Source organism: Beta vulgaris, chromosome 2 (genome assembly GCF_026745355.1).
Source record: "Beta vulgaris subsp. vulgaris cultivar EL10 chromosome 2, EL10.2, whole genome shotgun sequence".
NCBI lineage: Eukaryota > Viridiplantae > Streptophyta > Magnoliopsida > Caryophyllales > Amaranthaceae > Beta > Beta vulgaris.
The window spans coordinates 55,722,427-55,791,587 of NC_079203.1; the positions used below are offsets into that span (position 1 = coordinate 55,722,427).

At 34.4% G+C, this 69,161-nt stretch overlaps 10 protein-coding genes and 1 non-coding gene across 13 annotated transcripts; 5 read left to right on the plus strand and 6 right to left on the minus strand.

Moving 5' to 3' along the window:
- The first annotated feature begins 3,487 nt into the window (after positions 1-3,487).
- On the plus strand, positions 3,488-6,354 carry LOC104903418 (probable indole-3-pyruvate monooxygenase YUCCA10). Its single transcript, XM_010691447.2, has 4 exons — positions 3,488-4,099; positions 4,704-4,937; positions 5,465-5,587; positions 6,105-6,354. Exons 1-4 carry the CDS (start codon positions 3,488-3,490, stop codon positions 6,294-6,296), a joined length of 1,161 nt encoding a protein of 386 aa, XP_010689749.1. The 3' UTR covers positions 6,297-6,354.
- Positions 6,355-9,487: 3,133 nt separating this feature from the next.
- On the minus strand, positions 9,488-10,425 carry LOC104883373 (uncharacterized). Its single transcript, XM_010667886.1, has 2 exons — positions 9,764-10,425; positions 9,488-9,617 (listed from the first exon to the last, which is right to left on the minus strand). Exons 1-2 carry the CDS (start codon positions 10,423-10,425, stop codon positions 9,488-9,490), a joined length of 792 nt encoding a protein of 263 aa, XP_010666188.1.
- A 272-nt stretch (positions 10,426-10,697) lies between these two features.
- On the minus strand, positions 10,698-11,159 carry LOC109134384 (uncharacterized mitochondrial protein AtMg00310-like). The gene has a single exon (XM_019248098.1). It carries the CDS (start codon positions 11,157-11,159, stop codon positions 10,698-10,700), a length of 462 nt encoding a protein of 153 aa, XP_019103643.1.
- A 3,078-nt stretch (positions 11,160-14,237) lies between these two features.
- LOC104903428 (probable indole-3-pyruvate monooxygenase YUCCA10) lies at positions 14,238-17,447 on the plus strand. Its single transcript, XM_057392831.1, has 4 exons — positions 14,238-14,864; positions 15,493-15,728; positions 16,391-16,511; positions 17,046-17,447. The coding sequence occupies exons 1-4, from the start codon at positions 14,253-14,255 to the stop codon at positions 17,235-17,237; spliced, it is 1,161 nt and encodes a 386-aa protein (XP_057248814.1). The 5' UTR covers positions 14,238-14,252; the 3' UTR covers positions 17,238-17,447.
- Positions 17,448-18,620: 1,173 nt separating this feature from the next.
- Positions 18,621-28,766, plus strand: LOC104903406 (putative ABC1 protein At2g40090). Of its 2 annotated transcripts, none has more exons than XM_010691434.4 (12): positions 18,621-18,869; positions 19,971-20,125; positions 20,292-20,417; positions 21,054-21,149; positions 21,258-21,358; positions 22,370-22,406; positions 23,859-24,077; positions 24,388-24,499; positions 26,125-26,216; positions 26,528-26,707; positions 26,900-27,013; positions 27,977-28,766. In XM_010691434.4, exons 1-12 carry the CDS (start codon positions 18,686-18,688, stop codon positions 28,193-28,195), a joined length of 1,635 nt encoding a protein of 544 aa, XP_010689736.1. In that variant the 5' UTR covers positions 18,621-18,685; the 3' UTR covers positions 28,196-28,766. The 2 variants fall into 2 exon arrangements, with proteins under 2 accessions (XP_010689736.1, XP_010689744.1); XM_010691442.4 differs by having other exon boundaries at positions 18,729-18,869; positions 19,971-20,054.
- Positions 28,767-33,014: 4,248 nt separating this feature from the next.
- Positions 33,015-39,912, plus strand: LOC104903389 (GDSL esterase/lipase WDL1). Its single transcript, XM_010691416.4, has 6 exons — positions 33,015-33,293; positions 35,746-35,823; positions 37,981-38,121; positions 38,538-38,614; positions 38,699-38,848; positions 39,348-39,912. Exons 1-6 carry the CDS (start codon positions 33,183-33,185, stop codon positions 39,559-39,561), a joined length of 771 nt encoding a protein of 256 aa, XP_010689718.1. The 5' UTR covers positions 33,015-33,182; the 3' UTR covers positions 39,562-39,912.
- A 34-nt stretch (positions 39,913-39,946) lies between these two features.
- On the minus strand, positions 39,947-40,442 carry LOC104903376 (putative cytochrome c oxidase subunit 5C-4). The gene has a single exon (XM_048639642.1). It carries the CDS (start codon positions 40,440-40,442, stop codon positions 40,248-40,250), a length of 195 nt encoding a protein of 64 aa, XP_048495599.1. The 3' UTR covers positions 39,947-40,247.
- On the minus strand, positions 39,947-51,720 carry LOC104903384 (DExH-box ATP-dependent RNA helicase DExH17). Of its 2 annotated transcripts, XM_057392832.1 has the most exons (30): positions 51,565-51,720; positions 51,147-51,246; positions 50,406-50,589; positions 49,904-50,065; positions 49,483-49,720; positions 49,371-49,407; positions 49,232-49,278; positions 48,896-48,933; positions 48,697-48,718; positions 48,394-48,606; positions 48,122-48,278; positions 47,985-48,036; positions 47,097-47,168; positions 46,912-46,961; positions 46,688-46,805; positions 46,551-46,614; positions 46,353-46,436; positions 46,108-46,233; positions 45,833-46,029; positions 45,554-45,742; positions 45,226-45,474; positions 45,080-45,129; positions 44,740-44,757; positions 44,124-44,206; positions 43,527-43,722; positions 43,354-43,391; positions 42,940-43,262; positions 42,252-42,874; positions 41,317-41,394; positions 39,947-40,451 (listed from the first exon to the last, which is right to left on the minus strand). In XM_057392832.1, the coding sequence occupies exons 2-28, from the start codon at positions 51,212-51,214 to the stop codon at positions 42,320-42,322; spliced, it is 3,630 nt and encodes a 1,209-aa protein (XP_057248815.1). In that variant the 5' UTR covers positions 51,215-51,246; positions 51,565-51,720; the 3' UTR covers positions 39,947-40,451; positions 41,317-41,394; positions 42,252-42,319. The 2 variants fall into 2 exon arrangements, with proteins under 2 accessions (XP_057248815.1, XP_048495595.1); XM_048639638.2 differs by lacking the exons at positions 39,947-40,451; positions 41,317-41,394 and having other exon boundaries at positions 42,691-42,845; positions 42,942-43,262.
- A 2,590-nt stretch (positions 51,721-54,310) lies between these two features.
- Positions 54,311-54,384, minus strand: TRNAN-GUU (transfer RNA asparagine (anticodon GUU)). The gene has a single exon. It is a non-coding gene; the product is annotated as a tRNA-Asn (tRNA).
- A 4,721-nt stretch (positions 54,385-59,105) lies between these two features.
- LOC104903368 (protein EARLY FLOWERING 4) lies at positions 59,106-59,844 on the plus strand. The gene has a single exon (XM_010691398.4). It carries the CDS (start codon positions 59,243-59,245, stop codon positions 59,663-59,665), a length of 423 nt encoding a protein of 140 aa, XP_010689700.1. The 5' UTR covers positions 59,106-59,242; the 3' UTR covers positions 59,666-59,844.
- Positions 59,845-61,803: 1,959 nt separating this feature from the next.
- LOC104903360 (nascent polypeptide-associated complex subunit alpha-like protein 4) lies at positions 61,804-64,130 on the minus strand. Its single transcript, XM_010691386.4, has 4 exons — positions 63,933-64,130; positions 63,742-63,826; positions 62,449-62,567; positions 61,804-62,342 (listed from the first exon to the last, which is right to left on the minus strand). The coding sequence occupies exons 1-4, from the start codon at positions 63,999-64,001 to the stop codon at positions 61,992-61,994; spliced, it is 624 nt and encodes a 207-aa protein (XP_010689688.1). The 5' UTR covers positions 64,002-64,130; the 3' UTR covers positions 61,804-61,991.
- Between the last annotated feature and the right edge of the window lie 5,031 nt (positions 64,131-69,161).

The window sequence follows — 69,161 nt, forward strand, 5'->3', positions numbered from 1 at the left end:
TAGGATAGGATCGTAGAGTCGTAAAATAGAGATAATTATGCTAAAATATGGTAAGAAACTCATGTTAAAAGTTTACACAAATTAATATTGATTGACATTAACAAATGGTGATAGTTTTTCAATACTAAGATTGAAATAACATGCAACCAAAATCTAATAGGAAAAATTCAATATGTGAAATTACTTTATGATTTTTTTACGATAGGATCGGATCGTAGAATCGTATTATTAAGATCCTAACATGTGATTTTATGGTTGGATAGGATCGAGAGATCCTACAAAATTAAGATCATATGTAAGATCGGAATCAATGAGGTCCTTCCGGATCGTAAAATCATAGGATCGTAAGATTCCGATCCGAATTTTAACAACGATGTCTTCATCTTACTTCTAAAAAAATGCAGATCCTATATCAAACCATCCATATTTGACTTATTTTTTTTCTTCGATTTCATGAATAAAAAAGCAGATCCTCAATATACAAGTAAACATAGATGAAAAGACTACATGAACTCTTCCAAGCTACTCAAGAAAAAAATAATTATTAGGCTTGTTTGTATTTATATTTTTTCTAAAAGTATTTAGGTAGACACTTTATATACTACTAATTAAGTCTCGGATCTAATAAGTTAATATAAGCTCATATTAGTTCCAACACCTTGTAAAGAATTTAAAGAGTTTAAATAAATTCGGATGTTCAATGAAAATAAGTTGAAGCAAACGCATTTGGTACTTGCCTAAAAAGAAAGACAACAAGTCTTAGGCGAGATTAACTAACAATTAAATCTCAAAACTAATTTAGAATTCATGTAAGACATCCTTGGTACCTATCTCTAGATCATGTATACACTATACAAGCACATAAAAATATGTTCAAGAGAAGATGTCTAAATCCCCTAAGACAAAATAACCTTTTGAAGAGACGAAACAATCACAATCAACCAAAATGTAACAACCAAAACTTAAAAATTCTTCAAAGAAAGGTAGAATTACAAAATGCCAATTAAACACTAAAAGATATAATGGTTATATCTACTCTTCAAATTTAAACTCACGACAACAAATCAAAAGGAAACAAATCTAAATCAGAAAAAAAGCTAGATGAAAGTACAAAGATCATATTTGTATTAATGATATTTCGTATTGATGATATACTCACCAGAGATCTTCCATTCGAACATTAATAAAACGCAAGAAGAGGATGATCAATTCTGCGGCTGTGGATGTTGGTTAAATAGAAAAAAGTTCGGGTTTCTTGCTTATGGGAAGAGAAAGATAGAAAAGCTAAGAGAAGAGAAATACTCTATAGTTTGATGGGTCGTATTGTAAACGACAAATTCATGATCAGCGTTATTTTTAATAATAATGGTTGTGCGGCGTGATTGAATTTTGATGGTAATGATGCAATCAATTCCCTTCCAATATCAGGCTTCCAATTGGTAATAAAATTGAGGTATTAATTGTCACTTTCATTGGCATCACCCCTCAAAGCTACCAAAAAATTATATGGTAGTGATGAAAATTTAATGTCAACCTTTTTAGCTAATTCATGCTATAATGGGTTGTTAATGTCATTTTAAAAAGTAATACCTAAATAATAAGTTTTTTCAATTTACCAGATAAAATATGAAAATGTCTGATTTATATAAGTCAAGATAAAGCCTTAAGGTAGATGTTGTATTAAGGACAAAATTCTTAGTACCTCATGTGGAATTGCAAATTACAAGATGGTGAAATTGATGAAAACTTTAAATGGACATTTTGAGGAGTTTGTAATATAATTAATGTTTCATGAACCACTTAACCTCCAGGGAAAAAGTAATTAATGTAGCTAGGGTTTGATCAACTGTTCTCTAGCTGCAATGCAAATATGCCGTATTATTGAAAAAAACATTTCGGAAGCTTATAAGGTGTACAAGAATATATTTTTTTTCCAAGTAAATGATCATATCATTATAACTCATCTATTTTAAGGGTGTTACATATTTCTCAAGACTTTGACTCTATCTTAGATCATGCTTTATTCTTTTGTAAGGATTTTATGTCTTTCAGTTGGTCTCATGTGTTTAGGAATGACAACAATGTCGCCCATCACCAAGCTAGATTCATTCTTTTTGATGTTGAGCAGAGATGAAAGAATCATTATTTTTCATAAGTGACTCCTTATGTGTTCATGGATCGTTTATACATCTCATAATGAATGCACCAATATTCCCCTAAAAAAATATATTCTATCACGTTGACTTTGCGTTGAAAGAGCATGATACCATTGACTTCACTTAGTGCACGAGTTACATCTTATATCGTGGGGTTTTTTAAAATTAAATTTCCCCCTAATATCTTAGATTTATTCATTAAGAAAACCTAATGTTATGTAATTATTATTATTAAATCATATGGATTATCCTACATATGACCAAGGCATAATTCAATCATATTAGTTGTTTATAGTGGCATGTTAATTAGATCATCAATACATCTGTTTGAAATTTATATATTAATTGGAAAAAATTATTTTGGCATGTGAGAGTGTATTTTTGTTATTTATTATTTGTTCATTTGGAATTATTCCTATTACACCAATTTTGTATATTTGGAGCCTTGGAGGTATCAATAAGCAATGTGTTAAACATGCGATATACTCGGGTATATGGTAGTAAAAGTTGTACAAGTGTGAAATGTGTGCACTGCTGCAATCATTTTAATTATAAGCATCCAATTGATAAATTACATAGTAGATAGTATGAAGTTAAATCCAGTTATCTTTGATTTATATTATTGAATTTAATTAATATTATCAAAAAAAACCTAGAAAAATTAGAATTAGAAGTGCAAAATGATACTATTAGTCAAAACAAACAACAATTAACAGGTGTCAATTATGAACCATTCCCCTTAAAAAAAATCTGAACCGATTCATAGGAAAATATAACATTTGTGAATATTTGTCCTGATATATTTCCTTTTAAACTCATTTTAAAAATTAAAAGTTCACAATATTAAGGCATTGATTGATTTATGTCTACATTTGTTCAATTCATTGTGGGCATTATGAAATAGTAATTAAGGAAATAGATCAAATCAGATACATTAAAAATTCTGTACCAAAATAAATAAAAATCCTAATTCATACTGTATATGTTGATATCATTGCATGTAATTAAGGAAAGATGTTAGAGCTTTTACATTTACATTTTTTGCACCTTTTAAAATATGGAAATCCCTCCAAATGACACCAAAATCATCAAATTAATTCACAATTACAGATTTAAGTACCACTTCACTTCCTTTTTTCTTTTTCATTAGATAAAATGTCTCTAGGTTTCAGAAAATCTAACATTTATATATATATATATAACATACATTAGTCTCAAAATTGAAATACAAACACACAAAATTGTCCTAGATCCCTCCTCAAACAAGAAAAACCTCTTTATTTCAGTCTTATCCTTCTCTTTTTTCCCTAATCTACCCTAATCAAAAACAAATGGAAGAAACATTAGTCCTAATTGTAGGAGCAGGTCCTGCAGGAATTGCAATTGCTGCATGCCTAGCAAAAAAATCTATTTCCTACATTCTTCTCGAACGAGAAAATTGTTGCGCTTCACTTTGGAAGAAACGAGCTTACGATCGATGCCATCTTCATCTAGCCAAAGAATTTTGTTCATTACCTTATAAGTCACATGCCCCCGAAACCAACAAATATATGGCTAAGGATGATTTTATAAAGTACGTAGACGATTATGTCACGTTCTTTGATATTAGGCCACGGTACTTTCACTCAGTAGAATCTGCATCTTTTGATGAAGTTAAAGGAAAGTGGTTAGTTGAAGCAAAAGACATTTTATTAAATGTGACTAAAGTTTTTGTTGCAAGTTTTTTGGTTGTTGCAACTGGTGAAAATAGCAAAGGTTACATCCCTAATATTCCTGGGTTGAATAGTTTTAAGGGAGATGTTATGCATTCTAGTGAGTACAAGTCTGGTTACAAGTTTCAAGATAAAGATGTTTTGGTCGTTGGATGTGGAAATTCTGGAATGGAGATTAGTTATGATCTCTTTAATTTTGGAGCCAACACTTCGATTGTTATTAGAAATCCGGTTAGACTTCTAATTAATTCTTTCCTTTTTTTACATCGTGGAAATTTGCATTAATATACTATATAATATACTAAAGCGAAAGTAACCATAGCTGATTTTTATCTTAAGGTTCCCTTCTAAACCCGTCAAGTTTTAATAGATGACTGCATTAAAAATATGATTAAAGTCTTAGTGAGCGTTAGCTTATAGATTATTGAATTGCGAATGAGATTTGGCTTATTAGTGCTTTGTATCGGAAATAAAATATATTAAATAACTAAATGCTCGTCTCTTATATTTATTTATTTTAAAACCAGAAAAAAAAATTATTTACTTTCCGAAGAAGGCCAAATTGGTTCAGAAGATTCGTAATTTTCTTCCAAATTATTAATTGATACAATTCTAATGAATTCCTATTCATTAAAACATTTCCAACAGACTCACTTGAGTATTGCTAGGCTTACCTAGTATGTACCTCTTACTATATGTTTAATTTATGCATGCATCTATCTGTATCATATCTACATAATAATTGTTATATAATCTACAAGCTCATATTTTAATAATTTTTGTATTTTGTATATTTATATGAATCTTGGAAATTGATTATTGCAACTCTATTCAGGTTCATGTGCTTACAAGAGAAATGATTTGCGTGGGAATGCATTTACTGAAATACTTTGGTTTATCACTAGTGGACACTTTGATTACTCTTGCTGGGAAATTTAAGTATGGAGATTTGTCAAAATATGGCATTCATCGCCCAAACAAAGGCCCCTTTTTACTTAAAGCAACGACGGGAAGAAGCTCTGTTATTGATGTGGGAACTGTTGCCAAAATTCAATCAGGAGAAATTAAGGTAAGCTTTCTAAGTTTTAACGTTCACAACATCTTAAGAAAAAAACTTTTCAAGTTTTATCGTTCATAACATCTCAAATAAGATTTTCGCAATCTCAAAAAAAAAAAAAAAAAAAGCTTATGTTGTGATATGTTTGAGCCTTGAATTGAGATAATTGTGTTTCTTTGCTTCACAAGTAAAAACTACTTTAATTTCACATAAGGATTAATGATAGCTCAAAAGAGTATCTACATTTACATTAACATAAATCAGTCATTTAATTAACTTTCATACTCTAATAAGAGAAAAAGGTGACTGCTCGAGTAAAAAAAAATGACTGTGTTTCTTATCGGATTTCTAAGCAAAAGAGTAAAATGAGTCACGGAAAGACTTAGCTTTAAATGTATCATGACATATAGATGTGCGATAAATATGATATTATTATTTTACTTGTTAATTATTTAGTTTTTTTTGTCATTTGATATTGATCATGTTATATTTTATGTGGTGCTCTTATCAAAATTTTCTTTATATTTGGAAAAATGCAGGTTTTACCCGGAGTAGTAAGCATTGATGAGAACAAAATCGTGTTTGAAAATAATCTTGAATCACATTTTGATGCAATAATATTCGCAACCGGATTTAAAAGCACAACGTGTGAGTGGCTTAAGGTGAGTACATAATTTTTTCCAGATTTAATTATTATTAATATTAATGTTATTATTATATCATACAATCTTTCCATACTAAACAGATTACAAATGTACCATATTTTTTTTCAATCTTTGGTTTTATCACTTCAATTAATAAAGATTATATATGTGATGATGTTGACCCTAATTTTCCCAACTCCACCTCAGTTTTTTTTTTTTTTTTTTGCTATATGTAACTATTTTGGGTGAGAAATTATCGTATGTATGTTACATGTGATCTGTTCATTTTTTTCATCTCAATCAAGTAATTGATAATGTTAAATCTGATCTCAAATGTCATTAATCATTGAGAAAAAAAAAGGTATTGATGCTCTTTTAATTTGCAAAATGGTGTATAAGAATACCATAAATAGTTATTCGCATTTTACTCTATTTAGTTGTATCTTGAGATCCTGTAAATAATAATTTCATTTTGCCAAAACTCAAGTATGAGATTGCTTATTTACTTATTAATTGATTTATTATTGTTATGTAGGATTATGACTTTATCCTAAAAAACGATGGATTTCCTAAAGAACGATTTCCAAATCATTGGAAAGGGAAGAATAAAGTGTATTGTGCTGGATTGTCAAGGATGGGACTCCAAGGTGTATCAAGAGATGCCATAGCCATTGCTAATGATATTGAGGTTGTTTTACGATCTATAATAGCGCATGAAGATTTTTAAGTTACTTAATTTAGATGTATCAGAAGAAAAAGATGTTGTAAACTCTTAAAAATCTCCCTTTTTTGCTTTGTAATTATAGTACTATCTTTTTAGGCCTAGCCTAGATTTGGGGTCGTTCAACTATAAAATAAAATGACATGAACATTTTGGTGGAATCTCAAAGATATGAATATTTTTTCTTGATATTAACGTATTTGTCTTAATAGTTTGTTAGTTACGGCTATCAGTTGAGCCAACTCTCATATCAATAATTATTTCATGCTCCTAATACATCATCGTGGATAAGGTAATCTATATATACTTGCAAGCACAAAAAATTATTAATTTCATTAAATTATCTTGAGAATTTCACTCAAGAAAGATAGGAGAAAAAAAATTGGATTTTTCTATCTAATGCCCCTGTATTTTACAAAATTCTATGTTGATCCGACCTTTTTGAAATTTCCAAATCGTACCCCTTATAATTTCTAAATGTTACACAAAATACTCTTGATATCAAACAGTAGATTTTGACACTTTTTTTTTACCCTTTGGGAATAAAGTAAGACTAGTTTTTATATGCACGCGATGCGTGCGAAAATACATAGAATTTTTTTTTAGGAATGTAAAAAAATTAAATTAATTGTTAATTATATTTAATAGATTAGGGATATTTGAATTGTTGATGGTTTTCTTTTTGTAATGTCTTTTTTTATTTTTTAAATTAATTAGGTAGTTTTCTTTTTATTTTTAAATTAAAGTAAGCAATTAGAATAGAGATGTAATGAGGGTAAAATGGGGTTTCTAATATTTTGGTGTCCTACCCCTCTTCCCATATAGAATAGAGATTTTTGAGCCTTGTTAGTTGATTGAGGTTTGAGATATGATATGATAAATCGAAAGCTAAGACCAAATACAACTTAGAATTTCGTAAAACACTATTATACTATTACGAGGAGAAAAAAAAAGCTAAACTAGCGGAACATAAATTTTACAAGCTCCATACGTCACTTTTGAGGCCATACTATTTATACATATATATATTTTCATCTATTTCACCATCAAAAAGGCAAACATACCTAATAAGTCTAAAGGTTTGAGAAAAACACATTGTTTAAACCCAAAACCATATTTTTTATAAAGTCCGATCCGGCCCAGTCTATGATCACCTTAACTGTGCTAGCCAGCCAGGTTGGCAGCCATACAATAAATACCAACCCATTTTAAACATTTTGTACTCCAAAAAACGCTTTGTTCTAACAACACTAAAAAACGCGGTCTAAAAATGGCCACGCGATATCTGTGGGGAAGTAGCAGCGAAGCTAATGGCGGTTACCACCGCCGTTGCCGGAGGTTCCGCCGGGGCCGCAATTTTAACTTCCGACGATCCGCCGGCGACGTATAAGTTGTGGACGAGCGTTCATGTACGCCTCTTTCGCGACTCCGTCACCGCCGCTAGTATCGCCTTTGGTACTACTCTTAACTTTTATTGTTGATCTTTTTCGCTTCCAATTAGGGTTTAGGAAGTGGATTATTCGATTTCTGTTTGATTTATTCTAGTAAATTGTGAACTCAATGATTGTTGTTGATGTTTGTTTTGCTTGGATTGAAATTGCAGTTCTGATTTATATTTTCCGTGTAGAAATTGAATGTTTCTGTTGAATTTATGGTTTCAGCTTTTAGATTTTGTTTATAATGTAGTATTCATCATTAATGTTTGAAGAATGAGGTGTAAGAATCTAGAGGAAGGAGATTGTGCGGCGGAATTAGTTTTTGCCTCGTAACCTAGAGATTTGGTTACGCCTGCGTTCATGTTGGAAATGCATGGTTGTAATTCGGATACTATGTGGTCGCGTTTATTGTTGTGAAGTATCCGGAATTCCTAGGATATAATTTTGTACTTTTATGATTCAGTATCCTCTGAATTTCCGCAATTAAATTAAGGTGGGAGAGATTTTCAAGCAATGGATTCAAGTAAAGGACTATTTAGGTGATACTTCTAGCATAAAGTCTATTATTCGCTCCATAGCTCGGATTTAGACTGTAGTTCCATTGTAAGGTGCTTAGGTTTTGTGAAGTTGGTATAGTCTAGGATCTTACTATGGAAGATGTTAATATTGTTCCTTCTCAACGTAGGTTCAGGTACTTATCTTGTTCTTGTCGTAAATCCCTTTTGTACTTCTGACTTTAGGATCAGGCTCTTAGCTTGTTCTTGTCTTAAATCCCTTTTGTACTTTTGACTTTAGGACTCTTTTTCAATTTTTCTCCCATAGTGACTTCATTTAGTGGAGCTTAGTCCAATGTCTAATCTGTAGTTATTGCACTGGTATTCATCATCTACTGTACCACTACCATAACATCCTGTTTAATATGCCACACAAATGGAAACGGAGACGGGACAATATTTTTGGGAAAGTCGGAAATCTGTATTATATATGGCAACACATGGAGGACAACAAAAGATAGAAAAAGCAAAAAAAGAAAAAATCGGGGGATAACTAACTGCTTTATTTAAACGAAAAAAGGAAAAAAAAGAATAAAAAAGTACTACATTTAAACTAAAGAGCAGTTTTTTAGAAAAACAAAATGCAAAGACAATATCCCTATATACCTTCGCACGCATGGCGTGCATATAAGGCTAGTTTAAAAAATGGCGTTTGTAATACTTATAAAAGATCTTCAGAAGTTTACATTATTTCTTTTGGCATGACTCTCATGAAAAGTAAAATCTTATTTTGAAATCCAAGCAAACATAATCCATTATTTCTTGCCTTTCCTTGATCGTAGGATCAAAAAAGTATGTACAGCTTATATGGATGTAACAGTCGACGAGTTGACACCAACTGCAAGAGGCCATCAATATCCATGCAGACTGTCCCCTGTCCGTTCCAAAAGAAAAGGGTCTCTGCCATCTTCGTAGATTAAGGGTCCTCGGCCATGGCCTAAGATTAGATTAAGAACCATGACAGTGGCTAGATCCGTGTCTATTGGGGATATTAAGAGGGTAAGGCCACTGCGAAATAATTTTCTTGTGCAATATGTTGAGGAATGGGAATACCTTTTTGGCTTTTTCCACGCAGAATCTCCTGGAAAAAACATGTTGCTAGAAAAGAGGGATATGAAACACAATGAGAGTTTGGGATGGGGGTGGTTGTGTTATGTGGTTTTTAATTAGGAAGTTTCAGATAAGAGGTTAGATACTTTTTTCCTTTTTATTTCAAATGCTGCAAATCTTCGAGTACAACACTACCAATTTCCGGAGGATATTCCTCCAACCATACTAACTCTTCAAATACATTTTCACTCACCTTTGCTAAATTATGTGCTACTCTATTTCCATCCCTTTTCACAAAGGAGAATACAACGTTTTCTCAAGAACTAGCTAGCACAAGAATATCATTGACAATTCTACCAAAGGAAGAAGATGGGGCCTTCCTTTTATAAAGCTGGTGATACAACTGTAAGTTATCGGTCTCAAGAATGAAAACCTTGAACCCGCTTCCATTGCAATCTTTAGAGCGTGGCGCATTCCCATTGCTTCGGCCACCTCAACAGCAAAACTCCCCCTTATCTTGCAGCACGTTGCCATCACCACATCACCTACATTATCTCGAGCGACACCACCAACCCCTATACAATTGTCTTTGAAAGTGGCAGCATCGGAGTTCATCTTGACAGTTCCCTCAGGTGGCAGCTTCCACGTGCTACAATGCAGCTGCTCCTCAATGCTTCTCCTCTTTCTCTCATTAGCTTGCACATAGTCTCCTGCCCTCCCCATCGAGCTATGAATCACCTTCGACACTTCTATTTTCTTCGCCTCAAACACCCACTTGTTACTTCTATACCATATACTCCACAACACATTCCAAAAAATCTCCCACCACTCCTTCTCGTTATGAATTTCTTGGAGCTTACCACACCATTCACCAATGTACACTCCCTTTATTTCCTCCACATTCAGCCTAAGTGGAGAGTAATACCATATTCTATTCACCTCCGCACAACCCATAAACAAAGGAGTAATATTTTCCTCTCCCTCCCCACAGAGTGGGCACATAACATCAACATCCAAACCTCGATGTGCTAATTGTATCTTCACTGCTAAACCCCCATGAATGGCACGCCAAGCCAGGTGCTTGACCTTTGGCATTACCGATGAGCTCCACAACTTTTTCCACTCAAAAGGAGCATGTGAGTGGGAAGTAGAAGCTTTGCGAGCTCGATCATCCCGAAGAGACCAATACTAAGCGCTTCGGACACTATATTCCCCATCTTTACTTCCTTCCCAAGTCCAGCTATCTTGCATACTATACAACGGGATCGGAATTTTTAGAATTGCTTCGACCTCCCATTGAGGAAAAATCAAGCTCAGTACATCTTCCTTCCAGTTTTATATTCTATTGGTTCACTAACCAACTTGGGCTACTCTTCATTACGTGCTTCACCTGTTGTAACTCGAAAGTTGGGCAAATTTGGCACCCCAGGGTCCTCCCAAATTCGTATTGCAGAGCCATCACTAACCACTATTCTTGCTCCTTTACTCAATACATCTCTTGCGGACAAAATTGATCGCCAAGGATAGATGGAATTTGGCGAGACCGTAGCTTCCATGAAAGACTTGGCGGGGAAGTATTTCCCCTTTAGGACTTTTGCCATCAAAGACTCCTCATTTGTTATCACTCTCCATGCTTGCTTAGCTAAGAGGGCTCTGTTAAAAACATGCATATTCCGGAACCCCATTCCACCCTCTCTTTTTGATTTATGCATCTTCTCCAATGCCACCCATGCTACTTTCTTCTCATCACCTTTTTGACCCCAAAAGAAGCTCCTATACACCTTCTCAATCTCCTTAAGAATATTGATAGGTATTGTGAAGCATTGCATCGCATAAGTGGGGATAGCTTGGGCTATGGATTTTATCATAATCTCTCTACCTCCAAAAGATAAAAATTTCTCTTTCCACCCCTTCAACTTCTTCCAGACACGATCTTGAATGACTTAAAAAATCCGTTTCTTAGAACCATGTATGTAAGTAGGTAGCCCAAGATATCTATCATAGTCTTCAAATGCCTTAAAAGCTAACTTCATTTGAAGCATATTCCTCTTTGCAAGCTCTAGATTTCGGCTAAACGAGACCTCGGATTTATCCATGTTCAATTTCTGTCCGAAGCAGCTTCATAGGTATAGAGAATATCGAGCACAATATCTACTTCTTCATCATTGGCTCGAATAAATAGCAAACTATTTTCTGCAAAAAAACAGATGAATTATCGGTCCATATGACGATCCACTTTTACTCCATGAATTGCTTTCCGCTTCTCCGCATCACTAAGTAACGCAGATATACCTTCTCCACATATTATGAACAAGAAAGGAGATAAGGGATCTCCTTGTCGAAGACCCCTAGATGGATGGAAACTCCGCGACGGTTGACCATTGACTAATACCGCAAACGAAGCTGTCGACATGCATCTCATAATATTTGTCACAAACATCACCGGAAAGCCCATCTTCACCCGCATATCCTCCAAAAATTTCCATTCTACTCTGTCATATGCTTTACTCATGTCCAGTTTGAACCCTAAAAACCCTTTTTTCCATTCTTCTTCTAGAGATAGTGAAAACATTCATAGGCCACCAAGATATTGTCTGTAATTAGCCTTCCCGGAAAAAATCCACTCTGTGACTCATGGATAATATATTCTTTAATCTATTTGCCAACACTTTCGACACCACTTTGTATAACACATTACATAGACTTATGGGTCTGAAATCCATCGGGGACTCACATTTTTTCTTTTTTGGGATCAACACCACAAGAGTATTGTTTATCGACTCAATCTCCTCAACATTGTTCAAAATGCGCAGGACTCTATCAATTACAACACCACCAACAGTTACCCAAAAGGTTTGATAAAAATTCGCCGACATCCCATCTCGTCCCGGTGCCTTCGTAGTGTGCATCTGATCCAGTGCATCTGATCCAGTGCATCTTTGACCTCCATCCTCGTGAAGGGTGCAGCTAGCATGTGAACATCTTCTATCTTCAATTTCGCTTGAATGTTGTCCACCACTTCACCCGTTTCCACCTGATTTCCAACTGAAAAAAGTTTCTCAAAATACGCTACAAACACTTCTTGGATATGCTCCTCTTCTTCGAATTTTTGACCTGCTTCATCATGGATTATTGAAATTTTGTTGCGCTGCACTCGTTGTTTTGCTTTGTTATGGAAGAAAGCTGTATTTTTGTCTCCACATAGCAACCAATCTTGTGTGCTTCTTTGTCTTCAATAAAGCTCCTCCCGTTCTCTAACTCATCCATTCTGTCATCTATTTCTCTCATTTTTGCAATTGTATCATCAGTTTGTGTTTCCATCATCAACTTCGCCATCTGAGCAGTACATTCCCTCATGTCCCAGCAAAGTCTCCAAATTTTGTTTTTCCCCACTTCGTCAAATCACTCGCTGTTCGACTCAATTTCTGTCTCACATCTCCTTCTCCCTGCCATGCTTTTTTTATCACTTCAGCACAAGCATCATCTCTCAACCACATTTTTCCAAATCGATAAATTCTTTTTTTCCTTCTTCAAGTACCACCATTCACACTCATTTTTATGTTCACTAGAATAGGCAAATGATCAGACCTGCGCTTTGTAAGATGTGAAACATACGAGCCTGGGAACATTTCTTTCCATTCATCATTGGCGAGAAAACGGTCAAGCCTCTCCTGCATGTTTTGGTCACCACCTCTATTGTTGGTCCATGTGAATTCATGTCCTACGTAGCCCAAGTCTCAAAAACGGCACTTCTCAACTGCTCGCCGGAAGATGTTGGCATAATTAACATCGAACTCCCCACCTCCACTCTTCTCACATGAAAGCAGCATCAAATTAAAATCTCCCCCACACACTCAAGATCCAACGTTCTCCTCAGCAAGCCGTTCTAGTAACTCTCCAGTTTTGTGTTTCATATCGTCCTTTGGATGACCGTAAAACGCTACTTATCATGCTCATCATTATCCACTAAGACATCTATGTGATGTATGGAAAACGATTGAACATGAATTTGCATTGGATCCTGCCACAGTAGCGCAAGCCCCCCCACTTCTTTTCCTGCCATCTCCTACGCAATTCACAGCAAACATATTAGTAAATTTCAGCTTCTGCTGCACAGCCTCCATCTCATAAATCTTCAGTCGAGTTTCACATAGAAAAAGTAAATGGGGATGTTGAATAATTGTCAAGCGTCGCAACGCATTGGCCGCAAAGGCTGTCCCCAAGCCTTTGCGATTCCTAGAGAGGGCTTGACTCATTGATCACCGAGAGCCCATTGAGTGGGGCCCGCCACCTTCAATTTATTCACCTCCATTGCTCTTTGCTTCTTCTTTCCATGTTGGTCCTCCTCCATGAACTCACTATGGTCCTCTGCATACTCACTTTTGTGAATATTTGTCCTGATATATTTCCTTTTAAAGTCATTTAAAATTAAGAACTTCACAATATTAAGGCATTGATTGATTTATGTCTACATATGTTCAATTCATTGTGGGCATTATGAAATAGTAATTAAGGAAAGAGATCAAATCAGATACATTAAAAATTCTGTACCAAAATAAATAAAAATCCTAATTCATACTGTATATGTTGATATTGTTGCATGTAATTAAGGAAAGATGTTAGAGCTTTTACATTTACATTATTTGCACCTTTTAAAATTTGGAAATCCCTCCATCAGACACCAAAATCATCAAATTAATTCATAATTACAGATTTAAGTACCACTTCACTTCCTTTTTTCTTTTTCATTAGAAAAAATTGTCTCTAGGTTTGAGAAAATCTAACATATATATATATATAACATTGTCTCAAAGTTGAAATACAAACACACAAAATTGTCTTAGATCCCTCCTCAAACAAGAATAACCTCTTTATTTCAGTCTTATCCTCTCTTTCTTGTCTAATCTACACTAAAAAAACAAATGGAAGAAACATTAGTACTAATTGTAGGAGCAGGTCCTGCAGGAATTGCCATTGCTGCATGCCTAGCAAAAAAATCTATTTCCTACATTCTTCTCGAACGAGAAGATTGTTGCGCTTCACTTTGGAAGAAACGAGCTTACGATCGATGCCATCTTCATCTAGCCAAAGAATTTTGCTCCTTACCCTATAAGTCGCATACCCTCGAAGCCAACAAATATATGGCTAAGGATGATTTTATAAAGTACGTAGATGATTATGTATCGGTCTTTGATATTAGGCCACGGTACTTTCACTCTGTAGAATCTGCATCTTTTGATGAAGCCAAAGGAAAGTGGTTAGTTGAAGCAAAAGACATTTTATTAAATGTGACTAAAGTTTTCGTTGCAAGTTTTTTGGTTGTTGCAACGGGTGAAAATAGCAAAGGTTACATTCCTAATATTCCTGGGTTGAATAATTTTAAGGGAAATGTTATGCATTCTAGTGAGTACAAGTCTGGTAACAAGTTTCAAGATAAAGATGTTTTGGTCGTTGGATGTGGAAATTCTGGAATGGAGATTAGTTATGATCTCTTTAATTTTGGAGCCAACACTTCGATTGTTATTAGAAATCCGGTGAGACTTCTAATTAATTCTTACTTTTGTTTTTACGCCAAGAAAATTTGCATTAATATACTATATAATATACTAAAGCGAAAATAACAGTAGCTAATTTTCCTCTTAAGGTTTCCTTCTAAACCCGTCAAAAGTCTTAACGAGCGTTAGCTTATACATTATTGAATTGAGCATGAGATTTGGCTCATTAGTGCTAGAATTTAAATAATTGCATCGGGAAATAAAATATATTAAACTAAATGCTCGTCTCTTATATTTATTTATTTTAAAATAAAAAAGAACTAATTACTTTTCGAACAAGGCCAAATTGGTTAAGAATATTCATAATTTTTTTCCAAATTATTAATTGATAAAATTCTAAGGAATTCCTATTCATTTAAACAATTCCAACATAATCACTTGAAATAAAAGAAATAAGCAAAAAAGAAAATCTGAGTATTGCTAGGCTTACCTAGTATATATGTATCTCTTACTATATGTTTAATTCATGCATGTATCTATCTATATGACTATATCATATCTACATAAAAATTGTTATATAGTAATCTACAAGCTCTTATTTTAAAAATATTTATTGTATATCTTATGAATCTTGGAAATTGATTATTTATATTGCTACTCTATTCAGGTTCATGTGCTTACAAGAGAAATGATTTGCGTGGGAATGCATTTACTGAAATACTTTGGTTTATCACTAGTGGACACTTTGATTACTCTTGCTGGGAAATTTAAGTATGGAGATTTGTCAAAATATGGCATTCATCGCCCAAACAAAGGCCCCTTTTTACTTAAAGCAACGACGGGAAGAAGCTCTGTTATTGATGTGGGAACTGTTGCCAAAATTCAATCAGGAGAAATTAAGGTAAGCTTTCTAAGTTTTAACGTTCACAACATCTTAAGAAAAAAACTTTTCAAGTTTTATCGTTCATAACATCTCAAATAAGATTTTCGCAATCTCAAAAAAAAAAAAAAAAGCTTACATTGTGATATGTTTGAGCCTTGAATTGAGATAATTGTGTTTCTTCGCTTCACAAGTAAAAACTACTTTAATTTCACATAAGCATTTTTTTTTTTTTTTTTTTTTTTTTTTTTTGGCAACAAGAGCAAACAGACAAACTAAAATAATTTACCTAGCCTAGCCGCTGTTGCTAAATTATGCGCTACAACTAGATTTTCTCTCTTAACCCTCGTAATACCCCATTGAGGAACACGATGAGCCAGAGCCCTGACTTACATCAATATAAATCAGTCATTTAATTAACTTTCATACTCTAACAAGAGCAAGGTGACTGGTCGAGTAAAAAAAAATTGACTATGTGTTTCCTATCGGATTTATAAGCAAAAGAGTAAAATGAGTCAGGGAAAGACTTAGCCTTAGATGTATCATGACATTTAGATGTGCGATAAATATGATATTATTATTTTACTTGTTAATTATTTAGTTTTTTTTTGTCATTTGATATTGATCATGTTATATTTTATGTGGTGCTCTTATCAAAATTTTCTTTATATTTGGAAAATTGCAGTTTACCCGGAGTAGTAAGCATTGATGAGAACAAAATCGTGTTTGAAAATAATGTTGAATCACATTTTGATGCAATAATATTCGCAACCGGATTTAAAAGCACGACGTGTGAGTGGCTTAAGGTGAGTACATTTTTTTTCAGATTTAATTATTAATATTGACATTATTATTGTTATTATTATTATTATTATATCATACAATCTTTCCATACTAAACAGATTACAGATGTACTAGAAAATTTTTCAATCTTTGGTTTAATCACTCCAATTAAAGATGATTAAATAAGTGATGATGTTGACCTTGATTTTCTCAACTCCTATCTGCAATATGTATTTTTTTTTTTTTTTTTTGCTATATGTAACTATTTTGGGTGAGAAATTATCATATTTATGTTACTTGTGATCTGCTCATATTTTCATCTCTAATTAAGTAATTATTATCTTAATTTGATCTCAAATGTCATTAATTAATTGTTGAAAGAAAAAAAGTATTGATGCTCCTTTGCAAAATGGTGTATAGGAATACCATAAATGGTTATTCATCGTTTTACTCTATTTAGTTGTATCTTAGAATCATGTAAATAATTATTTCATTTCGCCAAAACTCAAGTATGAAATTGCTTATTTACTTATTAATTGATTATTATTGTTATGTAGGATTATGACTTTATCCTAAAAGACGATGGATTTCCGAAAGAACGCTTTCCAAATCATTGGAAAGGAAAGAATAAAGTGTATTGTGCTGGATTGTCAAGGATGGGACTCCAAGGTGTATCAAGAGATGCCATAGCCATTGCTAATGATATTGAGGTTGTTTTACGATCTGTGATATCGCATGAAGATTTTTAAGTTACTTTAAATATATCCAGAAGAAGAAGAAAAACATTGTTGTAAACTCAAAAATCTCCTTTTTTTTTCTCTGTAATTATAGTACTCTCCTTTTAGGCCTAGCCTAGATTTGGGGCTTGTTCAACTCTTAACATGACATGAACATTTTGGTGGAATCTCAAAGATATGATGACATTTACGCTATTAGATAATACATTCTTTTAAAATTAACGAATTTGTCTTAATATTTCGTTAGTTACATGTCAGTTGAGCCAACTCTTATATCAATAGTTATTTCATGCTTCTAATACATTATCGTGGATAAGGTATCTATGTATATATGCAAGCACAAAAATTTATTAATTAATCTTAAGAATTTTGCTCAAGAAAGATAGAATTTTTTTTTTGGGTTTTTCTATCTAATGCCCTTGTGTTTTATGAAATTCTATGTTGAACCTACCTTTTTGAAATTTTCAAATCATACCCCTTAAACTTTCTAAATGTTACAATAAATACCTTTATACACGATATCAAACAGTAAATTTTTGGGACTCTCCTACCCTGTGGGCATAAAGTAAGATTTTCGAGCCTTTTTAGTTGACTTAGGCTTGAGATATGATCTAACAAATTGAAAGCTAAGGCCAAATACAACGTAGAATTTCGTAAAAACTACTATACTATTATGAGGAAAAACAAATAAAACTAAACTAGTGAATCGTAAATTTTACAAGCTCCATACGCCACTTTGAGGCCATTCAATATATACATATATATTTCCATTTATTTCACCCTTATACTCGAAAAGACGAACATACCTAGTAAGTCTAATAGGTTTGGCAGAACACGTCATTTTTTTTGGTAAACAAATCATTCATTCATTAGTTAATAAATTTGAAAATATTACAATTTGATGATAAATATTCAGTATAGTAACCAGGGGTAGAGAAAGTCATAATTACAATACAAGTCGCATCAATGGCTCTACAAACCTTAGCTAATTCATATGCTACATGATTAAACGCCTGTTACAAAAACTGATTCCTCGGGAACCTCTTGAGCCAATTCCTGCAAGAGTGTACTACATTGAGACATAAATCAGATCGATCCTCCATAATAACGAGGTCAACCGCATTCTTAAAATCAAAGTAAATGATAGAATGTTTAAGGTTCTAAGACTCCACACAATACATAGCCTCTAAAATTGCAAGAAGCTCCACTGCAAGAGAATTATTAGCATAGAACACGTCATTTGTAAACTTCAAAACCATACTTTCGACAAAGGATATGTTTGGCAAAACTAGCGGTTCTAGTAGCTGTTAGCGGTTGTAGTCCAACCCAGTCCGATCTATAATCACCTCTAACAGTGCCAGCAGGTTGGCGGCCAAACAATAAATACCAACCCATTTTAAACATTTTGTACAAAAAATACGTTGTCTTGTTCTAACAACACTAAAAAACGCGGTCTAAAAATGGCCACGCGATCTCTGTGGGGAGCAGCAGCGAAGCTAATGGCGGTTGCTACCACCGTCGCCGGAGGTTCCGCCGGTGCCGCAATTCTAACTTCCGACGATCCGCCGGCGACGTATAAGTTGTGGACGAATGTTCCTGTACGCCTCTTTCGCGACTCCGTCACCGCCGCTAGTATCGCCTTTGGTACTACTCTTAACTTCTATTGGTGATCTTTTTCGTTTTCAATTAGGGTTTAGGAAGTGGATTACTCGATTTTTGTTTGATTTATTCTAGTAAATTATGAACTCAATGATTGTTGTTGATGTTTGTTTTGGTTGGATTGAAATTGCAGTTTTGATTTCTATTTTCCGTGTAGAAATTGAGTGTTTCTGTTGAATTTATGGTTTCAGCTTTTAGATTCTTGTTACTTCTTTAATTAGTTGATTGTAATGTAGTATTCATCATTAATGTTTGAAGAATGAGGTGTAAGTATCTAGAGAGGAAGGAGATTGTGCGACGGAATTAGTTTTTGCCTCGTAACCTAGAGATTTCGTTACGCCTGCGTTCATGTTGGAAATGCATGGTTGGAATTCGGATACTATGTGGTCGCGTTTATTGTTGTGAAATACCAGGAATTCCTAGGATATAAGTTTGTACTTTTATGATTCAGTATCCTCTGAATTTCCGCAATTAAATTGAGGTGGGAGAGATTTTCAAGCAATGGATTCACGTAAAGGACTACTTCTATTTAGGTGATACTTTTAGCATAAAGTCTATTTTTTGCTCCATAGCGCGGATTTAGACTGTTGTTCCATTGTGAGGTGCTTAGGTTTTGTGAAGTTGGTATAGTCTAGGATATGAACTTGAGGTTCTAGACGGTTAAATTGCGAGATGTGCCAGATAATACATGTTATTCCCTCTATTTCACTTTATAAATTTTGCACATATGTTATTACGTTCTCTAGTTTGGTACAGGCAATCCTGTCATCTTTTATTTATTAGGATAATTGTAGTACTATTCATGGTCAATTTCTCAAGGTGGTTATAATAGCAGTTATTCATAAAGTCTTTTATTATCTTTCTGTTGATCAATTTTTTACTTGAGTACTTGACACAAGGTTTTTCTCCATTTCAATCAATTCTTACAAATTAGTACTTGACTACTTGATGCCTATCTCTTTGAGAGTTGTATTATTGACCCATGTCATGAAATGTTTCTACAAATTATGTTCGTCATATATCATTTAAATTGTTGGAATGTGTATGTTCTATCATATGTGTCTAATATCGTTATGCATGGATCAGATTATGAATATTCGCTGTTGGGATTACCCGAAGGGAGCACTGAGTATTCAAAAGTGAAACATGAGGTTCATCTTAGAAGTGCACGTAAGCTTCAAGATTTATGCTTCAAAAATGGAGGAATATATATTAAGCTTGGTCAACATATTGGTCAATTGGTATGACCTATACTTTCTAGCATTAATGAACAAAAAGCAAACTGAATTTGCTCCTGTGATGGACTCATAGCTTTGGCATGAGCATCTATTGTAGATTTGTAAGCAGCCATGTCTATAGTTTTGTTGTCTCTACAGTTCTGATGGTGCTTTCTTCTTTCTGTATCAGGAATATTTGGTGCCTGAAGAGTATGTAAAAATAATGAGGGAATCTATGTTGAATAGATGTCCGGTTTCATCATATGATCAAGTGTGTGATGTCATCAAGAAGGAGCTTGGAGGGATGCCAGATGAAGTATGTACATTTTGTCCTTTTTTCTCCCCCTAAACCTTTTCTAAGCGAAGTGTATATTGCTAAATTGTGGGTCTCTTCTTGAGCTCATAAGTTGCTCCTTAACTCTTAAATCTCTCTTCTTTTGTGTTCTGTTCTTGAGATAGCACAAAGTGGATAGTCCAAATGTGCAGCAGCACATGATATAAAGACACTACCTAGAAAGTAGATGATCCATTAAGAGAGTGGGGTGCAAGGCATGGGGAACTCAGAACTGTATATGTTTTACTGCTGTGCTCTAATTCCTGCATAACTTGGGAGTGTGGGAATAAGTAATGTGGCAATATCTCCAGAAATAATTTTTGTCAACTGTATCAAGTGTCAGAGTTCTTATGAAAGACCTCAGTTTTTATTTTATTTATTCCAGCTTATGTAGGAGTAAATGGAGCTTCTGCTGGCTCATCCTTAATAGAGCCCAGCCACTAGACCCCCTCCCCCTATATTAAAAATATAAAAAGAATAATATTAAAGAGAGATTTGAACCAAGGTAATGTCCTGAGAGATGAAGCTCATGTTTGCTATATTTTGTAGCAGGACATACTTGAAGTCTTTACAATAGTGGCATATCAAGTTGAATTGTTTTATGCCCTGTATGTGCAGATTTTCACCAAATTTGATCCTGATCCCATAGCAAGTGCTTCCCTTGCACAAGTTCATGTTGCACATTTGCATAACGGCCAAAAAGTTGCTGTGAAGGTTACTACTTCTATATTCTTATAAATTGAATTTTACAAATTTTGTGGATGGGAGCGCTGTTTATTGTTTTTTTCTTTACTTGAATCCTATTATTTTTCTGTTATCCAGGTACAACACACTCACATGACTGACACTGCGGCTGCAGATTATGCAACTGTGGAGTTAATTGTAAATACTCTGCATCGGCTGTTTCCCGATTTTGATTATAGGTACTTCAAAGTGTTGTACTCTTGTTTGCTGGTCAATATACTAAGTGCAAGATTACCCAAAGCTCAATGTATCAATGCTGGCCGATATCTTGAAATATGTTAGAGCGAAGGGCTGTCAAATGATGGCTACACTTAACTGCTTGTTTTCCTGTTAATGCATGAGTATTGTATCGAACAACAACAAAAATGCCAAAGCCTTAATCCCAAAAGTTGTGGCTGGTTGCATGCACAAAGAAATTATCTCATGTTGTCCCGCTATATGCTCCTTCAAACCCATCTTGTAGTTACAAATCTACTTTCCTTACTGGCGGATTGTCTAGTTAACGTAACATGTGCAAAACTAAAGTAGTTGATTTTCTCTTACTTCATCCCTCAATATTTGTAGGTCCAACTTCCTCGGAATATCTTTATTCCAAACTCTATCCTTACGTTGTTCCCACACATCCTTTTTAACATACACATCTCTATTACACATTTACACGCTATGTCCCAATATTGCGACCCAAATAGTAACATCGATTTAACAACCTTCCTATACAACTTTCTTTTTAACTTCTTTCCCGGTCGATGCTCACTATATTAGCCACCTAGAACCTTGTATCTTGGCCAATATCTCAATTTCTATGGAAGTGACCCAAGGTACTTAAAATACTCACTTACAGGTACCTTCGTACCATCTGATGCCACGGCATACATCATCGTTTGACACTCTACTAAATTGGCACTCTACGTACTGAGTTGAGTGAGTTATGCTCCATTTTAGTTTAAACCCTCTTTCTTTGAACTTTTGTTTCTGCACTTTAACTTGGCATCTGTACTCACCAATACTCTATTATCTGAATACAAACATACACCACAATAGCTCAACTTGGATAAAACAACTTTTTTTAATTTTTTAACTGGACAACATTCATGGATAGTATCTTTACCATATTATGAATAGTTAACTTATATGGCCTCCAAATGGTAGAACACTCCAGCCTAATTTGCCAAGTCTCTTGTTATATATAGGTGGTTGATTGCTGAGGTTCGTGACAGCTTACCAAAGGTATGTTACAGAGAATCAGTACAATAAACAAGTGGAAGTAAGAGATTCTAATTCTTCTGTTTGAGGTTCCTCTGGTTCTTTTTGAATAATGTACTATGTTGATACTGAATTGACTAAAATTTTAAACTCTATGGAACTTCATTATTCACTGTTTTGGATTTCATGTATATGCTTCATGATGCTAACTGTTTTTGAGACTACTCCCTTGTTTTAGTATAATTTTTTGAAGTTATATCACGTGGATTAAACAAGCCTTGTATGATGTATTAGGAGATGTACAAGGTCCCTAACTAAATATCCTGCTCCTTGCATAATTTAAATGATCTCTAATTGACTATTCCCTCTGTCTCCTAATGATTTTCATACTTTCCTTTAGTCCCTTAATTTTTTTAATTGTCATTTCAAGTAAACTTTTCATTTTCTCTCTTTATTATGTCATCCCTTTTTCTCTCTTCTCTCTCTCTCTATATATATATCATATTACTTTTTTTTTCATTTCACGTAAATTTTCTATTGACATTCAACAACTATTCTTAATATATGTGCCAAACCTAAATGTGATAATTTTTAAGGGATGTAGGGGGGCATAAAGGATGAGAGAACACGGGAATAGTTGGAATAGTTTGTCATTTTTCTAAATAACTTGACATTCAACAACTATTCTTAATATATGTGCCAATCTTAAATGTGATAATTTTTAAGGGATGTAGGGGGGCATAAAGGATGAGAGAACACGGGAATAGTTGGAATAGTTTGTCATTTTTCTAAATAACTTATGATGCAAATATGGAAGGTTGGTGATATGAGTATGGTTTGTATTAATGAGAGGAGAGAGAAGTGATTCATCATGAAATATCATTATTCTATTGAGGTTTCACCTTTTTCTAATCGACATGCCTAGTCTGGTCTTTTTCATCACAAATAGCTCTTTTTCCCTATGACATACAACATTCTTATTGATTTTGGGAAGGAGGTAGTAACACTCTGAAGTCTAAACCTTATGAACATTCATTAGAATTGGTGTCAACTTTTGTGGCTGTAATTGTTTTTATTGTTGTCTGAGTTTTTTAACTTGGATTTTTGTCAATACTTTGTCCGGACCGTGCAGATTGTAGATTATGCTGCAAGGAATTATTGCTAATTGATAAATTTGAAGCAAGTAATGAGATTTCTTATCTTTTACTCCTATAATGGTTATCGATCAAGAACTCTAGATTATCAATGTCAGTTAGAGATCATTTACATATTTTGGATCTGGATATGACTTATCTACCCTTTGACTTTTCCGCTGTCATTTAACTCTAGGATAATTATCAATGTCATTTGCACAAGATAATTTTTCAATGTCATGTACACCATGTGCACCTACTCCAAATCATTAAGTCATTGTATGTGAAGATTTGTAAGATGACCTAATCATGATGATTATCGTTGTGGGCTTGTGGCTATCAGGAACTGGACTTTTTGGTGGAGGCACAGAACAGTGAAAAATGTTTGCATAATTTTGGGAAGCTGTCGCCACATATAGCAGACAGTATATATGTTCCATTGGTCTACTGGAATTTGAGTACTTCCAAATTGCTAACTATGGAGTTTATGGATGGTGTGCAAATTGATGATGTGAAGGGCATTCAGAGGATGGGAGTTCAACCATGCGATGTTTCCAGACTGGTAACTTTGCTGACCTTGCAACGCTTGATAACATGGCATGATCCTGGGACTTGGTACATGATTTCTGGCATAGAAAAGCATGCAATCATGCGCTCTGGTGTCACATGACTTCTGTTCCTGAGTTCTCATTATTTCTTATTAAGAACGGTTGTCATTCTGCATAAATTTTGAGTTGAAGAAGTAATTTGACAGGGGTCAAAATCATGGTTTAGGACGGTCTGGCTTGTTATTTTTGAAAAAATTTCTTGAGAGTTTTGTTCTATAACCTCCAGAATTGTCTAATGTGGTGGTTGTTTTGTATTGACTGCAGGTTAGTGAAACTTTTGCGGAGATGATTTACAAACATGGTTTTGTCCACTGTGATCCACATGCGGCCAACTTGCTGGTTCGTCCATTGCCTTCTGGCAAAAGAAATATCTTGGGTAAGAAGTTGATCCTTTTTTCTTATTACTTTTTTTTTTGTATTGCAGAATCATTTGTCGTGTATACAGGCAAGGTGTTATCCCCAAATCCAAATCTTACAGTAAATCAGCCAATGTCGTATAGAAACTCAAGTTTCCCCATTAAGGTCTTATATAATCATCCTGTTTGAGGTCATCCTAGTATTGCTTCTGTACACAAATTCAGTCCAATCCGCATTATCATTTGCTAGCCTTGCTTACGCTTGAGAACTGTCTTCTAATTTCAAGTAAACCATCTACTAAGAGATGTTAGCCGAGCATGAGGAAAAAGTGGTGGCAGAAGATCAGAGAGTCTCCGATTAGGGACTGAATACTTCCGACTAATATGATTTTGATAGTAGATATAAATATGTAATTATTTTATCTTAACTTAGGAAACTATACATAAGATAAAATGTTTACATATTTGTATCTACCATAAGATTTTAATGAGAATTCGTAGTAAATGGTGTGCATGAAGCTCACTTCAGTAGCATTGAATTGGTTTCAGCTTCACTCATTGTCTATATTAATAATCTGAGGATGAAAATAATAGTGTAGGAATTGTGATGATCTCAAATCGCCACCACCACGTCACGAAGAAAGAGGTAAGAAAATTTAGAGTAACACAAACAATCGGAGGATATTTGGTTTAAAGAACAGTACAAAAGAGTCACGAACACTGCTGAGCCTGGTGCAATAGCTGCTATAGCTGCTGCCTTTTTCAGAAAAGTAGGCATTCGAGAGGCTCAGGAATTTTCCGAAAAGAAAGATAGAATGCAGTCAACTTTCTGAACATCCTTATGTGATTTCCTCCTTTCCCTTTTATAGTTGCACTCAAAACAAAACAAAACAAAACAAAACAAATGAGGCAGGAGAAAAATGCATTTATCTGCAAATAAGGTTGAGATTTATCTATTTTGGTTATTTGATAGTTTATGGCCTGAATTTACAATATATTTGAATTTTGAAGGTTTAGGGGATGGATTGCAGAATGAACTTAAATTAGTGGGATGCTCAGCTAGTTGTGCCTCATAAAAAACCAATCAACTCTGATGGGTTACTTCTAATTGGGACAATGGTGATGATTGCGGATGTCTTTTTGAATACCTAAAACTTTGTGAAAGTTGGGAAAAGTTGATTTTGTGATAGTACTTTTATAGATAAATTAGCAACTTTTTTTATTTGAAATATGATAGATCAATAGATATTCTTTTAGCGAAATTATGGTTTAACTTAGCTTTCCAAAGGCCCTGTGTGGATCCAGCCTTCCTTAACAAGCTCTAGGTACCTGAGATATGCATCTATCGATTGTGGAAGTTGAAACGCTTCACCCCTCACTAGCATATTGCTTGTGTTCTGGCGCACAATCACTGACTATAAAATCAAATGTGGTTTGTTATTTTGGGACGAAGGTAGTAATTTTCTTTTAGTGGCGACTTTACTGCATATTTTGCATGTATGTGTCCAGAATGAATCTCACACGAGTAGATGTCTTCGTTTGGCTTATCATTATACATTTATCCCTGAGTTTCCTTTGCATAGTTTACTCTTTTACTAGATTTCATATACAATATCTGTCTTCTGAATTTCCTTGCTTTTAACAGGGAAGAGAAAACCACAGTTGGTACTTTTGGACCATGGTCTATATAAAGAACTTGACTATCATACCAGAATCAACTATGCTGCATTGTGGAAGGTATGAAATTTTTTGTGCCATTCTTTTTTAAAAAGATTGTCCTCCTTAGTCTTAATATTAATATATTATAAGGTTTGGCTATATCTAGTCCTAAGGACTAATTACAAGAATTACATATATTTACTAAGATATTATTAGTTTCGGAACTTATGACAAGACCACGTGTTGATCAGTGTTATTAATGTTTATCCACTGCTTGATATTTCTACTTATAGCTTCTTGTAGGTAACCCTTGGGGTACATATAACATTTTCCTATGTGATATATGTGGAGCACTCGAGACTTATTTATATTCATGATATCTAATGTAGGGATTGGTGTTTTCTGATGCTAAGGCTATAAAAGAAAATTGTGCAAAGCTGGGTGCTGGGGATGACCTCTATGCACTATTTGCAGGTATTCTGACAATGAGGCCTTGGAATAGGGTCATTGATACCTCAGTTGATCATTTGATGGTACAGGGGACAGAGAGTGATCGATCGGAACTCCAGGTAGACTTATCTACTACAATGCTTTAGCTTTTGTCTTTCACTGAGGTGATTTTCCAGTTATACAGTTGATTCTGTATATATCATTGGGTGGTCTTCCTACAGACTGGGTTGTACTCGGGGAGCTGCTGTTAAATTGATGGTTCTTCTATTGATTGTCATCAAATTATTAACATTCTGAATTGTTGATTGCAGATGTATGCGTCTCTGTACTTTCCTCAGATATCTGAACTTCTGAGGAGGCTGCCTCGTGTAATTTTGTTAATGCTGAAGACCAATGATTGTTTACGAGCGGTCAATAATGCTTTGGTATTGCATTTAAACTTCAAATTTAAGTTACTGCATAGATTACTTACTCAATATGCTTTTTAGTCGTTTTTGACAGACCAGGTAGATTAACATCTAAGTGATACTTGTATTCATAATCTGACGAACTGGCTTATGTTCATAAACTTGTCATCTTAAAGTTCCTATACTTCTTGGGGGTCCTGGAGACGATGAATGCATGAGAAGAAAAGGGAAAATTTTGTCGGCATGGGTTTTCGCAGTATCTCTAGGTGCTGAGATTTGGGGAGGAAGTAGAATGAACCAAGGAGCATATGTAGGATCTTGAGAATCATTTGTCCTTGGACAGATTGGCTGGATCATACTGGGGGGTGCTAGTTGGTTGTTTTGTTTTTGTATTTGGAGTGTAGGGGAGATGTGAATTTCTGAAAGGTTTTCCTCGCCCTTTTCTTTTTGCTTGAGTCAAATTCACTGAGATATAAGTAGCGTCTCTTCTTTAACGAGTGGCCACTTCCCAAATATTCGTTACTATTATAGCAAAGAAATATGAGTGGGGGACAAATTTGCCTGATTCAAGATACTCCATTCGACTCTTTGGAAAGTAGATTTGCTTGTAGGAGAGACCACCATATGCTTTGATCTACTTGACTTGTAAAGTATTTGTTCCAGCTTAACTAGAGATCTCAAAGCTTGAGCCTGGGAAATGCAGAGCTTCCCTCCCATCAGCATCAGGTCCCGGTCTGGAAATGTTCCAGATTAGTCAGAATCTAGTACTCTAGTGGGCACAAACACCTACGTAATAATGGCTACTCTTTCACGGAAGGGCGCTTATAGTCAAGTGTTGGTTTTTAACATGTTTACATATTAAAAGAGTTCTATTTAGCTGAAAATTTGAAATTAATTTGAGAATGTTTCCTTAATATTCATTTGTCTTTTTCAGTTGACAATGTTGCTAGATCTACCTTCTAATAATCTTTCTTTGTTCAGTTGGATGGATCATCTTTGGATACGTTCTTGATCATAGGTAGGGTTTCTTCTGAAGCAATCATCGAGGCAAAGTTGCTGCAGAAAAAATCTATGCTTACATGGCTAACTGTCTGGGTGGAAGGGATTATTCTAAGAGCCCGACTCCTGGGAATGCACATAGCTATATGGTTGTTGCATGTACAGAAATTGTTGCTATATAGAAAAGCTCTAAACTTCTGAGTGCATGCCTGCTTTATACATCCAAAATAGTAGGCCACAGGAACTTAATCATAGATACAGTTACACAAGAAATATACTCATTTTTGGTACAAAATTAGAGGTTCATATTTCGGGAGCAGTCTGGTTTGCGCGTCCAAGCCAAACTCATACATCATTTTCCCCAAATATTGTTTAGGAATCGAGGATTGCTATGCATTAGTTTCTGCATAATTCTTGGAATTGGAGATGAGGTGACTTTGAGGCGTGAGTCTGGATTTCATTGTTCTTTATGATCTTATTCTTATTGTATCGAAGTCATTGTATTTCATCCTTTAAGGATGATTCAGGTTGTGCACCTTGTTTTTTCTCCTTATATATAAAAAAAATGAGCATAGAACCTTCATTGATTTAATTATCTTAGAACAACCCCGTCTTTGGGGTCTTACATTGTAATTATGAATAATGGCATTGTTGCTGGCTTGCTGCTGCATATGGCATTGGTGACTTGATGTCTTGCTATTTCATAGATTCAATGATTGAATAATGAACAGTTGATAAACTTGCTTTATATCTATTGATGAAGTTTTTCTAAGGGCTCAAGGAGTATGCTTGTCTACTGATTCGATGCTGTTTGATTCCAAAACTTCTAAAAAAAATGTTTGGAGGAGAGGTAAGTACTCCCTCTCTATTTTTTTTTATCTTTCCTCCTATGACTTTGCACGTTTGCCAATGTACTTATTTTACATTAAATATATTTCATTACATATTACTCCCTCTGTTTCAAATTATAAGGCATTTACGCATATTAAGAATTTAGTTAGTTTTAGTTAGATTTGCATAGGTAATAAGAATTGACATCAAATATTGTATTGATAATAGAAAACAACCTATAATATTATATTGATAGTATAAAGTTGCATTTAATTCTACATTGGTAATGGAAAATGCCTTATATTTTTGAAACAAAAACTTTTAGCTAAAATGACTTATAATTTGAAACAGAGGGAGTAGTAAAAATTATAATAATTGAATATTAATAAAGTACTTATTGAGACGAATCAAACAAGATTTCACATGATTATATTTTTTTTTATATATGTTGAGAAAAATCTAAAAGATTCTTTCTAGTTGTAAAAAGTGTCAAGATTCTAAGTGAGAAAGTTAAAAAAATACGGAATGAGTATGTAGTAAAATATGATATGGTAGAAAAAAAAAAAAGAGATGGTGTGAATTAGAATACTTCACAACAAGCAATCAATTGCTAAACAAAAAGGTCTTTCATGTATCTGAGTGCAAAGGAAAGAGCCATGAAGAGAGTGGTAGTACTATATGTCTATATGACTATATCCAGGTACATTAATGTTGCTCAGTATGTCTTTAAACATACTCAGTATGAGTGTATGACACCTTATAAATAAATAACTCTTGAGCTTCTTCTAGAAGAAGTCACGGTTTGACTTTCATCACAGAAATTACTTTAGGATTTTTTTAATAAGAATAATATAAATTTTTGTCCGTTCTCTCGCAATAATACGAACTTTTTATTATTTGTTTAATAATACAATTTTTTGATCAAAATTCTTCCAGTAGGGCAATACTGGTGTCGTTCACTTGTTGTGGGAGGTAACAAGCTAAGGTGGTTTAGGTGGGTGGAGGTTGGGGGGGGGGGGGAGAAGACAGATCATTTTGTAATTTTTTTTGACTTGTTTTACCGGTTACAAGTCAACTTGACCTATCGGAGGAATTTTGATGTATTTTACAAAAACATTTATTTAAGTAAATGTTTATTGGGTATTTGTTTTGGAATTAGTTTTTTTCTTCTTTTTCCTTTAAAATAAAATGAAATAGCAATAAATGTTCCTTGGAATGGTGTAAAACAATAAATAAGGGCACATATTTTAAAAGAAAAGTAGGGGTATTTTAGAAAGTTTTATGCAAAAATGAAACATAATTTAGTCCAAACAAATTAATAAAAAAGAAATATGCACAACATTTTGAAACACCAAAAAAAATGCAAGCACTATATTATGAGACGAATGGAGTATTTATATACACACAAAAACTATTGAACAAACAGATTTTGTAAACACATACTAAAGGCTATAATAAAGCCCTAATTACTTTCTAAAATTTCTGAACTAAGTTGATAGAAGATAGAATATGGGAGGGTATAGACATAGTAGTTGCCTAGTTGGGTTTGTACAAATCAGGGACTACCATTATATAACCACTCATCAATCGATGCCGCTTCCCATATTGGATAAACGTGTAACTCAATAGTTGCAGAAGTCGGAATAATGGCACTAGAAATAATATTGTTTCCGTAAAATAGAGATCCGGAAAATAACCTCATGTAGTAATGTTACTCTAATTATGGTAGACTTTCCACATCTCACATGCTTTGAATCTGATACATTGTAACACATGCTTTGAATCTGATACATTGTAAATGTGTAGTTGCAGTTACAACAATGTGGTTGCAACGTTCTCAAAATAGTAAGCAGATGAAGACTTATGTTCAGTTCACCTTATTTTTACTTATTTCAGATCAAATTAGAAAAAATAAGTTCAGATCAGATCAGTTCAGATCATGTTTATATTTAAAAATCATTATATCTTTCATTACATATTAGTAAAAATTATAATAATTGAATATTAATAAAGTACTCATTGAGACGAATCAAACAAGATCCCACATGACTATATTTTTTCTTATATATTGAGAAAAATCTAAAAGATAAGATCTTGTAATCAGAAAAAATAAGTTCAGATCAGATCAGAAAAAATAAGTTCAGATCAGATCAAATAAGTTCAGATCAGAAAATTCCAGGTGAACTAAATATAGCCTGAGTGTGCTAACTTTTTCAGCACAATTTAAAGTATGTCTTTGTTTGGTGAAAGTATTAATTGACATCTTCTAGAGTATGAAGAGTTGGTTGTTGTAGTACTGAAAATCGACCCTACTACAATCAATAAAGATGTTTTTTTTATAAAATTCTCTTCTGACTCATAAGACAATAAGACATGATGTAACCTTTATCAATCTTACTAGATATGTCGTGTGTCAATATAAATACAAACTTCAGTTTCATATACTTAGCCATATAAGCGTTTGATTTGGATAGTTAAGAGTCTAGGGTGTAAGTGACTTGGAAAATGTCCAGAGTACAAATTAAAGATGGACTGAGTTCGGTACTCAAATTTATTTAGTCTAATGAAGTTCGAGTTGGAGTTTTATATCTATATATAGGCTATGTTTGGGGAAGCATTTTAGGTATATATAGTAATAAGGTCGTAGAATATTTTAAGTGATATAATAATGTTTGGAAACGCTTAAAATAAAGTTTCGGGTGGTAAAAACGACTGAAGTTTTTCTACTTATCAAAAGCAGATGACTGGAATTTTGGAAAATCTTTCTAAGTTTTAGATAACAACTAATTTTTCCAATATACCTTAAGCACCTAATTTTTTCAATGTAATTTATCAACTTAAGCAATTAATTTTATCAAACAGTTAATCTAATCAGTTATCTCATAAGTTTTAGCACCTTATCAATTTCAGCTACTACCCCGTCAATTTCATCTCACTTATCAATTTCAACTCCTTTTTAACTAAACTACACCCGAAATTTTGAAATGATGGAGTATTGCCAAACATACCATCATTCCTGACTAAACTACACCCGAAATTACTTAAAACGTCCAAATATGAAATCAACTAGTCAAGTATCACAATCCAGAAATGAACAGACCCACAACCATAAACTAGAGGCGATCATTTTGGCCCGGCCCGCTTTTAGGCCGGGTTTTGGGCAGAATTTTACGGCCCGCTCGTATTTTTTTTGGCTTTGGGCAAGCCAAAAACGACTTTTCAGTCTATTTTTTGGCCCTGCAAAAGCCCGCTAATTTAAGCCCGAAATAGCAGGCTTTGGACATAAAAATTCGGCCCGAATTTAGGCCCGGCCCGACCAATGGGCAAAAATTTTGTTGCCACGGCCCGGCCCATGATCACCTCTACCATAAACTCATTGAAAAAACCAAAACTTCAACCTTTCTAACTTGTTCCAAACCTGACTAGAAATTTTGACATACTTAAACGAGTTTGTCTGGTAAGAAATTGTCTACTTTTAAATTAAAATTTGGCAATGGTAAGCTCAATATTAAAAGGAGAATTAGCCCAATAGTAACTAGGATAATTTCTTTCGATGACTAGCTAAATCCATTTAGTGACTAGGTCTACTTTTATATCAAAATTAGACCATTTTTTTTTAATAATTTTTGTACTTAAACATACCTAAGAGCTCGACTCAATCATAGATCCAAACAACACAATTGTCACCCATACTTGCAATCAAGATCTAGTTGAATAATTCAGATCTCAAAGAGTGATGACATATTAAGGTTGAGAAGTAGTTGAGCTCTACATAATTATTACTCCCTACATCTAAAAATATAGTTTACATCTCTCTTTTTTCACGATAATTTATACAAGAGAATGTAAGAGGAATAGTAGAGATTTTTTATTTTCTAAAATAAATACTGTATGGAAAAAGATGATTTTAGGAGAGAGAATGGGAATAATTGGTAAAAGAGCATTTATTGTAAGTTGTAACATTTTGGTTGAATAAACAAAGGAAAAAATAAAATTCAAGAAACAAAATAAATTATGGGACACGATTTTTCTAGACAAATTACGAAAAAAAATGTGGAACTAAATATGAAAATGAAACTATATTTTGAAATACCCAAAATGAAAATGAGAACTATATTTTGTAACGACGGGAGTAATTGGTAATGAATACCATAAGCCACGGCGCATTAAATATCTCACCAAAAACATGTCACCACATTATTTAGCTCTATTACGAAACACTACTACTATTACTAGTCTACTTTAAGTACTTACTACTCTTCAAAGTTCAAACAACACGAATTACCAAATTAGCGAATTTCAATCTTTCGATTTCAGAATTTCTCCTCGATTTTCTCTACAATATTGTTGATTAACAATGGTTGGACCAATTAGACCACAATTCGTGCTATTCGGATCATCTATAGTTCAATACAGCTTCAGTAATGGCGGTTGGGGCGCCATTCTTGCTGATATCTATGCTCGCAAGGTTTTCTCACTGAATCTCTTCTTCATTTTCATGTATTGTTGATTATAATTGTTTATTTTACGTCCGATTGTTAAATTTCTTATGTTTTGCTGTGAAATTAGGGTATTGATTGATGAATTAGAGATCTTGTGAAGTACTACTATCTTTATTTCAAATTATGAGGCATTTTAGCTGAAAGAATTTGTTTCAATGTGTAATGCATTCTACAATAATGTAAGATTAAGTGCAAATTTATACTATCGGATGAGTTTATGGCTTATTTTATATGATCGGTGCAATATTTAATGCTAACATTCTACAATAATGTATTAATGTAAGATTAAGTGCAATTTTATACTATCAAATGAGTTTATGGCTTATTTTATATAATCGGTACAATATTTAATGCTAACATTCCACAATAATGTAAGATTAAGTGCAATTTTATACTATCAAGTTAGTTTATGGCTTATTTTATATTATCGGTACAATATTTAATGCTAACATTCTACAATAATGTAAGATTAAGTGCAATTTTATACTATCAAATGAGATTATGGCTTATTTTATAATATTGATACAATATTGAATGTTAATTTTTGTTACCTATGCAAATCTAATAATAACTAACTAAATTCTTAATATGCGTAATAGTGGTGTACATGTCTTGTAATTTGAAGCTAGTAGACAGTTTAATTGAGAATGACGGTTTATTCTTTTTCTTATGCATTTCATTACATGTATGAAATTTACTGAGATTAGAGTCTATGTTGTTGGATTTACTAGAAATTGAAATTCCTTTAGGATTGATGTGTTGCATTAAGCTCGTTTCTTTTTTTAAAGATTTGTTATCTTTGTTTTTGAAGGTTTTATTGTGTACTGTATTGCCTGAGATTAAACAGTGTTCAGAAAATGTAATAGGATGCTTGCGATATCATTAGGGACTTAGGGTTGATGGTACAAGAGTGTTTGATTGAGAAATTCGTGAAAATGTAGCTTTCTGGAAGGTGGAGTTATGTTCTCAGGGATGGAAATGTTTTAGAATCTAAAAGAAGAAATGTCATAAATATCTCTTTCTCTTCTACAATCCCTTTCCCCTCCCCTTTATTTTCATGTGATCTTTTCTTTATAACTTGTAATATGAGGAACTAAACATTAAAAAAAAAAAAAATGTAATTGTCTTTCCCGAGGGAAAATGTTTTCCATGGAAAGCCATATTCCATTGAAAATGTTCTTTGTCTAACTACATAGAGCCTACATGAGTCTTTTTTTTTTGGTTTATATGCAATATTAGAATTTAGAAATTTTGTTCACATTTCTTCTACCCACCAACAATGCCATTTTACAAAGGTTGGCAGCAAATGGATTTTTCAAAGAGCTTCAGCTAGTTCAAGCAAGTAGCCATAGCCTGCCATGAGAACTGTAGAGCATCATATAGTTCAAACAACAATGATGTCATTGAAGAGATTTAGCTAGTTTTCTGGCTTTTCTACATTAACTACATCATGGAATGTTTTGCAGAAAACAGAAAAGTGATCATATAATAGAGCTGGGCATCTCTGCTAGCAGGCCACGGTTTTTTGGGGACTTTGTGATCCACCGTAATGGTTAAGTGCTTTTGACAAGAGACTCAAATGATCAATACTCCCATCACCCCACCAGAATTGCTAAGAAATCTATTATGCTTGTCCCTGTTGAGCTGTTAAATCTACGTTTTTCTGTAGTATTTAGTGCAACCATTGGTTGTAAATGTTTTGATTCTCAAAATGTCAAGCTATTATATTCACCGTTTGTTTTCATATATTCCCAAGATGTGTAACTCTTATTGGGACATAACACGTGAGGTGAAAATGTGAGTATAATAGAAGGCTTTGAAGTTCGCTAGGATGTTGTATCAACGTATCATAATTCATAAGTGAAAAGGTATAGCTAAAAATATTTTATTATTATATAACCAAAATGAAAAAGATTTTAGTATTGTGAGTCTTTTCCTTTTTATTTAACATCAGCATTTCTACCAACTCATTCAGTCATTGCGGTGGTTTTAATCCCTTCGTCTTCTCAGTGAGAAGAATTCTTTTTGACCCTTTGCCAAATTATCTGCAGCAAACTTAGTGTAACTTGGATTCCTTTCTAAATGCTTCTATTTTTTCTGTCTCACTCTTTAAAGATCTTACCCATAAATGTTCATTTTCACAAAAAGAAGGAAATCCTCCTTTAACCTGTGAGACTGGGGACGGAACTGACCTTATGGAGTAACATCTTTGAGATATGGCAACAGATGACAATCTTGATTTAAATTTTTTGCCAATATATTGGTTCTTTCTCAGTGTTGTCTGGCTTTAGATGCCTTGCCTCTCTTCCATTTCCTCTATAGTCTTTGATATGTTTCTTTAACATTCCTTTCAAAGGAGTATGGTTTATTCGTTTGCCTCCAATTGGATCTTGGCTTCTGAAGTTGTGATATTTGCAGGCAGACATTTTTGTGCGAGGATATACTTGCTGGAACTCTCGCCGCGCATTGCAAGTCCTTGATCAAGTCTTTCCAAAGGTAATTCTCTTATTCTTGCCGTTCTTTAGGTTACATTCTAAAATTTTAGCCCCCTCTTTTTGCCATAACTAACAGTAAATAGTGTGGATTAAAAACTGTATTAATGGTTCAACATGATAAAACTGTGAAACAATGATGTACAAGCATAGGTTAAGGCTTTATTGGCAATTCATGTTTTTCCGGAATATAAGTTCACAGGCCAGCAAATTGTGAATGTAATGATATCACATAAGAAGAGAAAATGACTGAAATTTTTTAAAGAATGCTATATTTCCGGAATATAAGTTCACAGGCCAGCAAATTGTTTGGAAGCCATTCTTATTTTCCTTTATTTTTTTGTTGAGTAATATAGAATTACATTAGTACGACACCAAAGGAATGTCCCCATTTACAACAAGAGGGCTAATGACAAAAGGCTCAAGCCCTCATGCTATTGAGTATTGTGGACCACTCTATCTACAAATCAAGAAAAGTCAAGTGGCACTTAGTTACCAATATTGACTCCTCTGTAATATGATCTGATGAAAGGGAAGGGAATTTTTTAGAGATACTTGGCAGTTGGGCGGACTGGGTAAGTTACACGTAACGAACTTGTCTAATTGGCTTGGTACTTAGGAGAAGTATGTTCTCGAGAATGGGGGTGAGAGTATTCCATGTCTTGTGTTTTGCTGTTCAGGAAGTAGTCCGCTGGACTTGAGAGGCTCATTGAAAGGTATTATATTGAAGCATTGGGAGTTGAAACTAAGAAGTAAGGCACATCGTATCCTAGGCTGCTTTTTTTGCCTTAGGTTAAGGCCTTATTAGCAATTCATGTTTTCCTTGTATAGACAAGATTATTTGTTGAAGGTTTGCTTTGAGTAGATTAGAGTAGCTACAAGTAGCGACAACTGACATGTCCATCTCAAAGGGTATGTTTGTGCTACTTTGAGCGTTGTGGATCTGAAAAACTGCCATTGAGCTTGTGAGTTCAAGCAAGAGGAATTTTAAAGCTATAAAGTTCTTGCTGATTGTGTTCAGCTTCTACACTGAATATTTAATCATGGTATCCATGTATGTGAATTACATGTAATTTATCCAAACTCCAAAATAACAAATTTCTTTCCACGTGTTGGACATATAGCTGTTTGAGCAATAACATTCTCTTTTAATTTGTTAATCTTTCCATTTAATTTTTATATTTACCCAGCCCGAGCTCTAAATAGACTATTACAGGCAGTTAGGTTCTTCTTTTTTTCTATTTCAGATTTGTTGTTTCTTTTTCTTTTCAAAATTTGGCTGGACAGGGCACTTCCACTTGTAGTTGTCTTAAATGTTTCAACAAAGTGTCACTATAGGATGGCTAGGAGGTGAGAAGTGCTTCCTCTGCTGCAGCTATATTGAACTGTGCTTGATGTAGAACTAAAACAGCTCTGCCATTACTTGATGGACCTACCACGAGTTGGACACCCTGTGACAATCACTCATGCAGAGAATCTGGTTGACAACTGTCCTTTGATCTATTGTTTGTGTTGTTGTAACTATGACAAGTTAGAGACCCTCAGAGCTGTATCTACAATGAAAAGCAGTTCATGATGGCTTTTCTACTCCTCGTTGAAGTTATTTGCTAGGAAATTACTGTCCTGGCCATTCCTTTTTGCTGGATCTAGGAAGAAGGGATTTAGATGCACCCCTGTTGCAACAAGAGTCTCCTTTCAATTGTGATGTGAATATGTTCACCTGTCTGTTTGCATTGTATAGGAGCCTCAATAATTTAGTTCTGCTACTCAGTGAGGCTGATATGATTTTGTTTCACATGATAGAGAATCGTGGAAGGATGATAAAGAAAACTTACCCCCCCGCCTCCCAACCCCATGCGCTCTCTCCCCATTGACGTCTCCCTTTCTCTGTGTCAGAGTCTGCGCCTCTGCAGTGAGATGAATGAAAATCGACTTGTTAGATAGCTTTTCGTTTTTCTGAAGCAGAGTCGGATTTTTTCCGGGAAGTATATTTAGAAGTGAGTACATGAGCTGGGTTATTCAGTAGTATTAGTATACATTTGAATTTTTTTTTGGATGTGTCTAATATGCTCTTTCCTTGCTCATTAGTGCAATTAACAATGATTTTTTATTGCTCTAGCTACGTTTTTTTACCTAGATTCGCTCTTCTTGTTGACTTCAGGATGCTGTCACTCATCCTTCACTGGTAATCGTCTACTTCGGAGGTAATGATTCAATGGGTGGTCATGCATCAGGCCTTGGCCCCCATGTGCCTCTTCCAGAATACGTTGAGAACATGAGAAAGATTGCCACTCATATTAAGGTGTTGTTGCCTTCTTTTCATAAACTATAGTCTTCCTTATATTGAGTAAAAGTTTATTGGTATAAAATAGATTTTTGAGGCAGTGAAATTGTGGATGCATTTTTTCTGTCATCTGAAATTTTGCATCTGATAACCTTGTCGTCTGATGAGGTTTCGTCTGAAGATTCCCAACTGACCAAAAATTATTGGCCCTAACTAAGGAAGCGGCAAAATTAAGAACAAAGATTGAACTATATGCCCAATATGCCACAATTTATGCCAGAATTATACTTCAAGTGAAGGAGACCCATTTAGACCTATAGCCTTTGTATGGTTGTGCAGATTTTCTGTTTCGTGGTCTTGTAGCCTCACTCATATCATGTTGACTTGGTTCTTAGATTTATTTGTAGTCTAACTAAAGCAATCAAAAAATTTAGGGTCTTTCAGATACAACTCGGATTATCTTTCTTAGCAGTCCTCCGGTGAATGAAGTCCATGTTCAAGAAAACAAAAGGTTCTCCTATGATATCTTTTTTTCCCCCTTTTTTTTCTGCAAAGTTGGATGCTAATTCTGCAGTAGGTGTTTTTGTTGAACCAGTGTACATATATTGGAGCTAGTTCGAACAAATGAACAATGTCAAAGATATTCTGAAGCTCTCATAGAGCTGTGCAGGGAAATGGATATCAAAGTGGTTGACCTTTGGACTGCAATCCAGAAGAGGGATGACTGGTTGACAGCTTGTTTTACGTAAGTCTGTTTGATTTCAACCTGCTTTGACCTTTATCTTAAACTACACTGTTTAGTAAGCTTTGCTTTGCTGCTGTAATTGTCAGTTCAGATCTTGTATAATTTACTAATTTATATTTTTAGTGAAAGTCAACTTTGGTAATCCAGACCCTACTAGACTACGCTAGTCTAGATTCGAGCTAAAAAGAGCCAATTGGGGTAAAGCTCTCCCAACAAGTGCCTCTGCTTTCCAAGGACTCGAATCCGGGACCTCCAGTTAAGATGGAACAACCCCCTACCAGCTGATTTAAACACTTATTAGCGATTTCTTGTCGCATGCATTGGACATTGAAATATAATAGACAATCTTTCAATCAGTACCCTGAAACAAAGGGATACCTAATTTCATTCACTTTTTAGATCAAGTAAAAGTATTGCTGTGCTGCATATATTTTGGCATGGAATAGTTATATCTTATATTGGAAGATCGGTTCTATTTTGTGGAACTTGTATTTGGCAGAGATGGGATCCATTTTTCTGCTGAAGGAAGCGAGATAGTGGTAGAAGAGATACTCAAGGTGCTCAAGGAAGCAGACTGGGAACCAAGTTTGCACTGGAAATCCATGGCAACAGAATTTTCTGAAGACTCTCCACATTATCTGCTTTCTGTCGACGGGACATCAACGTTAAATGCTTCGGACTGGACATTTCACCGAAAAAGACAATGGGACTAAACTGGTACGAATATATTCCTGCTGCTATTCTAAGAATGGCTGCTTTGGCTAGATGAATGAATGACGAACACTGGCACTAGAGTATAACTTACCTTTTCTTTGTGGGTACATTGATAAGGAAAGGATTTCTCATCCGAGGGCCTTTTCTAGTCTTATGTTTACTTCGTTCCTTATGTATCTGTTTTTATAGTTTGACATTGTTCTTAGTTAAATGTTGACATGACATCCACACCAATCAACTTTAGATGCTGAAGTCAGGTCGTTTATGTGCCTGTAGCTTGCAGGTTCAGTAAATCCATTTTGCTGACAGGAAAGCGAGAGTTTTATCCTATGAAATTTTGTCAACAAGTATTCCTCTGCAGCTCTGCTCATGAAAAATGCAATATTTGCTAATAATATCTTTATTAGAATTGAAGTGTTCGCATTTATTTGTAAATAAATCAGTTTTTAAAACTAGACGGATGACATATCATGAACAAAATCTATCCAGGTAGCTAGCATTCATCAAGCAACATAGGATGACGATGAAGTTTCGACAGCGAATGACTGCTTGGATCATAGTTGCATGTACACTATATATTGGAACTAAGATTTCTAATCAGAGGCTTACAGACTGCAAAGGATCATATTGATATAGAGGACTCCTAGAATGTGTAGAAAGTACCAGTAGCATTGCACTATATAATCTATGCATCTTCCACCACAACACTAATCTGACCCTTCTCCAACAGATCATGAAACTCTTTGGTTCTCCTTTGGTTATTCCAATGGTGCATCTTCCATAACAGCCCACACGCCGTGCCGAGGCTTATCCCGTAGATAATCTCCTTCACCACACTTGGATTCTTAGATGCTACATGTGCAATCTTCTGCGCACCCATCTTTTTACGCTGCATTACATACTCATTACCCAGTTAGAAACTAATTCATTCTTAAACAGCATGTCTCTACAGAAAATTTCTTGCTAATAGTCAAAGTATAGGAATGGATCTTTGTTGTGTTGCTCATCACAAAGAAGAGAGGACACACACTGAAAATCCCATCCCACCAAAGTACTTCGCCAACATAATACTCCCTTAATCCTTAATTATTTAAAAGAAGGCAAAATCAGGTTGATTGTTGCTAAATTCATCACAAGCTTCTACTTTTTTTTCCAAAAAATTCTACTTTTGAATTATTTTTTACCAATATATAATTAAAGATTGATGAAACAAATAGAGCAAAACAATCAGAGATTAATTTAACTATTTTTTTTTTCTTTCTTTTTTCTTAGGGTGTTAAGTATTAACAGGAAAATTCTGCATTTTCTATAGAATTCAAACATGGGAGCAAAATCTGCCTACCCACTAGCTCAAAATATTACTCCTATTCTCTCCATCTCTTAATATAGTGCTTGTTTTTTTTTTTTACATGATCTCCAAAATGTAACTTTGACATTTAATATTTTCAAAATATTAGTAAAAAATATAAAAAGTTAATATTATGAAAATTCACATTGAGACAAATCTAATAAAATCTCCATGAATATGTTTTTCTATATATTTAGTTAAAGATATTAAAGTTTGACCTACTAAAAATGAGGTAGGTATTGTATTATGGGATGGGAGAGTATTATTTTTCATTCACTCAACTTAAAGAATATGATAAAACCAAAGATTTCTCTACTAGTACCTTTACTTGGGTAAGAGAGACAAATATGCAAGAAATATTGCTAACTGAAGGAAAGAAATGAGAAAGTGAGCACACTGCACATACCTGTTACTTCAGCTTCCGTCTGCGATAAGAGAAATTAAGATGAAGAAGTATGAACAAGGAAGAATCCCAAGTTTTTTTCTGGACAAAAAATGCAAATATTAGTTTAATACTATAACATAGACTAGTGTAGTGGTGTTGCATGCAATTTTCAGTTTCCGCCGCTATGATCACGCCTACTCTGCTAAACACGTGTTAAGACTCCATATCTGTGGGTGATACATTGGTCCCAAAACCATAAGCAAAGCTACTCAATATTTACAGGAGCACCAAAATTATTTAGTCACGTGGGATGTTTTTGGGTTAAAAAAAAATTTGTTACTGGCCCTCAAAAGAAATTTTTATTATTCTTATAAAAAAAATTATACTATTACGAAATTTGCGAAAATCTACAAAGAACATGTAATCATAATGAAGTTTATAAGAACGATGATGTAGATGATATTTGATCTTAGATTTTGAGTACTCTTCCGAAATCTTAACAAACTGATCTAGAGTCCGATGGACCTTCTTTCTTTTTTGGTTGCCCACCCGGTTCACCGGATTTCGACTACCTCTTAGTGTTCAAGTTATAACCTATAACAATTAAAAGAGGGCCTAAGCTCAAAAGCCCCTTTGAGATGCTTAGGATGATAACTTTACAGCAGTAGTCAGGGGAGTAGTTGTTAGCTACGTCTTTAAAATATTAATAAAAATTTGTGAAGAAAATGATGATTCAAAACTACATATCTAAATAAGTCCAACAAGATCATATATGATTCATTTTTTTCACGTATTGGTGGGAATGGGTAAATTTTGTAAAACATGATTTTTGAAAAGGTGGTGTAATTTTTTTAGAAATGGTGAAACCGTGGAAGTGCTACATATGAACTCTTAATGTACGATCAGGCATATACATTTGTCATGTTAGCCTATACAAATCTGTCAGAAAACATTACCTCATTGTGAACAGGGAATCAGAGAAGTGAGAACGCGCAGTTGAACTCAAAAAATGTATCAAGATAATTCAGAGAAATGAGAAGACACTCTTGAACCCGAGAAAAGAATCGACATTGCTGGTTCTGACGCCATTTTCATGTGAACAGCTTCCTCTATTTCTTTCCATCAGATTATGTAACATGTTATTACTTGTGTGCTCCACAAAATCTCCTGGGGGATCAACCAGAATTTCTTTCCTTGGCAGTGAGTAGTTGAGAGATGGTTTAGCACTGGCTGTTCTGTTGGGTTGTTTGTGGAAGATTTCGAATGGGAGATCCAATGATCTGCTTGAAGTCGAATATGAACACCTCTTGTCCTTGAAGGTTCTCACAGGCGAAGACACATTGTAGTCATTCGCAATTGAAGGTTCCTTCGACTGATTTTCTTTGGTATTGACAACGTTCATATGACACGGTGTGTGCACCTTGTCAGAAAGGTTCCCATATACTACCGGAAAAGCCCCTTCCTTAGTGTTTGGTTCGTTCATCACTAGATAATTTTTAGACCTTTTTCTGATATGATTCAGTATTGGCTCCATTCTTCGGCTTTCCTTTCTGTTTGGTTCTATATGAGAATGAAGTATGTACAACACAAACAAAAGTTAAATTATACCCGAGATGCAAATTTAAGTTTTATTTATTACATCATACCTGCGGGTTCTAACACGTTATTAGTCTCTGGATTAAAAGTTGCATCTCCATTGTCATGATAGCCAGAATGTTGTCTTTCTGAAGTAACCATTTGTTGAACTCCCTTGACTTCTTTAGAACTTATAGTTGTGTCAGGAGAAGCATGCTGCTCTATAGGATTGCTCTTCATTGGCAACTTTGAGATTGCTGACATAGGAAAGTGATTGGCACTGGAAACCTTCACAGCAGGGAAATCTTTGGCCTTTCTACGAATGTGTTGAAAGATCGTACTTCCAGATATGATCTTGCAGTCATCCTCGGAAGCTTCATCGCCAGGAAAATCTTAAAGAGCATACCTCAAGACAGATATCATTGTCCCATTTTACAGAGAAAACAGGTAGATATGACATTTCGTGAGTGTTGTTGAGTATACCTTCTTCTAGCTCGTCATCAATGAGTTTAAAAGAGGGCCTGTCAATGCAAAGACTCGCATGTAAACAAACAATGCCGACTATGCCAATTTTTTCCTTCTTTTCGGGGTGGGGTGGGGGGAGAGAAACCGTGCCAGGCATGAATTTTGAAAAGGAAAAGATGGAAGTCAATTACATGTCATCAGTTTCTTTATTGACTTTGCTTAGGTTGGATTGCGCCTTAGCTGGTTTGGTACTTCCCTTAGTAGTGGCTTTGTGTGGGGAAACTTCTGCAGGAGGTAGCAAGGAGGATCTCTTGGTTCCAAGTCTAACAGCCGCGTTTGAGTTGGTTTCTTTGATCAGTTCAACCTTATGGTGTAGATCAATACCAACTGCATAAAGTACCATCAGCATGTAATAAGTACATGTTCATGTACCAGAGCATACAGAAAAACAAATAAAGCTACTTTGTTGTCGCATTATCTTTACATGGTCTGACAAAAATTGAAGATTTAACAATTTTATCTACAGAAAGGTAATTTCCAATGTCACAGTTCCTAAATAATTACTACTACATTAAATCAGAAAATATGTGTAAGTGACAGTGACTCCTAAGAGTGGACTCATCACTCATCCCTTCAGTCGTAGGGCGTGAAAGGAAGCAAACATCAACCAATCATTAGAATCTGGAAAACCTAACAGGGAATAACAAGTTTATGAAACAGGATGAAATAGAGTGGCAAATACTTAAAAACAGATTATAAGACAGATTCATAAAGATCTGAAGTCTCACGGAATTCTTCAAATATCAGATCAGCCTTGACAGTTAATTTTCCTTGTTGATCGGATGGCAAAACCACTGTTGTGTGGTATGGACTGCAAGCAAAACAATTATATTTAACAGATGCAAGTAGGTAGCAAAACATCGCAAGCTAACACTTCTCTGAACTGAATACAAAGGCTGGGTAAAAAACATAAATTTTTTGATATTATTTCATACTAATTGCTTTGCTCATAAATTGTTGTCAAGCTAGAAGATATGAAGAAAATGAAGAAAATGAAGAATGAACTTGAACTGGAGAACAGTATGACAAGGCATGAATTTGTTCTTCAAAGATGAAAGTCGCAGATACTTTCAGGAAGACTCGGAAATGAAGTTTAGAATATTGAAACTTGAGGTGAAATGATAATCTAAATCTTTCCACTTTAAATCTACTTTCATATTGTTAAAGTAGTTCATTTTTTGAGTGTTCAATTACATTCATTTCCAAAAATATGCTGTAGCCCGCCATACACTGACCACTCCACTTGTCCTAAAACCATCGAGTAATTATAAGTCTACTGAAGACGTATATTGCAATCAAAACAAATAGAGCTAAAAGACCATAAGGTAATTAAGTAATTATTACCTGAGAAAATCGTCCACCCTGCCACAATATTTGGGAACATTAGAGAAGAACCGTATAAGTAGCATATGCAATTTCATGACTAATTTTTTTTTTTTTGAAGCCTTGAAGGTATGCAATTCTATGACTAAAAGCGCATAATCAAAGAAATTACAGTCATGGTAAACAAAAACTTAAAATCTCAATGTGATTTCCTGTTTGTGCGAAGCACTCAATAAATTAAAATTTAAAAACACCACCTCAGAACTTTATTAGAAGTTCACTGAGAAATGATTGGAGAAGAAGAAGAAAAGAATTAAAGATTTGATAATTGCAACTGCAAAGAGAACACAACCAGTGTCACCTGATTTTCTCGTGGTAGATGATCACATTTTCTTCTTCCAGACCAACCACCTTCAATAATTGGATCCCTCTTTCAGTCAATTGAATTTTGAAGCGCGAAAGAGTTATTCTAAAGTGAAAAGGAGAAAACCATCCCTGATAAATTACCATGTCAGCATAATGCCGTTTGTTGGACCGTGCCTCTGTCAGCCTAGTCAAAGTTACTGCAAGCTTGGGTTTCCCTTGCCTCTGGCCTTCAGTTGCCTCAATATTCATATCAACTTTTGGAGGTAATGAAAGTAGAGACTCTTTAATATGGTCTCCAAATGGAAATTTCCGACTGGCAACAATTTCTATTCTCCTTGGATCAGCATCAGCAAGGGTCTCAAATGAAATTATTCCCATAGAATGTAATGCCTGAAAAAAAAAATTGCAGTGTTTCCCTTTGGAATGAAATGCCATTCTTCATCTTAGAGTACATAAGATGTCTAGTTACCTTTGCAGTGACCATTCCAATGCCAGGCAATTGCTTCAACAAGAAAGGACTGTCGTCCCACAGCTTGTGATGCAATGATTTTGCAAGTGCAATCGAGTTCAACGCTCCTTTGTAGTTCTTTCTAAAGATAAAGTACTCTTTCATGCACTTGGCAATTCTACATCCATTTGAGCACACAGAGTTGGCATCCTGTAAGCACAAGAACAGGAGCATGCTACATAACGCTTAGAGCAAGCAGCTCATGAATAGAAAGAACTAAAGAAGTAGATATGACTAGACCTGGCTTAGGGATAGATCATGGACCAGAGGATCACCAGTCAAGCAGTCATTGACCAAAACAAATATCTTCTCTTCTCTTGTTTGAATCCGCTTGTTCTTTTTCCCCTTGTCTCCAAGGATGTGAAAACGAAGCCGTCCATCTTTATCAGTATTGACATCATTTAGAAGCTTTTTCTCATTGCGTCTAAGTTGTATCCCTTCATTTACCAATTGATGAAGTTAATAAGCTTTTCATATATCAGGATTCAGGAAATTGCACATAAGACAACACATACAAGCTAACTCCTCTGCTCGGCAAACAATATGAAGTGCATCTTCTAGACTGCAGTTTGATTGAGTCTGCATTATGTATTTCATTGTGTCGAATTTCAGATAGTACTTCGTCATCAATCTTCCAGGTTCTGAATTTTGTTCAAAATAGGTGGTTAGTATACTACTCTTCCTTTCCCCTATTTAATTGTCATGAGATGATTTCATCATGTGAGATACAAAAGAAAGGTTATATCTGAACCAAGCATACCAAGCGGCTTCAAGAGGAAACCGTCTTCATCAGTCCATATCATCTCGTTTCTTGACAACTCATTAACTTTCTCAACACATATATCTAGGACAACAGTAATTATATTAGTCATGCTGAAACAAGGGAGATCTAGAAGGTTCTTCACTGAAGGGATTGCAGTTGTACCATGGCAAACAGCCCAAAATAAAAAAGCAGTACCTTGCATATGTCGCTCTATGCGCTCCCTAGAGATCCCCTTTGGAACAGCGTAATTCTCTGGGTTCTGAAGGTGCTAAAAGACTTAGTTTAGACAATTCTTACAGAGTGAGTATTAAAATATATTTCGAGATACATGCCTTTTTCATCCTGACATACAAATATGAACACTTCATCCATTCAATTGCCCGTGAAATGTCTGGGATAGTAAGTTGTACTATTTCCGCAGTCAGATGCTCCGTTATGCAAGAAAGTAATCTAAAAACAGAGAAACCATGTCATTTAAAATTTGAAATGTACAAATCTTGACAAGTATAATTATACTGATAATATATGCACAATGAATTCAAAGGTAAGTACATACTGTGATTCTACAACTTCACATCCATTCAAAAGATTCTCGTACAAATGCACCTAAAAGAAATTCGTAACAAGAGTAGTTTGTAAATCAGATTGAGGATAAACTTGATAAATATACTAGGAAAGATAACACATTGAATCGCAAAATTAAACTTTATAGGCTATGGAGATAGAGAGATTATGACTTACTGTTTCCCTTCTTGTCATGATGATAACCAGTCCAGTATCATCAAAAGGTGGACGGCCAGCTCTACCACACATCTGCATGACTACCAGCTAATGTCAAACATGACATAGAAAGAAAGCTATTCATGAACATAACAAAGAATCAGAATGGAGACTTTTCCTGGAAGTGCTAAGCAGAAATCTGAAACAATGATTTTATATCTTTTAACATGTGAATTACGCTGAACTACAGCCTGAAACCCTCTTTGAGTTCCTTAAACTATAACGACTGTACAAGAATCCTGCCAGGTAGGAGAAGCTGCTGAAATTTTGAGAATCATGATCTATATATACTCTACTTCCCAAAAGTAATCCGTTACTTTTCATTGTTTCTGAAATTCGATTAATCCCTCTATTGAGGCATTTCGTAACTAATGATCCTAGTTCACGGTGTTTAAATTTTCAATTTAGAAGTTAATATTTTGAAGAAAGATCCAAAATTTCTTATTTATTCTAAAGACTCAATCCTTTCTCTCTACTCCTTTAAATAGCTTTACAATTCCCTCCTATATCTTAAACTTCCCCATATTTCACCATATTAAATGGTCAATGTCATATATTATATTCCATGATTTATTTACAAGACATTGTCATTTTCTAGTTAGAATTGATCAAGGTTACATATTTCGAGTCAATAAGGAAAAATGTCTTTCCAATTTCAAGATTGAAGTGACCACGGATAAGGATTCTGCAGCCTAGCTCACACCCAAAAGGGGAAGGCAAGCCTCGATAATGGGAATGATCTCAATAAAATAAGGAATCCCCGATGGAATGTATGCTCAGATAGAAGAGAAGGCCAGTTGAATTGTTGAAAATTGAAACAGTTCTGCAAGCAATGACATATTGACATACCTGTAGAACAGTGGATCTGTCATACTCCATATAGGTGCCTTTTTCCTTGTTGCTGAACATACAGGTACCCAAAGATCACAAACACATCACCAAATTCCACTTTTCAGTTTCTTTAAGATTCAGAGAATTTAACATACTAGTGCTGTGTGGACTTAATCACCACTGTGTGTGCTGGTAGGTTGATTCCATGTGCTAGCGTGTTCGTAGTGCATAAAACTTGAATATCACTGTTAAGGAAAAGGTTCTCAACCAGGTTTCGATCCTTCATGCAAAGACCACCGTTGTGATAACCAACTGTTAACATGGGATAGGTTTGTGAACAGGAAGGACATACAATTTCGCTAGACTCGTAAAAAAGTATGATTGATTGGATTCCTAGTTATCACATCCAGTTAGGTCAAATATATACCACCAAAAGGAATGTATGATTGCAGTTGTTTGTCACTGCATGACAATGAGGCCTCCCTCAATCTCTCCAGCTGCTCATTGGACTTGATGAATGGATTTGAATAGCCAAAGGTCATGGCTGTCTGAGAGATTTTCTGTGCTGCCTCTTGTGCTCCCTTTCTGGTTGAACAGAAAACTAGAGCAGATTTTCCTCTAGAATATTGCATCATAATATCTGCAAAATGGTTATCGTCCTACTTAATAAAAAGTATAGCAGGCAAAATTGGTTAACTCTGATCTTAAAGCTACAAGGCCCCCAACTTACCAAAGATGTAGTTCTGGAGGCGCTGGAAGAGGACAACAAAGAAGATATCAGCAAAGAAAGCAATATTAGTGAACTTTAATGACCTTCCAAAGATGCTAACTAGCATGTAAATATATTTATTCCATGACCAAAGCAGTGAAGAACTGTATTAGGTGTACGTCATCAGGTTCCTTTTATTTTCAGCTAATAAGACACCTGCCTTTTCAAAGAGAAAATCGTTCTTGGCTGCAGCGTATCCTGTAGCATAAACATGTGAGCCAAAATCAGGGATATCAAATTTATGGGATGGGATTTTCTAAAAGTATCTGATGGTTGAAGACAGGCAACAATGCAGGTCAAAAGATGAAGTAGTTCACAGACAGATCAAAAGTTAGCCTGAAATCTGATATGTCATGCTGAGAGATTCCTCCCCTATCATACAGTACATTTTATACTTATGTAAATATATAAGAACTTCCTTCACTTTTTCCCTTTCAAGATGTGAAACCTAGAATATACATAGAGAGAGAGTATCATGTACAAGTTCTGCATATACCAAGAACTTTGGTAGTCAACTTTACAGGTCTCATTTCTTCACCAAACCTGTAAAATGTCGTAAATTACACAAATGAGCTGTATAAAAGTTCAATAGATGAACAGAACTTTACCAATCAATTTGAGAGATCATGAAGTACCTTTTCATTCCTTGAAGAGGAACCACTAGCCACTCCGCTGCAGAAAGGATCGAACATCAAGTACAACAGTGGACAGCTTCCGACAAACAGAAAGTGTTCACTTAAAGTGTACCTAGGTCCTCCAGATTTGGGATTGTTGCTGAAACAGCTATGAAACGTACATGAGCCAGAGGGCTTGATTTCATTTCAGGTCTACAAGAAAGCATCTTAATCCTGCTCACTATTGCTTCCAAAGCAGCTCCACGTGGATCGTTTAATAGGTGAACTTCATCAATGAGAAGAAGTCCTATGTCACTGAAAAAACTCAAGCCACCATCTTTTATTTTATACCGAGTCACAGCATCAAACTTCTGTATAAGGCATTGGCAGAAATTTGTCACTTATTGAGCAGGCATCCAGCTTATAGAAATATGTCACGGGATGTTCTGAAAACTTATAAAAACAGCACAACAGTAGCATATTAAACAATCGGATATTTTCTCAAAAAAAAAAAAAAAAAAAACCAGATAAGATTAGCAATGCGTCATGTGTACCTCCGGAGTTGTCAGAATCACGTCTGCTTCATGAATGCTCTTTGTGTTGTACGAATCATTATCACCAGTCATCTCAAGGCAATTTATACCCCACACCCCTAGCTTCTGATTCCAATCCCTAAGCTTCTCTTGAACCAAAGCCTTGGAAGGTGCTACATAGATCTGTCAAGATGCAATGCTCATCACTGACTGAGGTGAAAGAACAAACTGAAGTATGGACTAATCTCCATTCTCCTCATGATCATAAAGTTATGCACACAGCGATCGAGAAAGCATTAACTATCCAAGGATGACAACACATGACAGTAATTAATTAGGGAAATGAACGCATCCACCCAAGTTCACCCCAGATAAGAGGACATATACTTCAATAACGTAAAAGATTTAAGAACGGGTCATATTGAGTACAAACAATTAAATGATCAACAAGAGTTACAGTAAAAATATATTACGTAAATGATTCATTTACTATAAAAGAGAAAACCAACCCACGAAGAGTTACCGTTTTTAGGGTGCCCTTCACATGGATGAATTTTCCATCTGCTGAAAGGAACCTTGAGAGAAGCCTTAGAATGCAAAGCTCGAATAGCACTGTTTTACCACTTCCAGTTGGTGCAGAAACAACCATGTTTGCATCAGAGAGGAAACAGCAAGGATAGCATTCACTCTGCAAAGAATTGAAATATCTACCGCCATGCAGAAATTCAGTGAAATTAATCTAATCAATAAAATACGCCGTGTACCAAAGCAAAGACTCACTCAGTTACTAGTAAGACATAAGTCATGAAAGGGATAAACGATCACTCGAAATGCAGAGTTGAGCAGACGATGTTAAAACGAATACAGATCCAGAAAAAAATAATAAAAACAAATAAAAGTTAAAACAACATATTATAGTAAAAAGAAATTTGATAACCTAATTTAGATACTAAATATATCCAAAACATAAGAATCGAAGGAGCAACACAGCAAGAACAGATCATTCAAAATCATATGACATGAATTTGCAACCTATTCAGGCAATAAGAACCACAACTACTACTATGATGACAACAAACATTAAACATAACAAGTATAATGGAAAGTGTCGTGATTCTCGATAACTCGAAAATTCAACCCTAATTAGCGTGATAAAAAAGCAATTATGGAAATTCGTAATATATTATCTGTAGCAAGTTAATGCTAAGTATGTAACTATATACTTCATAGTTCATATATATATATATATTGAAGGCGATATTACCTGAATTTGAAGGTTGATCTGAAAGGACCTGGCAACTCCAACACCGACCTTAGATTGTATGATTCCATACTTTCGCGAACCAAAACCCTAACTAATAATCCTAAAACAACGAATTCATCAAACTTTTAGAGCGAAATTTTGAGTACATTCAGCAAATTGTATTTACAAACATTAAACATATATCGAATATAATTCACGAAATGTAGTTCAATTCAGGAATTTAACGTATCAAGATGTTACGATTAATCATTAAATCTATAGAATTACAACGATCTTGTATAATTCCATACTTTCGCGAACTAAAACCCTAACTAATGAAACTAAAACAACAAATTCGTCAAACTTTTATACCGAAATTTTCAGTACATTCAGCAAATATAATTCACGAAATGTAGTGTAATTCAGGAATTTAACGTACCAAGATGTTACGATTACTCATTGAATTTATAGAATTACACCGATCTCTGAAATTATTTCTCGAAATGAGAATTCAGCAAAACTATATCAACATGAAAAGATTAGAAGATTATGTAACTGGAAATGTGTTAGAGAAGTGAAGCACAATGAAATATGTCGCACGGTATTTATATTTTAGCGGCTAACAAAAGCGTTGTAAATACGCGGGACAAATCAAATAGATAACAGGTCATCACGCGCCTTTTCTCCGTTGATTTTTTTTTTCAAAAAAAAAAAAAAATTTAAAGACAAAAAACATGTTCGGCAAAATTAACAGTTCTAATAGCGGTTAGTTGTTGCCGTAGATGTAAATGTGGGAGTAGCAGCTAGCTGTCTACTAGTAGCAATTAGTGATTAAAGTAGTTGTTTAATAAAAAGTGTGGCAAAAATAGTTGTTGGCTCCTTTTATTTTGGAGGAACTCGAGTCTCTACATTTTTCTTTGCTTTGGTTGGATAAAGAGGGTTTATGAATGAAAATTAAGGTGGAAAAGAGTTTTTCATCTGGGGTAAACATTTTCCTACAAATTTAAAGGAAAATTATTTTTCTTCAATTTCACATTTCCAACCTTACTATTTACTTCATCTTAACTTAACAGTTTTTCCATCAAACCAAACAAAAGAAAACTAATATTCTTTAGAGGATGATAAATGAACAAGTCGACAATGAACAACAACATTTTATTAGAGGATGATAAGATCTAGAAGCGAAAGTCTGGAGTTAGAAGAGAAAAGTTCATGCGGTATTAAATAATGACAAAGTTGGTGGTCATTATATTTTCGCATTAACGTATATAATGAACAATAACTAATAATAGAGAAAAACTTAAAAAGTTGAACAGGACTATATGGAATAAAAAAAAATAAAGAATACAACGTAAATTTTTATAACCACAAGGATACTTTATAGGACAACCAGCTACATAAACTATTCACTCTGATGTTACACCATTTGCAGCCTATAAACCTTAATCGCTCGTTTTTCTTATTAGCATGGGATTGGATGTTATGTTAATTTAATAATGAAAGACATAACATCTATTAGAAGGCAATCCCCGGGGAATTCCTATCGATTTTCGATGGACGTTTTTCTTGTTATTGATAGAGTGGTATTCTCCGCTCCTGTCAAATAAAGTAGAGGAAGATAGAAGGTAATGCCAATTCACTTAATGAGATGAATTATCTCCTTTCTAACTGAGTTCCGCACCCGGACTCAACCTAGACCTTGACTTAGGGCTAATTAGTTTGACTTAGGGCAAACTTGTAAATAAACACTAACAGTGACTAACGTCCGTCAACTTTTGGGGTATTTGGTGAATTTTTTTAAAAGTTAGGGGTATCTGGTGAATTTTGAAAAAAGTTAGGGTATTTGGTGAATAAATTTTTTTGTCAGGGGCATTTGGTGAAAAAAACGGGCAATAAATATATATAGAGGTACATAAAACTTTGTCTCTTTTGAGACTTTACCCCACTATGGTTGCAAATATTGTTAATAATAATGGTTGGGATCACAAGATTATTTGCTTATGAGTAGTTATCTATTCCAGCTATCCTCTTCACTAATCACTTACTAGCTTTATATGCACGCTATGCGTGCGAAATCATATATTTTTCAATTACTTCTGGTAATACTTTTTGTCGAAAATTGTTTACAAAAATTGAAAAAGGAAATTGCAGTTGTAAGTGTTCTATTTTTGTTTGCGAATGAAGAAGAATATGTTGTACTATAACTCGTTTTTGGAGTTAGAGATAAATTAGGGATTTTAGTTTATTTTATTACCTTTAAGTTTTACTTGTTGTATTGTGAGAATGGATAGTATATAAAAGACATATAGGATAAAAATACTATGTGAAACTATTGGGTCAGATTGCTAACCCAATAGGTTCCGTCGGACGGGGCGGGGCACCTGTGTTCTTCCTCCCTCCTCCCTCAAAAAAATTTTCTCTCCTGCATTTTCTTCACATATGTGTTCTTCATTTCTCCCCTCCTTTAATTTCCTTTCTTCTTCCCTTGCATCTGAAGAAATCCCCTCGTCGGCATTTCCATACATATTCGTGCCTCTATTATCTGTTGAAGCTCAGCCTTTCGACCTTCATCAATTCCTGTGACGCATTTCCTTTCTTTAACGTCTTATCAGGAGGATGACAATTTAACAATGGATCTCAAACTTGAGTTTGGGGAGGATGTTTATGATTGGCTTAGTTATAAGAAAGTTCAACTGTACCCTCTGTATCTTTTTGTTGATCTGGTTTTGATTTAAAGTTAACAAGATTAGCAATCAGTATGAAAATTGGATAGAAATGGAGAATAATGTGGTAATGGAGTTAAGCGAGTTGAAGGTTGGGTAGAGAATGCTCTTGAAAGTGGAGACAGAAGATACTTGATATGGTAAGTTACATCTTTAACAATCTTATTACGTAACTTCCAAGAGAATATTGATGTCATATTCTCTTACCACAATTTTTTTAAGGTATTGTTTTCAAACTCAAAGCTTTCTCTTTTTTTTAACTTATCACATCGTGACGTGAATTTTTCAATTTCTTAATGGACAAAAATTACGAAAAGTAGCAAAATAAAATATGAAATAAAAAATAATAACATATTTGTTTATTGTAACTGACCCGAAAACTAGTTTAGTAATTTATACCAAAATTATAAAGCCTCACGTCTAGAAGACTAAACTAGTTGTGGAAAAAAAACTAACTTGTTGCGCTAGAAGGAGGGGTCGAACCTCCGACCTTGTGGTTAACAGCCACACGCTCTAACCAACTGAGCTATTCCAGCTTTTTAATTTCTTGTGAAATATATTTACTAATACTATACTTAAGTTCAAGAGTGATTTGAGTGTAGAATCCTGCGGTCCAATCTAGCATGCCATCGTTCTATTTCTCAATCCATATGAAGTATTCAAATTCCACCTTTATGAAAATCCAAATGAGTGATAAACCAAAAAAAATCCATGTTTTATATGGATGTGGTCTCTTCAATAATACCATGTAAAATGATATTCAATAATAAGTATTACTAAATCCAGTCGAGGTGAAAAGAAGACATCGTATAAAATCATTATATAGTGGAGTTTGCGATAAAATTATGTCATTTGCGGAGTAATATACTCCATAGCCTAGAATACTATAACATAACCTATAAGGGTTAGAGCTTATTATTCGTGTCGTGACCTTGAATTTGCAGGTTCAAATCTACTCGAGACACTTGAGAAATAACATATATTCTCTTTACCATCTTTGCCCACGCTCAACGTATGGGCTCGAAGTATCTTGAGTTAGGGCATATACCTAAACTCATATTAACCACTCAAAAAATAGTAATAACAATAGCAATAATAATAATAACCTCCACAACATTTTGTATGAATTTCAGGTACTCTCTTGTTCCATAAAAAGTACCCTATTACTATACACACACTTGATAGATAGTATCTTATTTAATTATTGAATTATTTATTTGTTATATTTTAAAGGAAATATAGAGCCATGAAAGATAGAGTGAGAACGTAGGTCAAAAAAATAATCAAAGTATAACTATTACCAATAAGAAGAATAAGGCATAGTAATTGTATACTTCTTCATAGAATTTACCAAAATGAAAATTGTATGCGTACTTTCACGAAACGAAAAAGGTATCAAAGTTGAAATTAAATAAAATTTGACTCGCTTAGTAGTTAATAAAACTCTTACCTTGAATCTAGTAATTTAATTTGGGGTTTGGATCTTACAACTATAGATGCTTAGACGTAACCAAGGATGTCTTGGCCTAGTGGTTAAGATTGAGGTGCTGTGAACAATAGGTCACAGGTTCGAATCCCCCTTCCCCTTCTTTGTACTTTGTACCGCCTTCGTGGCTCATATGGATAAAAAAAATAGATGCTTAGACGTAACTCTTATCTCGAATCTAGTAATTTAATATGGGAATTGGGTGTTACAAGTGAGGCAATTTAAAGGTAAGGATCTCCTTTTTTTTTTTCACCACTATTTCCAAATATCTAGGTTCCAAATATCTAGTTGATCAAAATCATTCTCTTTAGAAAAAAAAACAAATCCTGCAATTGATACTCACACATGTCACAGTCTAAGTCCAAAGTGGAAAAAAGAATTTTGGTGTTAAATACAAGAAAAGTGAAAAAAGAATCGGCTTACGAGATTAAAGAATTAAGACAAATTCCATGTAAAGCGAATTTCCAGAAAATATCTTTTTTTCGTTGCACTGCAGCCCAACCTAAGTGTAAAAATATTGCTCTTTTGCGCTTTTCAAATTTCAATATTCTCCAAAAAATATCATTGCTTTTTAGTCCTAAGTGCTAACCTTTGAGATTCCTAGCAACTAGATATTTGTCTCAACTAAAGCAAATTGTAGGCAGTATCATATTGATGATTTTTATTTATTTGGCAACGGGAGAACAGGATTAGATAGCAACTGCTAGAATGTGAGTCTCTTGGATTAATGTTTTAGCAAAGCATGGATCATAAGGTGTAGCTGGTGTGCAGTGATCATTGTGTACACGATAGAACATATCATTCATATAAAAGAACATGAGAGTAGCAAGTGATAGCCTAGTGGTATTGACATCACTTTCGATTCCAGAGGTCAAGGGATTGAATCTCACCTCTTGCAAGGAGGGATCCCCCAATCTATACTAATATATTAAAAGGCGTGCGAGAACAAGAAACTGTGCCACGTGGCACTCTCCCTATGAAGTTTTAGTTCAGGTAATCGATGTACAATAAAAAAATGAAGAAATTGCATAGTATAGGGTTTGATTCCAAGACCTCAAGTACATATATTAAAGTTTTAACCACTAGACTAAGTTGTATTTAGTGTTATTATCCTAAAATATTATATTAATAAATGAAATTTTTTCTTACTCGGAGCATAGCTCGGATCTAATAACTAGTTTATGAATTATAGACTGTTAAAATATTAAAAGTGCGTCGTTTAGCTGAAGTTGCACCACCCTCTCTAATCTTTTTGCGGGTGCATGTTCTTATTTGCGCCTCCTTGGTGACACTCCAAATTGCTAATAATTCAACTGGAAATGCAGAGTTTGCTATGACTGGTTCAGCATGTCTTTTGGTTGAGCACCCCACAAAGAGAACCACCCTATCGAATAAAAAGTGCATACTCATGGTTTTCGGTGGAGGTGCCAAAAAAATTGAGACGCATAAGACTCCATTTAAGTACAAAAAAGCATGTTCAAACCCACAAAATCAAGGTGGATTTTTTGGGCTGGAATTCGATTTTGGCCTCTAATGTGGTTTTTAGGTTGCCCAAATCCACTTTTTTTTTTTTTTTTTTTTTTTTTTTGAGCTGAGCCATATTTTTTTTTTTTGGTGTTTGTACCCGATTCACCCTTCGGGCTACATCCGGATCGAGGCTAAGTTCGGGGTGGTTAGGTTCCATTCCTCTCCCAAGGGTGTTGCGGGGATTCGAACACGAGTCCGTCCTACCAAAGCCAATCCCCATCACCACTGGGCCAACACTTACTTGGTAAGAGCTGAGCCATATTTGATCAACGGGTCTAGGACTCTAGGTATTTTATGATCAGCTATGTTTTTCACTTATATCCAAAACTATGGTTTATAAGTAGTTTTTTTTCATAAAATTATCTTAAATTGACCTATAAAAAGGTCATTTAAAATAGCATACCTAAAAACTAAAGAGGTACTTTCTTCATGGTTGCTTTCATTTCCAATAACTTTTTTAAATACACGTAAATACTCCCTCCGGTATTTATTAGTTTATCCGTTTTTTTTTTACATAAAGTTTTAGTATTTTATACTAAAATTGAATGTATGTGCAATGAAAAGTTAGTGGTTCTATTTTTAAAAATAGAAACAAAAGAAATAGGTAAACTAATAAAAAATATCTGCAAAAAAATACGGATAAACTAATAAAAACTCGCGGTTATAATTTGGTAAAATGGCTAATAGCCTTAATAGTTAATATTATCATTCTATCAAAACACTAGACTACCACTCTACCAGGAGCTTGTCTTGGCAACCAACCGTTTGAGTCTCTTAAGGGACTCAAACAGGGGTAATTTGGTCATTTTATGCGTTGGAAGATTTCACGCGTGTGTGGCTGACATTTGCTTGGTACCAATGCTAGGTTATAATGGTACCATTCTCCGAAAATATTGATACATTAGTACCAGTCCTGATAACAATTTGATACCAATGTCAGGTTATAATGGTACCATTGTGTTTTATTTTGGGTGTTTGAGTCTTTTTTTGACTCAAATCGTTGGTTACCAAGCCTTTCTCCTCTACCAGAGCCTTCTAAGTTCTAAAGATGATCATACAGTTGTAACAATTCAAGAGCACCGCACGTGAGAAACCATTCCCCAGTACCCAAGTTGCAACACTTTTCCTCAGTCTCACATGTGAAACAAACAACGTTTGAACACTGTGTACAAAACGACACCGCTTATCAGCTATCAATTTTTTAAAATATGTTGAAAGACGTGGAAGAATCACTTCTGCTCAAATTTGCACTTTTTCCTGTCAAAAAATATCTCCACCATTAGATATTTCACCTCAAAACTCCTCCAGTCTCAACCTCAGCGCGTCAAGATTTCCTACTTCAGCCATTTTTAACTACTTTCCCACGCGCCTCGTTTAGACCTTCTCCGTTCTTTTTGTACAAATAATAATTAAGCAAATCAAAAATCGAAAATTTGACTTTCTCATCAAAAATAATATTTTTGGTACGTTTTAATAAAGGGAAAAACTATATGTAGTTCGAAGGGCGGTATATAAGAAGTTAAAAATAGAAATAAGTTATATTAATTAATTATTTATTACATTGGTTGATGCAAAAAAAAATTCATAAATTCACAACTTATTTTCATTTTAAGTAGTGTATTTATGTCTTATATGTAACCCTAAGGCTGCATATAGCATAATCCTTTAATAAAACTTAAATTTAGATTGATATATCATCACAAAAAAAAAATATATTCCCAAAATGCTTTATTACTTGATATATTCCCACAAAAAACTCTTTTTTTTTTAAATTTGGAATTATCATATTAATTGCAACATTTTCTCTTTATATAAGTCTCATTTTTTCAATATGGTAATATCTTCTTCTTATCCCTCTCCTATCACATAAGTTATACTTCTTATTTCTCTTTATTTCTCTCCTCTTCACAAAATCACGTTGGTTTCTTAAATAAAAAGAATACAAAGAAGTATTTCCTCTGTTATTTTCCATTATTACGACAATTGAGTTTTTATGCTTGTCAATACACAACTTTAACTATTAATATATTTAATTTTTTTTATAAAAATTACACAAATTCGATATTTTGAAACCATATATATCGACACAATCTAATCAGACTTCCATTTGACTATATTTTTTACTTATTTAAAAATATCACAATACATAGTTAATAAATAACGTAAGGATCTCATTGTTGCAATAGAAAAAGAACAGATGAAATATGTCGCAATTATTACAGAAAGAGAGGAAGTGTATCTCACTTTCTCAATTCTCACCTCTATATAAACCATCATCTCCCTCGTCTCAAATTCCCAACTCAAAACCAAAGCTCTAAATCAGCTAAATACTAAATATAGAACACACACAAAAAAAGAGTAGATTTCTTTTGTTCAATTGGATGTCATACTCTGGAGCAGAATCTAGAATGGAAGACGGCACCCGGCGGCAGAACATAGCGTCTGCCGGCGGTGCCGGCAACCGTCGCCGGAGAACAAACGATGTTGAAGATTTCTCCGGCGACGGTTGCGGTGATCATGAGTCATGGAACGCATTTGCTGACAGTTTTAGTCAGGTTCAGACAGTGCTTGATCGGAATAGGTTGTTGATTCAGCAAGCTAACGAGAACCACCAGTCAAGGATGCCGGATAACATGGTGAAAAATGTGGCAATCATACAAGAGTTGAACGGGAATATAACGAAGGTGGCGTCGATTTACGCCGATTTATCGACGAATTTCTCCGGGAAAGTTAAAGCACCGGGAGGTGGTGGAGGGAAGGGAGGGAGTAGTGGTGGTAGGAGAAATGTTGAGGGAAGAGATTAGTTGGTAATAGTAGTAATAAGAATTGGTAATTACTTAATTAGTTCCCCTATGGAATAGGAAAAAAAATAGAAGTGGGGAATTTGGGTCCTTTGGTAAATTATGGTATGCGATAAGGTGATGTGGTATTGTGGTGTAGGAATGATCATTGATTGGTAATGAATTGGATGAGGTTTTATTTAGACTTGTTTTGTCGATTTATGATTTATTGTTCATTGTTTAGTTATTATTATTATTTAAATTTCATTATGACGTATTTTTTAACAGTTTACCGACTTTTTACATAAATATGATACAGAGAGAGATAATATTGAAGTAAATTTCTCCTTTTTATATTGTTATTTTATAAAAATTATGTTAGTTAAATGATTTTTTCAGTCATACAAGAGGTAATATATGAAAGTTTTGTGCATAAGCATGTCATGTGGAGTAGCTTTTTATATTGGCAAGGGAATGTTAAATGTAGATTATCTTTTAAAAAAACTTATCTACCGATTTTTGTTTGTGTGTGTAAATACCGGGGCAAAGTTTTAAATAAATACAACTTTTTCTTTTCTTTTTTTTTTGTTTTGGGTTTTTACTTACATATATTAATGATTTGATTCACATAATAGTTGATCTGATTCATATAATAGTTGATCTGATTTCTCTCCAACATGATCAGAGTTGTCTAAGTCAACTTTTTTTGTCTTTTTCTGACAAAATTACTAACATACCCCGATATGAACACTGTTGGCCCATACCGAGTATGCGCATATACTTTCTCGCTTTCCATGTAGGTAAAACCATGTAAAGTTTGCTTCAAGAGTACCTTGTCAGCTAGAATTTGCTTGTTTGCATTGGTCTCGTATGTTGCTAGTGAAAATGACTTGTGCTAGATTTCGTGAAAGTACCATAAGGGTGCATTGCATATTTTGCATTGCACAACATATATAGGCAACAAGTAGTCAAGTACAATATAAGAAAACAATTCAATCTAATTTAGTCTTCAAGGAATCATGTTACTTCCTCTGTCTTTTTTTTAATTACTACATTTACTTTAGCACATAGACCAAATAAATATGTAGGAAATATTAAAAAGTAGAGCAATACAGCATAAAGTAGTGTGGAAGTCACCCTCGTGGCCTTAAGTGGCATAGTGTATGTTGTGGAAGTCACCCTCGTGGCCTTAAGTGGCATGGTGTATGTTGTGGAAGTCACCCTCATCACCTCATGGCCTCATCAATCAGAATAAGCAACATGATTATTTTTCAAAATATCATAATGTTATGTTTTTGGTGAACCTCCTACTATATTGTATAATTAAGAATGAAGTTAATATTATTTATCGCCAATAATTCATTACATATTATATTGTGCATATGAGTGAAAGTTATCAGCTTTCACTAGTATTTTTTTTTTTTTTTGAGGGGAGTATTCTTTTTCTTTTCAACTAAAGATAACAAAAATAATATTCACATTTTGGGGCAAATGACATTAACTGAAGTCCTTTTTAGCCAAGAGAGAAACTTTGCCAAACTCAACTAGTGAGATTAATTTAACATTGAAATCTAACAATGATAACTTCAAAAGTGAGAATCAAGGGCCTTATTTTTCTTTTTGTTACATGTTCTTGCTTTGCTTCTTTGAGATCTTCATTGATATTCTTGACGCTGATTAGTTAAATAAAGCTCTGATCAATGATGCCATATTGATAGGCCTACTAGAAACCAAAACTGGCTAATTATGTAACACTGTTAGAATGTAAGGTATAAGTATAACAATGCCAAAAGAAGCAGAATAATCGTAAATTCAAGGTTGTGTCATGGTAACAAGTAACAACCACTAGCTTGAAAGCTATTACGTATCGACTCTGGTAATAATCGTATCACGCCAGTAGCTCCCCAAGGTTAACACAAAAGCGCGCACAATTACCCACAAGCAATCAGAAAGGAAACTAGAAATTTGTGTCTTTGCAGCAAGAACAAAACATAAATAGACTTGAGATGGGAATGGTTACGGAAAGCTGTAAGAGCATGAGAGATTCAAAGAGCGAATCAAGTGTACTCTGATGTGGGAAAAATGGCAACTTTTAAGCCAAAACAAATTTGCACTACCACTCTAATCGGATAGGAACCAGAAATTGCTGCACACACAAAACATAGCCAGAAAAAAATACTATTAAAGATTGTATATTCACAGAAGTCAGACTAACAATGGAGCTACTTCAATGAAATGAGGCAATTATTATGAAAATGCTAATAACACTTAAAATCAATAGGCAGCAGTTCAAAAATGCATTATCTCATCACTTCAAATTTGTCTTGGGTAAAACTACTATTAGTCCCACCTACAGAGTGACCTCCATGATAGCACTAACAATATCGCCATTAGACTTCTTGAGTGCCTCGACAGCCTTGCTCCTTGTAGCCCCAGCTTGAGTCATGACCAATTCAATGTCACGAGGCTCAACCCCTGTTTCATCGATCTCTTCCTCCTCCACATCCTCCTGAGGAGCAGTAATTGCAGCAGAAGCTTCTGGTTTGCCAATCGTGGATGACATGTCAGGGAGTCTAAACTGCTCGGCAGCCTGTGTTTGTAGCTGAGAGCTCAAGTCTTCAATCTTTGCCTCTCCGAATATAATATAGGTCTCAGAATTCGGGCTCTTGAACACCTCAGGCTTTGCAATGAAAAACGATATCTGGAACACAAGGGCCAAAACAAATCAGCATTTCGATAGCATGTCATGTTCACCATAAGTCCATAACCATAATCAATATTAGTATTAATTAAGTAAAAATACTCGCATTTTTCTGTCGCTTGATGGTGACACGGCTAACACCTGTAACAGGTTTCATGCCGAACTTCAAGATGGCTCTCCGGCTCTTCTTCTCACTCCTAGTCTGCTTTGAACCGTCACCAGAGACTAGACCAACAAAGCAAACAAGGGAAAAATCAGGACTCACCACTTAAAAAGGCAGAGAATTTTGAAGCAAATTAAAAACTCATTATTCCTCACACAGCAAGAAGATACCAAACGACATTACAATATCCACAATCTCAATCTCATGTATAACTCAAAGCATCAACAAGACAATGTTGTGATTACAACATCTAGACTCTCAATCCTGTCTCAACCAATAAGAAATTAAGAAGTTATAACTAGACCTGTTCAACGAGCCGAACCAGTAGATTAACAGGGCCAAATTTAGTCCCCAACCTCCAGATTAAAAAGTCGAATCTTTAACCATTGTATTACAAGACTCTCAACCTCATGTATAACTCAAAGCATCAACAAGATACGGTTGTGATTACGATATCTAGACTCCCAATGACCGATTCAATCGGCAATTCCACGGTCCAAGTCGTGGAATCAACAAGACAATGTTGTGATTACAATATCTAGACTCTCAATCCTGTCTCAACCAATAAAAAATTAAGTCATAACTAGACCTGTTCAACGAGCCGAACCAAAAGATTAACAGGGCCATCCCCAACCTCTAAATTAAAAAGTCGAATCTTTAACCATTGCACTACAAGACTCTCAACCTCATGTATAACTCAAAGCATCAACAAGACACGGTTGTGATTACGATATCTAGACTCCCAATAACCGATTCAGTCGGCGATTCCACAGTCCAAGTCGTGAAATCAACAAGCAATCAACATATATTTCATGCATCACAAGAGCGAAATTCACCCAAAAGTCACATATCCACAATTATTACAAATATAACTGAATCCACATTCCTGCGAAAAACATAATCATCCGAATAAACGCAAATAATTCAACTGAGAATAACATTATACATATCAAACAACACCAAATATAATCAAACGATATTCAAGGTCGAACTTTGACGATTAATTGCTCTCAATATATGTTGATAGAAAATTTTAACAAATAATGTTATTATAGTATTTTTCAAGACTAATTCAATGGTACAATTTTTATATTTTTATTTATCGTATTACCAGAGATATTTGTGGTCAAAGTAAATTTTTTTGTTAATCTATTTTGAAACAGATGAAGTAAATTATAATCCCAAAACCTAAATCACAAAAATCACTTAAATAAAATAAACAAGGAAATTATGAACCATCAGCCATGAGATCTTTGCCATCATCATCGTCGTCATCTTCATCGTCATCCTCATGATCATCCTCCACAACAATTTCTTCCCTCTAAAAAAAATATTTACAAAATAAATCATGAAAATTATAACTTATAAATTAATTAAAAGTCCCAAAAAATTGATTTTTTTTTCAGTGAATTGTGAATTATATGTACCTCATCTTCAATTACAACATCATCGAGTAGAGCTTGCTTGAGCGCATCTTCAACAATGGGGCCTGGCATGGTGGTTGTTAGAGTATTATATAGGGTTTTAGGATTTTCTCTCTCCTAAGAAAAACGATGAGAAGCGTACGAGAATACTGAAGAAGAGCACACTGTTGCTGGCGAGTTAGTTTTTAATAAGTAGTTTTCGTGTTATGTTTTCCACGAGGGTATTAACCTAAATTCTAGAGGTTATCACGGACCGGGTCAGGCCGCGGCAAAAAAAAATGCTTATTGGGCGTGTCGAATCTAAAATTGGGCTGAATTTTTGTGTTCAAAGTCCGCTATTTTGGGCGTAATTTAGTGGACTTTTGCGGACCACAGGTTGGGCCAAATACTAAAAAGTTGTTTTTGGCTTGCCCAAAGCCCAAAAAAATCAGATCAGGCCAAAATGATCACCTCTGCTAAATCCACATCCACACAACTTAAATGGGTATCCATTTGTCCATAATACATCGACCCGATCACATGCTTCAGATCCGTCTGCCAAATACTTTAAAATAAAATATAAAAAAAGAAGGGAACATTTTCAAAAAACTATTTTTATAACATAAATTTTTCAAACAAATACTTTATACAAATTTTCTTCCAAAAAACTATCTTATTTAACATAATATTTTCAATATACTACCATTTGACTTTTGTCTATTGTCCATAATACATCAACCCGCTTCAAATCCGTCTGCCAAATGCTCTAAAATAAAATATAAAAAAAAAGGAAAAAATTATCTTTTATAACATATATTTTTCAAAAAAAAAAATACTTTATAAAAAATTTCTTTCAAAAAAACATCTTGTATAACGTAATGTTGTCAATATACTACCATTTGACTTTTTGCTGACGTTGACTCTTAAATAGCAGCCGCCATAACTATTGTTGTCGGTAGGGCAACAAATACAACAGAGAAAAACAACAATGGAGGAGAGAAGCTAGTAAGAGGGGGTGTTCGTTGAGAAGAAAATTAAACGTGGGGAAATTTGGCGCCCTATGTGAGTTGTCAGCAGTGATTAGACTGTGAAATCAAGGCAATAAGTAGCATTGAACTCGTCACAAATGATTAAACCCTCATTTAGCAGTCAATTGGTAGTATCTTGAAAAAAAATGTATTGTATAAGGTAGTATTTTGAAAAATAATTTTTAAGAGGTAGTTTTTTGAAATTTTTTTGTTATAAAAGTTACTTTTCTGAATTTTTTCCAAAAGAGAAAAAACTACAAATCACTTGGGTAATGAGTGAATGGACTATGCCCAGCTAAACACATTCTGCTAAAATAAATTATACAATATTTCCCAATTAATAACTAGTTATTGGCTAAGCAATGCTCCGATTCGTTTAACGAGTGAATTTTAGAGCATTATATCATGCACTTTAGACTTGAGAGAGATGGAAAAAATAGTTATAGGTATTGGATTGTGCTGAAGATATAATATTTTAAAAAAAATTCTAATATCGATTTCACCCTTGACTTTGAGAAATTATGTAGTACTTCCTCTGTTTTGTTTTAAATAAATCGCATGACCTTGACATGGAGATTTAGGAGAGGAGAGAGATAGAGAGAAAGACAAATATAGACCCTATGATGAGGAGAGAGATAAAAGGAAGTGAATATTAAACAAAGTAACGCTTCATTTATTTTGAAACTGTCTAAAATGATAAGTGCTTTATTTATTTTAGAACAGATGAAGTATATATATAAATATATAATTAATTACAAAGAATATGATATAATTTTGTTTTTGAAATGTAGTTTAATTTGTCAGGTATAACCAATGCAAATAAATAATGTAGTGGTGTTAATTGGGCACAATTATGTTATTTAAAATACAAAATTGAGAATCCTAAGATGTAACATATTGTATCACTTTTAAGTACTAAAAATTGAAAAGCTATGCCACAACAGGGGCAATTCTTAAGCTCATGTAAGTAGAGCAACGTATAAGCCTTTCAAAAAAAAAAAAAAGAGCAACGTATAAGACCTCCAGACTATAAGGATCTATATTTGTTTTAATTGTTTGAAGAAAAGACACATAAAAGAAATATATTTAGATCAGTAGTAAAACTGTAAAGAAAGGAACAATGAAAACAATGACTAGGATAGTATTAATTAGAGTGAAATATAATGGGCTTGTTAGAAAAATTCAATATTAAATTTATCTAATCTTATGTTATAATTAGACCGTCTATTTTAATAATTTGTGATAGTGGAAAACGGGAACATTGGTGTTAAACAGATATCAGGGCAGATGCCATATGTAAAATCAAAGCTCCCAAAAAATATCTTTCTGGTTGATGCCATAGTGCCATGGGTATAAATTAATTGCTCTTTTGAGCTTTTTCTAGATTCTCCAAATCCAAAAATATCCACTACTAACCTATGAGATTCCTAACAGCTGGAGTGGAGTAGTAGATAATTTTCTCAAGCAAAGCACTCATTAGTCATTAGTATCAGTACTCCAATTTAAGTGCGTGTAGCATATGTTGCGAACATTCGGTTTTATTATGAACTTGAACAGTTGAGCTTACTAGAGGGCTTATTCTCTTCGATATAAAACAACTGAACTGAACTGATTGTAATTAAATCGAATTGAATTGAACTGAATTAATCTGATTGCAACTGAACTGAACTGAAATAAATCAAAATTATAACTAAGAAATGATAGTTGGAGCTGAACTGAATTGAATTGATTGCAATTGAACTGAACTGAACTGAATTGATTACAACTGAACTGAACTGAAAATAAGTTGGGGAGAACAAGCCCTAGAGTAAGCTTTATTATGTTATACTTACTTCATTTCGTTTTAAACGAAATGTTTGCTTTTTCTTGTAATTTAACGCGTTTTTTAAATTATTAACTAGCTATTAGGCCCGGGCTATGCCCCGGGTAAGAAAAATTTTCATTTATTAATATTGTACTTTAATATGATATCACTAATTACAACTTGGTCTAGTGGTTAAAACTTTAGTACATGAGTTTGAGGTCACGGGATCAAAACCTAAACCATGCAATTTCTAATTTTTTTTATTGTACATGGATTACATGAACTAAAACTCCCTAGGGAGAGCGCCACGTGGCACCGTTCCTGGTTTGCGCACGCCTTTTATTATATTAGTATAGATATCTTTAACTGTGCACCTGTAAAAATATAAAAAATTGTAATTTGATAGTATGCATCAAGACGAATTCAACAAAATCTCACTTGACTATATTTTTCTTTATATAATGGCGATAAAAGTTGAAGTCAAAATTAATCAATGAATAATCTCATTTCACCCAACATTTCATTCAAAACAGAACGAAGGAAGTGTTAGATCGTGTTATAAACGAGAAAAAAGTGTGAATCCTAATATAATTCCACAAATACCACAAAATGTTATTTATTATAAATTCTCAACATAATACAATTATTTCGAAACAAATGTCTATGCAAATTAGATTGTATCAGCTTTCAATGGTGTAAAATGATAGGAATCTAATAGCAAGATGCATTTAACAAATTTTATATCGAAAGCTAACTAATCTTATATAAATACCATAACATTCCAAACAAGGAGCATATAATGCTTCATAAGTATCACACCCGTAAATCATCTTTATCATATAAGCAACTATTGAGAAGTTTAATGTCCACTTGAAATACCTCAAATACTCTTTATTATTTTAAAATTTAATATTAATATACGATGATAATTTTACATCTTTTTATAACTTCAAGTATGCATTACGTGCATTTAAATCTTCCCCCAAATCACAACCAAAAATTAATAAAAGAAGCGGTCTAATATTAATTTAAACTAGATCTAGTTACTAAATGAATTAAATTAGTCACCGAAAGAAATTAACTTTGTCACTATTAACTTAATTCTCTTTTTAATACTAAATTTATCATTGTCTAATTTTAATTTGACAGTAAGCTATTCTTTCAAGACAAACTCAATTGCAACATACTCCCGAAAACACAATATTGTACTTCCTCCGTTTCAAAATAGATGGGACATTGTCTATTTATGGGTGTTTCAAAATAGATGATACATTGTTTTTGTTTCCTTATTTAGTAACTTTTGCCTTACAATTTTACCATTTTACCCTTACTAACTTGTGTTATGTACATTAATCTACTTCTAATAATCTGATTAATCCTAACCTAAAACTAACGATTCCCACCATTTTTTATGACCCACCCACCCCTTTCTCATAGCCACCACCCATCTCTCTCTCTCTCCTCAACTCAACCCACCCCTTTCTGATAGCCACCACCCATCTCTCTCTCTCCTCAACCCACCCCTCTCTCTTAGCCACCACCCTTCTCTCTCCTCTCTGAGACCACCACCGTCACTACTAACCCGACACTACCACCAACTCGACACCAGATGCGACCCAACGCCACCACTACCACCTCGATACCACCACCCCACCTAATGCGACCTAGTACCACCTCGGCACCACCACGCCACCAGATGCAATCGAACACAACCAGAGCATGTATTTTCCGCCATTTCTGTCCACCATTTTCGCATGTATTCAACCAGAGCATTGTTTTCTTCGCACACTGCTCTCTGCTCACTCACCATTTAGATTTATTAGGATGAGAGAGAAAATTGAGTGGAATTTCAGAAAGATGATGTATTTTTCAGGGTTTTGATCAGAAATTTTGATGGAATTTTTAGGGTTTTTTGTGGATTTTGATTTGGGAATTTTTCGGTAGTGGTGGTGGTTGTTTTTGAGTTTTTCGGGTGGTGGTGGTTGTTTTTGAGTGGTGGTGGTTGTTTTTGAGTTTTTCGGTAGTGGTGGTGGTGACCGGTGGTGGAGGTGTTGTGGTGGATGGCCGGTGGGCGAGTTTGGGGGAGGGTGGTTTTCCAGTGGGCAGGTAGGGAGGGTGGTTTCCAGTGGGCAGGTTTGGGGGAGAGGTTTCTCCCTCCTTTTCACATGGGACCACTAGAATTAATTATACTACCTAAACATACTTATGAAATTTTGCCTAGGAGTCCGTTTTAATCACAATGTCCCATCTATTTTGAAACGGAGGAAGTATGCAAATTGCAAATGAAACATTCAGTGTATAAAACGACGTCACATACCAGCATCTAATCCCAATCATACGTGGCAGAATCACTTTTGCTCTTTTTTGCACTTTATTCACTCAAAAATATCTACACCCTTAGATATTTCCCCTAAAATCCCC

What these genes read in the sequence shown, in the direction of transcription:
- LOC104903368 (XM_010691398.4), top strand. Translation starts at nt 59,243, where the DNA reads ATGTCATACTCTGGAGCAGAATCTAGAATGGAAGACGGCACCCGGCGG.
- LOC104883373 (XM_010667886.1), bottom strand. Translation starts at nt 10,425, where the DNA reads ATGCCAAAGGTCAAGCACCTGGCTTGGCGTGCCATTCATGGGGGTTTA. An exon ending in GCAATGGAAGCGGGTTCAAG is followed by an intron (nt 9,618 to 9,763) that starts GTTTTCATTCTT and finishes CTTTGTGAAAAG; the next exon opens with GGATGGAAATAGAGTAGCAC.
- LOC104903384 (XM_057392832.1), bottom strand. Translation starts at nt 51,214, where the DNA reads ATGGAATCATACAATCTAAGGTCGGTGTTGGAGTTGCCAGGTCCTTTC. An exon ending in ATTAAGTCCACACAGCACTA is followed by an intron (nt 48,037 to 48,121) that starts GTATGTTAAATT and finishes CTGTATGTTCAG; the next exon opens with CAACAAGGAAAAAGGCACCT. An exon ending in TGATGACGAGCTAGAAGAAG is followed by an intron (nt 43,263 to 43,353) that starts GTATACTCAACA and finishes ATGCTCTTTAAG; the next exon opens with ATTTTCCTGGCGATGAAGCT.
- LOC104903376 (XM_048639642.1), bottom strand. Translation starts at nt 40,442, where the DNA reads ATGGGTGCGCAGAAGATTGCACATGTAGCATCTAAGAATCCAAGTGTG.
- LOC104903406 (XM_010691434.4), top strand. Translation starts at nt 18,686, where the DNA reads ATGGCCACGCGATCTCTGTGGGGAGCAGCAGCGAAGCTAATGGCGGTT. An exon ending in TTGGAGGGATGCCAGATGAA is followed by an intron (nt 20,418 to 21,053) that starts GTATGTACATTT and finishes CTGTATGTGCAG; the next exon opens with ATTTTCACCAAATTTGATCC. An exon ending in GCCAAAAAGTTGCTGTGAAG is followed by an intron (nt 21,150 to 21,257) that starts GTTACTACTTCT and finishes TCTGTTATCCAG; the next exon opens with GTACAACACACTCACATGAC.
- LOC104903428 (XM_057392831.1), top strand. Translation starts at nt 14,253, where the DNA reads ATGGAAGAAACATTAGTACTAATTGTAGGAGCAGGTCCTGCAGGAATT. An exon ending in CGATTGTTATTAGAAATCCG is followed by an intron (nt 14,865 to 15,492) that starts GTGAGACTTCTA and finishes TACTCTATTCAG; the next exon opens with GTTCATGTGCTTACAAGAGA. An exon ending in CAATCAGGAGAAATTAAGGT is followed by an intron (nt 15,729 to 16,390) that starts AAGCTTTCTAAG and finishes GGAAAATTGCAG; the next exon opens with TTTACCCGGAGTAGTAAGCA.
- LOC109134384 (XM_019248098.1), bottom strand. Translation starts at nt 11,159, where the DNA reads ATGCAATGCTTCACAATACCTATCAATATTCTTAAGGAGATTGAGAAG.
- LOC104903389 (XM_010691416.4), top strand. Translation starts at nt 33,183, where the DNA reads ATGGTTGGACCAATTAGACCACAATTCGTGCTATTCGGATCATCTATA. An exon ending in CATGTTCAAGAAAACAAAAG is followed by an intron (nt 38,615 to 38,698) that starts GTTCTCCTATGA and finishes TTGTTGAACCAG; the next exon opens with TGTACATATATTGGAGCTAG. An exon ending in TGGTTGACAGCTTGTTTTAC is followed by an intron (nt 38,849 to 39,347) that starts GTAAGTCTGTTT and finishes TGTATTTGGCAG; the next exon opens with AGATGGGATCCATTTTTCTG.
- LOC104903360 (XM_010691386.4), bottom strand. Translation starts at nt 64,001, where the DNA reads ATGCCAGGCCCCATTGTTGAAGATGCGCTCAAGCAAGCTCTACTCGAT. An exon ending in ATGTTGTAATTGAAGATGAG is followed by an intron (nt 63,827 to 63,932) that starts GTACATATAATT and finishes TATTTTTTTTAG; the next exon opens with AGGGAAGAAATTGTTGTGGA. An exon ending in CCATCAAGCGACAGAAAAAT is followed by an intron (nt 62,343 to 62,448) that starts GCGAGTATTTTT and finishes CTTGTGTTCCAG; the next exon opens with ATATCGTTTTTCATTGCAAA.
- LOC104903418 (XM_010691447.2), top strand. Translation starts at nt 3,488, where the DNA reads ATGGAAGAAACATTAGTCCTAATTGTAGGAGCAGGTCCTGCAGGAATT. An exon ending in CGATTGTTATTAGAAATCCG is followed by an intron (nt 4,100 to 4,703) that starts GTTAGACTTCTA and finishes AACTCTATTCAG; the next exon opens with GTTCATGTGCTTACAAGAGA. An exon ending in TTCAATCAGGAGAAATTAAG is followed by an intron (nt 4,938 to 5,464) that starts GTAAGCTTTCTA and finishes GGAAAAATGCAG; the next exon opens with GTTTTACCCGGAGTAGTAAG.